Source organism: Mytilus californianus, unplaced genomic scaffold (genome assembly GCF_021869535.1).
Source record: "Mytilus californianus isolate M0D057914Y unplaced genomic scaffold, xbMytCali1.0.p SCAF_10, whole genome shotgun sequence".
NCBI lineage: Eukaryota > Metazoa > Mollusca > Bivalvia > Mytilida > Mytilidae > Mytilus > Mytilus californianus.
In genome coordinates this window covers 77,117,200-77,189,288 of record NW_026262582.1, presented here as the reverse complement: position 1 = coordinate 77,189,288, position 72,089 = coordinate 77,117,200, and the positions used below count along the sequence as shown (strand labels likewise).

Below are 72,089 nucleotides of genomic sequence, written 5' to 3'. Positions count from 1 at the left end.
TTTTTAAAAATATTTCCGTTCTCCATTAATGTATACCTTACAAAAAAATAATTTTCATTTACCTGTGTACATTATTCTATTTGGCGGCATTGTGTCCAAGATTATGGATGACTTTCTGAAACTGTTTAACATCTCACCACATATTTTATTGATTTTGTAATTATATTGTGTCATAGATCAAATTTATTCGTTCAGTGAATGTTCACGTGTTTGTGTTAATATATCTTTTGATTGAGTTAAGCCATTTCAATTGATATTTTATAGGTTGTCTTTCTGTGTAGTGATGTTACACTATTGTTTCAGGTAAGGATGAAGGTTGGTACCTATTAAAACGTTTAAACCCGCTGCATTTGTTTGCACCTGTCCTAAGTCAGGAACCTGATGTTCAGTGGTTGTCGTTTGTTGATGTGGTTCATAAATGTTTCTCGTTTCTCGTTTTTTTTATATAGAGAAGGCCGTTGGTTTTCCCGTTTTAGTGGTTTTACACTAGTCATGTGTTGGGCCCTTTATAACTTGCTGTTCGGTTTGAGCCAAGGCTCCGTGTTGAAGACCGTACTTTGACCTATTATGGTTTACTTTTATACATTGTGACTAGGATGGAGAGTTGTCTCATTGGCACTCATACCACATCTTCTTATATCTAAGTAAAGTATAACTCACTAATTAATTTACCGATAAACGTAAGAAATCATTGTTCAGTTTTAAAAACATGTTACTGTAACAGAGTGATGAAAGAAACAATATCACGGTGTATGAAAAATAAATGTCACTTAACTTTGTTAGCAATTCATTATATTAACTTCATAAAAGGGGATGCCATACTTTTTTTCTTGTTTCAAGATTTGTTTACGGAGGAAAAGCAGATTATATTTTCAACAATTTTTTAGCGAACCATTCAGGACAATTGTTTGCGTTTGTCAATCAATACAATGTTGTTTTGATAGACAAACTTCAACTGGATAATCATCAAAAATGAGAATCAGAAAAAGTGTTATACCCCCCCCCCCCCCCCCCCCCCCCCCCACCTTAAATAACGTTACTGTTATCCTATAGCAAACGATGATGTTTATTTTTTTTCAATTGAGAGAGTACAAGAGAGGCGAAATATGCCAAAGAGACATTCAACTTTATAAGTCAAAAATAAACTGACAGAAACTTGGCAAAACAAAACCCAAAAGACAAATACCAGTACACAAAACACAACATAGTGAAGTAAGGACTGACCAACAGGAACCCAACGAAGAAGATATCAGGTACTCTGAAAGGTTAAGCAGATCCTCCTTCACATATGGCATGTTTTAAAGAAATAGATATATATATATATATATAGAGAGAGAGAGAGAAAGATGGAAAACTATCAAAAACAATCAAAAATTACAACGGAAAGAGGACAAATTGTAAAACCTTTATACAACAATCGACATCCATCGGTCAAAGTACGATTTTCGATGCAGGGTGAAGCAACAACATTGTATACTTCCTTCCGAATGCTATGAATATAAGCTTGACAAAATTTGTAATCAGCTAATTCATCTCAAATAATGTTTCTGTATTGTAGCGAAACATTCACGAAACTTTTATTTGTTTCGAAAATAAAGCAGTGCGTTTACAACTTTTAGGATAATACAGTCCACAAAATAGAGGAAAAGTTTGTTTCTACATGTACTTAAAACCTTCACAGACTATTAAATTTCCATTCTCAATTTTATTAAAAACTTGATAAAGAACAGTAAAACCAAAAAGACCCAATACAAGATAAAAATCAATTAAATCAATTAGTATAGGAAACTGTGGTTTTGCATCTTAAATAGGGTAAATGATGACCTTACAGAGATCCTCATTTTTTGCTTTGAACTATATGCCATTGAAAGTAGGTATTGTCCAGGTTGTTTTTGCACAATTTAACCCATTTTTTGACAGAAAATAATGCCATATAGATGTATATATTTTTTTGATAATTTGTCTCTTAAATGTACATTAGAGTCAACACATTTTGCTGTTCAATATTTACCAGATTGTGGTTTTAATTATACTATGTAATACAATTATTGTACATATTTGATGCAGCAGTTTCTTTTTCATATATTGCCCTTTCTTGTGTATAATGTTCAAATTGTCCAAATTTATATAAAAAAAAAATGTCTTTAATGGACCGCAAATTGTAATAACAGCTGTATTTAACTTACAAATTAGACAAATTTCTATCATTCTATTAAAACAAAAATATCGGGTTTTTTTTTTATTTATTTACCAGACAATGTAGGATATTTGTTTAAATAATTGATACAAAATGAGTCTTAAATGAGGTTACAATTAAATGATGACTACCGCCATACTGGTATGTTCCCTTCATTTCACTACTTTTTAGTTCATAAAGCATTATGGCGCTAGCAGTCTTCTTTGGAAACCTATCAAGTAACAACCACTAGCATCGTTTCTGATTTGTTATCTGCAAAACAAGAACAAAAATCTAATTTCAATGTGAAATCATCTTCAAATTTAACAGAAATAAGTATAAATATTAAATGCATAGACAAAGTAATTTTGAATTGTAATTTTCGCTACATTCATCAGCATCAATACAAAAGGAGATGTGAAAGCTGTATGATGTTAAGTGTTCTCATTAATTATACGTATGAATTTTAAGATACGAAAATGTACTGTACGTAGAGGATATAACTGGCTAAAATGTGAAAAAAAAATTACATACAAAACAAGTGTTTTTGTTATAATGTAGATCTATCAGCTAGATGTTACGAGCACACACCAAAAGGGTTTAAATATACAGTCTTACGTTTGTTTTTTATTTTTGCATTTTACCACGATGTTAAACAAATTAGTCGACTAATCTAGCTTTAACGTTTTGTACCGTTGAAAACTTTTCGTGGGATTTTTGTGGTTTCAATGCACTTGTTAAATCAGCTGCTTAACATATAAACAACTTCAAAACATGTATTATTATAGATAGATTTAAAATAGATTTATTACATATAGTATTTTTTTTAAAGATTTTAAACATATCTCAACCTTACTGTATTTCGTTTTCCACATTACAATTCCGTGTCTGTATCTCAAATAAATCAGTTGTCAGACTTGAACCAAATTCAGGGAATTTAAATATGTTCGGTCAATGATTCGCGAGTGTAATGACCAACATTATTTGTATAAAAAAAGGTGCGAAAGATACCAAAGGGACATGGAAACTCATAAATCGAAAAAAAAAACCAAACTGACAACGCCATGGCTATAAAAAAAGACACACAGAGAAACATTAGTACAAAAAACACAACGTCGAAAACTAAAGACTAAGCAACACGAACCCCACCAAAAACTGGGAGTAATCTAAGATGCTGCAGAAGGGTAAGGAGATCCTGTTAGTACAAACCCGGTAACTAGTCTAATTTGGTAGGTCACATTCGTGAAAAGTATAATTCGCATTCCATTCTATAACCATGATAACAGTATGTACCTGGTGTAGTACTTGTGTGTTTCTAAATTTGCTAATTTCTGTAGGAAACGTTTTATCATATTATTCATTTAGGAAATATTTTTTTCTTTGCATGACGATCATATAAACAAATAAGACATACATATGCAATGTCTAAATCCAATGAACACTCAAAATACTTACCTTGTACACTTTAGATTCAAAGGGGGACTCATTGATCCAACAAAAATCGTCATAAACACTTTGATATTGAGTAACGGTCATCGCCTGTTCAATATAAAAAAAAATCACTGATGAGTTTATTTACAACATGTCTAATATATTTTCATAATAGTCCAATCATTGTATGGTGTTCATTTTATTTTTCGTGTTTGTCAAAAGTATCTTAAACGTATGTAAGGTATACTCAAGGGCTCCTTGAAATGAAGGAGAAAGCATCGACTAAGTATCACACTTAAAGTAATCATTTGTGACCCTTAAGTTGTAAGTTGATACCCAACTTATTCCTACGTGTGTTCGATTCTGATCTCATGTTAATAACGACGGGTGGCGCATATGGAGTAAGGTATGCTTACCTTTCAGGAGCGCCTGAGATCATTCCCAGTTTTAGCGGGGCTCGTGTTTTGCAGTATTTAGTTTTCTATGTAGTTTTTTGTTGAATGTTATTTGTCTGTGGTTCTTTTTTTCTTTTAGCAATGGCGTTGTCAGTTTATGTTCGACTTATGCGTTTGAATGTGCCTTTGGTATCTTTTGCCTATCTTTTTCAAGGACTATCAGTTATGTTGCGAACGTTAACTGTTTTCTTCGGTACTCTAGCTTCAACAACACATTTCAAAACAGCTCACAAAGATATAATACACAAAAAAAGAATTTGACGGTATGAACAATAAGTCATTTTTTGTATAATATGAACCATTTAAATAATAGTGAAAGGATATATTTTCGAAACACAAATATACCGATGTGATCTGGTTGACAGAGTTGAAAGAGTGAAGTATACAATTAAATGATAATGTTGCTTATGTTTGATTCGTATGCTGCAATAAGAGCAGTGCTTAATTTCATTTTACGGTCAATTCTTGGATGCCATTGTTTGTCACAGTAATATATAATAATACTTACATTCTATAAAAGACATTCTTAATTCTACACTCGTTTTCTCTAACAAAATAAATGCAAAGTTAAAGAAGCATGATTGTCTTTTTATTTTTTTAGCATTATTAACAGATTTCTAATGTAAAGGAAATGAGAACTTGATTATTAAACAGAAAACGAAAACAAATTTAATTTATATGCATATATCTATACTTATCTGTATTCATTTATAATTTAAAATCTAAAAAAAAAAAACAGTCCAAAAGAGTAACGATTTTGTGGAAATTAACATTTTTATGAACTGCTACACACAGCAATATTGATGCAGTTGTTATACATTGTATCTATAGGAAATCTGAAGACAAACGTTGTGCATACCAGCTAAGTATGCACTGACTCAAATCAACATACAATTCTAAAGCGTTCAGCTGGGTTATCATCTTTCAATAGGTACATGTAATACATTAACAACTTATACTCGTTGAACAAAATAAATATTAAAAGCATTAAGTTATATATCAGTTAAGTGCATTATGTTCAAGCATTAATATCAGAGATTAACAAATTGTGAATTTAGTAATAGAATGCGTTAAAGAAGTTGCCAGTTAACAACTATCAATTGTTGACAAGACGAATACAAATGCAGACATATACAAATTTAAATACACTGATGAATGAATATATTAGTAAAAACAATTATTAAAATCTGACACTATGATAATCAATAATAACATATTTTTCAATAATATACTTGTTAAACAACAAATAGACCACCTTTTTCATTTGATATATTGTATTGAATATTTTATTCAAACCAGTAATTATCAATTTAAAAGGCTCCTTTGATAATTCTAAGCTCATTCATGTTATACACTTATTACTACAATTTTTGACAATTTTAACTAATGTCTGTTTTAGTCACATATTGTTGTCAATATAATGGGATTCTATGCCACTGTCATATGTGTGAAAGATTTAGCTATCTTAAAAACGAGATATTATCTACAATTATCTACGTATGTTAATGCTTGTACCAAGTCAGGATTAGGGCAGGGATTTTCCAGTTGTTTGCCATTCGTTTGATGTGTGTGAGCCTTTATTTTCAATAAGGACTTTCAGTTTTGAATTTTCCTTGGAGTTTGGTATTTCCGTTAATTTACTTTTTGGAATATTTCTTTAACTACGAATACAATTGAATATCAATCGCACAATTATGTTTTCTTGTTAATACGTTTTCCTTGATATACTTACATTTTTCAGTATAGAAAATCACACTAAAAATTCTCTCTGGATCTGAGTATATAACATTCTTTATCGTTGTAGTTGTTATTGTGACATAAAGTATTGTCGTACCAGTTGCACAGTATACGTTGCTTCCGTATACATGAATGCCTATGTTTGTATTATTGGTATTTGAAGATTTTAAATCGCCACTGGTATATTCCATCCAATAAAGTTGATTTTCAGTGGCATCTAAAAAAAGTTATTCTTTTATCTTTTGAAGGTTTGATCTCATTGCGTTATAATTTGTGTATTGCAGATAATTGACTCATATGTACCCACTGTATCACTCGCTGTTTGCGTCTTTGAAGATATTTATTCAAAAACTTAAAGAAGACGTCAATAATACATTGAATAGACCTGTATAATTGGAATCGCTGCGTATACATGGTAAAGATATGAAATCAAATAACATTTCATATTAATAATAATAACAGAACGAATTTGATATCATAATATGTAAAATAACTCACCTATGCTCATCCCATATATTCTGTGTGAACTATGGATGATTGTCTGTTTGTCTGTTCCATTTAGTCTCGCTCTTTTTATTTTTCCGTCGCCAGTTGAATATGTACTGTAGTACATCAATCTGTTTTAAAGAAAAAAAATATGATTTGAAAACTCAAATAAACAATAAACTCATCATTGATACCAAGGTTGAAATTGTGTATGACAGACTCGCTTGTCGTAAAAAAAAAAGACTCGAAAGTTACGCTCGAATAAAAGGGGTAAATAAAGTCCAAAGTTGACGAAGGAAGATTGAAGACCAAAAATTCCGAAATGTTTTTCAAATACAGCTCAGGAAATCAATTCCTGTGGTAGAAAAATTATACGTATTAGAAATATTAAAAAATATAAAAGTTTCGTAAACAATGAATGATAATCATGAACATCCCAATGGTTATTCAGTGCTGTGTACTAGTATGGATATACCCTTGGAGAAGAAACCTCCAAAACCAGTGTCAAATAAATTAATATACTCTTTTAGTTGTTTCATGTTTAAAACAAGTTTTTCATGGTTTTTTTTCTTGCTACCTTGAGGTAGATATGTTTCATTCGTAATGCTGTACAAAAGTTTATTAGAGTAAAATTGTGCATAAATAAAATGGAGAAAAAAGTATAACAAACATAGTGAACTCGAAGGTAAATGCAAAAAGACGAAATCCATAATAGTTGATAAAATCACACGACGTCAACCAAGAGAACGATCGGAAAACAAATCTCACATCCTTCCCTTGTTACAGGTATTTTCCGGAAAACATGTTGGGTTACAGCTAGTATTATGTTCAACTCGTATGCCAGTTGTAATACACGACTCATAGATGAACACTAACATGACTAAGACTGTATACATTTGCACAAGAGGGTCTTATACGGTTGATAAGAGTCCATAATTTCATTTTGGAGGACATGGACTATAATTTTGTTTTGCTATTTCACTGCATACATCGTACCAATGTTGAATATTTCGCAAACTATTAGCACAGGGTATGTTGTACTGTTTTAACGTAGTACCAAAATCAGCGAAAATAATTTCGCGAACAACTGAACATGTTCATAGTTATAAGCCATATTTTGTTTTTTAATTTATGACATACCTGTGCGAAAGATCTAATGTGAGAGCATACAGCGGATCATCCTTGAGTATATTTATTTTATTTGACCCATCTAAATTACACCTGTAAAGCTTTCCTGTGCCATATTCAGTCAGATACACGTGGCTGGATAGTGGATCAACAGCAACACCAACAGGTTTATCTGCCATTGTGACAGTTTCTGAAATGTATGGTTGTTCTGAAGGATACCGAAATCTAAAAGTTAAAAAGAGTAGATGTGTCATTACCTCTTCAGTAATATTTCGTTAAACAAACTACTGTTAATCAGGCATTCAAATAACTGAAATTTAATGAAACTACATAGTCACTACATAGTGTATGAAATCACCAGATACAACAATGAGGGGGTTAAACGACCTTGACTACCTATGAGGGTCTCGCACAGTCTCTCGTCATATTTACCACATGTACCATTGTATAAGTTTTTATAGGCTTTGAACTACCTTTCAACAACTGCGAGTACTCTCGAATCTGTACTACGTATCTCTCTTGTTATGGGGATGTATAAAAGGCCTGCCAAGTCCAGTCTGTTTTTTTTTCTGCTTTGTATCGATCTGATAAATAAAACCCTTTTCCAACTGATTTGTATAGTTTGTTCCTATATAATAATGTTACATCACTATGCAAGGTTTGGTGAAAGTTGTGTGACAGCAAACTCGGTTATCTCCACCGCATTCATCCTTTGTCTGTTCCAAGAGAGGATCGAGTAACTCAGTGGTTGTCGTTTAATGCTGTATGTAATATCTGTTTTCTTGTTTTAATAGTTTTACATTTGTCATGTCGGGACCTTTTATATTTGACTATGCGGTTTGGGATTTGCTTATTTTCGAAGACAGTATGGTAACCTTTGATTATTCAATTCCGTGTCATTTGATCTTTTGTGTAGATTTATCTCAAAGGCAACCGTACCACGTTTTTTTTTTAATTTGATTTGATAAAGTCAAAACAAATGAATATATAATTACAATGAATCCAGAGTCTAGAGTCTTTCAATTTGAAATCTGAATCAAGAAAATAATATTCACCTTATATGGCTTCCTTTAATATTTGTTCAAATAACTAGTTGCTGGTAGACTTATCACAGTTCAAGCCTTAATTTTACGATTGACTGTTCATTGTCAAAAAGCTGGTTGAGATTTAAGATTAGGAATAGAAATGTATAGGAAAATGCGTTGTTACTTTGCTTGACGTGTTTCCTTTCTTTTGTATATATATATATATATGTATGACTCCTCCTTTCAAAGAAAATAATAAAACGAAAAATAGTTATCTAATAGGAAAAGCATGTTCACATGTTTGCAACAATAACTGTAAATGAACAATTGGATATTGTCTTTTTTTATGACAAGTTATCATTATAAACAAACGGGAAATATGTTTGCATGCGTTTGATATATTAAGTCTTGATTCATGTTGTGTCTGCGCCAAGTCAGGCTACCGAGATAATAGATAGTTCAATGCTGCATAACTTTTTTCTATGTTTTATTTTAACAGTGTTTTGATGAAAGTTCACATCGTAGGGGCTCCTGCATTTTTTAAAAGTATTATTAAGGGAAAATATAATCTATAACATATATATGGAAAAAAATACCTCAATATGTCATTTTGCTCAAATCTTGTAAAATAAACATATTCATATTTATAGTCATAATCTATAGAATGGATGACACTTTGTAGATTCGTCAACAAATCTACTACTTTTCCAGTTATTAAGTCTGTTTCCTTAATTTTCCCATTTGTTGAAAAGATAATCTTGTGTTGATGACCTGGAATAAAAAAACATGGTGTTTGATTTTTGTTGGTAACTAACACGATATATGTCATCACTCCCAGGTTTTGATTTGATTCGTGTTTCAAAGTCCTTATTTTCCATGTTGTCAATAACCTAAGCGGCCACTGTTACTTCAACAACAGTGCATATTTACAAATAATGTTTTCTCAGTTCAGTTCGAAAACAAAATCCAAATTAAGCCAAAGTTATAAAACAAATACAATTAGTAATTGTGTATTGTAAAACTATATGGTGCGTTAAAACAATGTAAATGAGTGATGAGGGTCCTGATATAGGTTCAAGTCACTGTACTCATCGTTTTATTCGATTATTTGTTGAAATGAAACCTGTCGTATATAAAAAAAAAACATTTATTTTCAACGTGTTAATAATAAAACATCTACATTTTGTACCTTTTAGTGGCTTTTGCTCTCCGTCAGTTCGTTGCATCATATCAGCAATATTATTTTTTAACAAACAGCGATAAAAAGATCATGTGTAAAGAGAATAGTAATGTTTTTATTACTAATGATTTCTTAACATACGATTAGTCAGCTCTTGTCGTAAATATCGATATCGGTACACACGCTGCAGTGCAAGATAACCCAAATGACTTTGTAATTAGTAATCCTGGTATCTGAATCTGAAATTGCAATTTCACAGGAAGCGTATTAAAGATCCTAGTCAAATGCTTTGCCGTTTTTAAAAAATATTGGAAATCAGACCGTATTCTCGGGAACAAGAGCTCTATGTTTCACTTGTTCATATTTACACTAAGTCACAATGTTGCGGTTGGATCAGCGAATCTGTTGTATACGAAATAATGATATTTATAGTACGTTATGCGTTACCCACTAAAATGAGAATAGACATTAGTATGTAAATTCCTTACCTTTGTCTATAAAGTAGATGTAAATCATGAATCCAAACAAAAAGCATTTCATGTTGAGATATCTCTGGACAATCTTTAACCGTAAGCTTAGTTAAATTTATTTGAATCCAATTGATCAAGTATTATTTCTAGCTTAGTGTAGGTTACTGTTTTTTTAACGTATACAGGATACTTCTTGACTGATTTTGTCAACTTCAGAGTAATGCTTACTGCACAAACTGTATTCGAATATTATACGCTTAACTGAACTATTAAGTGTCGTGTTTTATATGTAATTCAAATATAAAAAAAAAATGGACATAAAATTAAAACTGTCATTTATTGTGATTTGGTATAAATTATACAAATATGATCTTTAAAGTTAGTGTTACGGAAAAAATCATAAATTAGAAACTTCATATTTGACATTTAAATTGGAAACTAAATCTGTTCACGCATTGTTAAATATTCCTTGCATTCCGCAGCACGGTATCAATGATTATCAGATTTTCATTTATTTTATCATAAGCATCCCTTTAACAGTTTTGATTCTGTAAAACATTGAAGTACGTGAGTTATACTGTTATACTTGTGTATACAAAAGTTCACTTTATCAATAAATGTAAGAAAAAAAAAAAATTTATTCAGAATAAAAATGCCAAATTTCAGTGGGTATATACATGATCATCAACATCAGTGCACTCAATTATAAAACTGTAACGTAATAAGGGGCAACTTTACGTGTTTGGGTAATTATTAGATTAATGTTACACAATATAAAAATAAAGCTTCTGATAACGTATGTATAAGTTATAACATACTTAAGGCAAGCAAACAAGGTCATACGATAACACGTTTGATTGAGTCTGCCTTTAACATTAACCATGCAATGCCGATAATGATGTTATTTAAAGAATTAAAATAATTTCGCTAAATTAATGATGTGATATATTTTTAATTGATAACTCACTGGTCCCAATGCAAAGATATAAATGTAATTATTTTCAAACAATATGATGCCTTCAAGGTAATAATATATATTTCCTCTCGGAAATTTTAAATGAACTCTGATCCAATCGCACACCTCTTATGAAAGAATTCGATACAAATCTCAAAATAAATGCATTGTTGTTCCTTATATGACGCATCGTATTTGATAGATAAACATCATCTGAAATAGATATTCATAAATTCCTACTAATATTATCGCTACCCTTGTATAAACTGTTTAATAGCATTTTTACAATAATAAAGAGAAACGTTAAAAGGTTATTTATGATTTGCTCTTATTTTAATCTGCTATAAGGGACATTGAACCGACGGAATTATGTGATCCATTTTTTATGGGGTTCGTGTTGCTTAGTCTTTAGTTTTTTATGTTGTGTTTTGTGTACTATTGTTTGTCTGTTTGTCTTTTTCTTTTTTAGCCATGGGGTTGGCAGTGGTATCTTTCGCCCCTCTTAAAGTGTATCAGGATTGATTAAATGAAAGACAGATCGGAGGGAGGCATTTTTAGGGGATCTTGACACCATAACACATGCACAATGTGTCTTATATGACAAGGACAACCTTAAAACAGCATTGTCTGACTAATATATGGTCAAACAATATAATGTTCTACTTCGCTTTTCAATACGATGTTAATCAACACAAAATAATACTTTTGTGCTTTAATATCCCTTTACATGAATGTGATAACATTTGGCTTGTTATAAAAGTGACATTCAAATTGTAATCGCATGTACTCCCTTCACTGTAGCTATATCTTAGCAGAACTTAACGTTATTCGTGTTTGAAGCTATACTTTGTGTTTACATTGTTTTATGATGTTTTAGTCAACAGATTGAGGAAACTATGGTTTCAGCGAACACACTTAAAGAATATTGAAGTTGCAAAATTGTCAGCCTCACCAAATCGTAACAAAAACAGGTCCTGTTTTCAAGCTTTACTGACAAGGATCTGATAACGCTCCGTTTTAGTTTTTGTCCAGGTAAAGTTAACATCAGCCAATAAAATTGCAGCCTTCAAATTGTTTAAGGTGTGTATTTATCCGACAAAACCGTAGAATCATGAAAGATTTTTAAAACGGAGAGTAGGAAGGTGCGTTTTCAAATCCTTGAAAACAAAGCTTGGACACAGGATCTGTATATTAATCAAATTACATAAAGACACAAATGTCCGATATATGTTACTGAAATGAATTAGATGAGTAAAGAAACTTGACTAGCGCAGTGTCATTGTGGTGTCCGATACATGTTACTGAAATGAATTAGATGAGTAAAGAAACTTGACTAGCGCGGTGTCATTGTGGTTTACTGTAAGCCAATAGAACGGGAGGTCGTGGGTTTTAACTCACATTAAACAAATTCTTTAAAATTGATTATTGTGCTTCTACGTTCAGGTTAAAGAATAAGAGCAAAACATAGTCGGATATTAGTTCAGTATAATGCGTCATGTATGGTATCTGTCTTCTTGCAGACTGTTACCTTTCGTTCCGTTGGTTGATAAAGTTCAACGTTTGTATTTTCACTGTTACTGACTTCCTCTTTTTGAGATAAACTTGGAGTTTGGTTATTGTTCTTATACTATTTTCCCTTGAGAATTAACACCTTAACATATAATAATGATCGGTCTGGAAGAATGCAGGTTTAGCATTCTCATTACATTAACAGTGTATCCTTTAACGTTTGCCGTTAAACGTTTCTCGTGATCTTGCTAGATCCTTGAGCTTGATACAAATTAAAGATTTATACTAACTAAATCATCAAAAGTAGTCTTTTTTTCTGTTTGATCTTATGTTCTAAAAAAGAAACTCAATGAATTCACGATTGAACAAACAATTCGAAAAGAACATGTTAAGCAAGGAAATGATTTGTTATCGTAAACTTAATATAAAACTTTAAAAATGTGCAACCTTAATGTGTCTCCCGCATTGGAGGAAGATTTATTGCTTTTCATAAGAAAACAATCATCGAAATGCCTCCGTTTACATTTTCGTTTTATATTTGTTTTGTTTGAATCAAGAAAGAAAGAATTCAAAACGATTATAGAATCCTTTATGACGTCCAAGGTCAATCAGTGTAGAACCGTATTTAGGAAATATTTGTTGTTTTTTGTGTATTATTACCATAGGGAAGTAAATGTCTCCCTAGCAATTATTTATTTTGATATGTATCTTTTTGCAGTTATTTTGAATAATTGTTTGTCTGCTTTCTTTTTTCTTTTTTTTTTTTTTAGATTTGACTGCATAATATTTTCTTTTGTTTACATGAAATATGTTTGTTGTTGTCATTCTAATTTTATTTGAATGTATACAATTTATTTCATTCTTTTATGAAATAGCAGACAGTGTGTTGGATGGCGTGATACTCAATTGGTTGCGTCCATAGTTTCATCGTGGCAGACACTTGTTATCAATTGTTGAATAAAGTAGTTTTAGTCGACAAAAAAAAAGACCTTCGAAAAGAAAATTTCACAACCCTAGAAATGATATGGCAGTGATAACTGCATATAAACAAATTTCGCCACTTCGTCATAAATGACTCTTTACGTTACAACATTCAAGTATGCAATCAAAATTGAACATAAAAAACAAATATTACAAGAACCCTTCTTGTTCATTATTCATTATTTAAGAATGTGTTATAAAACAATAAGGAATTTATTCATGGGGGCTTGAATATATGGATTGAAACAATCCATGACGCTAACGATCCACTGACATATTTTACCAGGGGTGTGATCACAAATCGTTTGAAGAATGCCATATGAAAATGCTATATAACACACTTTTTGGGAAAACAAGCGATTCAACTATAGCTCATTAGGAAAGATAGACAGAGGTTTCAAAAGGGTTTAAAACAAAAACAAAAATTCAGGTCAAACTGACAAAAGCTGGAAAGAAAAAAGTAAAAAACCACGAAAAAAAAAACAAGTCTATGAAACACATCATAAGAACCAACAACACCAACCCCACCAATCCTGCTACATAAGTGACACCTTTTGTGTTGATAATGTAAGATTAAGAGATCGTAACCCTATGTGCGAGATATGACATGGCCAATGATAGTAAAGTCACCCCCTTTCACAAAAACTAATCCAACAGAGTTTTGAGGAAGATCGACTGATACCAGAATAGTCGTCTTACCTGTACGTTTGCTTATTGTGCATGTCTGACTGAGTGTTGATTTGATTTTTGACTTTAGGGATAGCCATGCATTTCAATAGACGCTTAGCTTGTCGACTTACCTTCATTTGTCTTCTTAATCAATTTCTGAGATTTAAAACATCGGTAAACTTTTGTTACTTTTATTTAGTCATGTGCACTGAGAAAATCGTAAACATTTTTATAATTAAATCTATATGATAATGGGACGACCATTTGATATTCTGGTGGGGGCAAGGAGAATTTGTTTTGGATGGGTTTTTTATTATTGTAAACTATAAGGACAGATTATTTATTTTCTGCACTGTTGAAGCATGATTTTTTTCATCTTCAGTAAAACAAGGGACTGATTATTTCTTTTCAAAATTATATATTAAAATCAGTCGGATCAAGAACCAATCCAATATATCTTATTATAATCCTTTATAATAAATTCCATTTTCTATGTACATGTATCTCGAATTATCTAGAATTGTTTTACTCAATATATGATAATAATTTTAAGAAATATTAAGAATAGTTCGAATTTGATGTTTTACTTATGAGAATACTATATTAAAATAAGTCGGGTCTAGGACCAATCCAGTATATCTCATTATTATCCTTCGTAATAAAGTCTATTTTCTATGAAAGGTATCTAGAGTTGTCTAGAATTGATTTGCTCAATGTATGATAATAATTTTTTTGTCATGGAATACTTTTTTCAGCATTTATTTGTGTACTTTTAAAGAAATTCATACGTACTTATACATTAAATAGTGTGTATATTATAGGAAAAGAATCACAGAGCTGATTATATGTTCCTGATTATATAAAAGGTTTTTCTGTTAAGCTCGTAATGACCTAGGCCTATCCTCATGAGATATCCTGGCCATATGTTTTCCTTTTTGTAATATTAAGAATTGTTCGAATCTGATTTTTACGTATGGGGATACTAAAAGTCATAATGTGTACATTTCAAATATCAAATTCCCAGTGGCGTAGCAAGGCCTTTTATAATTGTATGCCCGAACCTCGGCGAGGGGTCCTAAGGCCCTTAGTAGCTCCAGGGCAGAGGACCTCCATGTAGGGGGCGAAAACACCGGAAGCTCACGCGTTATCGTGAAAATGATACCATTTCTGTCAATAACAACTTACTTGGTTGGTTGAGAACAAATCTTTACTACAAAAGAGATGATTTCAGCTTACCAGTTGTGAACTTTCTATTTCTATGTAGCAATAGTTCAGTAGAATCTGCATATAGAATATATATCTTCCAGTTGATACGATATTTCAGAACGTGCATTTCCCATTATGACTTCCATGAATGAGGTTGCTACTTACAAGGAAGCTGTCAAACTAAGAGTTCCAAGTGGTGAAGTTGAAAGCATTCCTTCGAAAACTTTAAGTTGGTTGACTGTCTCACAGACGACAACGGGCATGGTTCATTGTTGTAACCACAATTCCGTCCTCTTTTCTTTGGTTTTGACCTACCGAAATGGACTTATCACCGAGTTTTTACATACGTTTGCAATACGACACATGTGAAACAGGATATGCGTACCCTTCTGGAGCACCTGAGATCAGCCCCGATTTAAGGCGGGGTTTGTATCGCTTAGTCTTTAGTTTTCTATGTTGTCTTTTATGTACTGTTGTTTGTCTTTTCGTCATTTTTCGTCTTTTGAAATGGCATTGTCAGTTTTTTTTCAACTGGTGAGTTTGAATATTGGTATTTTTCGCCTCTATTTTAAAGTTTGATTTGGGTTTTTTTCATGTTGATTTCATTGTGTTGATTTGGAATCTAATGGTCCTTTGTTTTAGAGAAAAATGTCCAAATCAGTTACTTTAGAATATGTTTAAAAAGGAGATGTTGGGTAAACCAATCAATCGACAAAAAAAATCAAAACTTTATAAAAAATAGTTTAAAAAGCAAGTTCTATTAATTGTTTTAACTTCGTATAATTTTCACACCTTTTTACGGGAAAATGTCGTTAATGGACGCATGCAATAATTAATTTTCATAGATGGTCAGGTGTAAGATAAAAATGCAAGCCACACATATTGTATCCCAGCAGATACTAAATTGCTTTAAGCAATAGTAATCTGAGTAGAATATTCACAGTAGATTCAAAGTTTGACAGAAAATGAACAAATATATAATATGATACCATTTGATTAAAAAGTAAATTTCGTCACTTGTATCTTCATTTACGAGTCACCAAAGAAAGCATTACAATTGCTCGTGTGCTTTAAACAATTCCTTCAATTTATATGGATCAAAATATTTCCCTCCAAAATTGATGTGCACATCCGGGCGTTTTGACGTAAATGTAGCTACGCGCCTTTCTTCTGTCCTCCAAAAATGAGTTGGATGGTGTAATTATCAAGTTTTTTTACATAACTATCTTCAAATGTGAAAGATTTGAAAACAAAAATATAATTTTAGACATTAAAATATATAGAAAACCAACTGATAATTTTCAATATCTTGAACGAACATCAGCCCACCCTACGTCAGTATTCACAGGCTTCATAACTTGAGAAATTATTCGCCTTACTAGGTCTTGCAACAACTGAAAAGACTTCTATAAAGAAGATCAAATATTTAAGTCTAAACTTCTTAAAAGAGAACATTGCAAAAATGAGCTCGACAATATTATAACAAAAACAAGAGAAAAAGAAAAAACACATTTGTTTAAATCTAATTATAAAAATAAATAAAAGGCTCCACCACTCGTTTTTGCAACAAGATTTAATCTGGTATTTAAAGGAATCGACAGCGCTATATGAAACAAAACAGAAAAGCAAAAATACTTTTTATAAAACCTCCGATTATTGCATACAGCAGACAGAAACATCTAAAAGAGTATCTAAGACATTCAAAAATAACAAAAGGATATATTAAGATAATTTCCAACAAAAGATAAAATCATGCATAACAAAATAACAGAAAAATATTTAATCAAAGGAATATAAAGAAAGAAAGAAAAAAACGAATGTATAAACAGATGTCGTATCCCCATACGTAAAAATCAAATTCGAACAATTCTTAATTTTACAAAAAGGAAAACATATGGTCATGACCTAGGCCTAGGTCCATACGATATTAACCGAAAAACCTTTTAAATAAAAAGAAACGCAGACTCAGCTCTGTGATTCTTTTCTAAGAATACACACACTATTAAAATTACAAACACGTATGAATTTCTTTAATAGTACAAAAATAAATGCTGAAAAAAGTATTCCATAACAAAAAATTATCATCATACATTGAGTAAACCAATTCTATATAACTCTAGATACATGTACATAGAAAATGGAATTATTACAAAGGATTATAAAAATATATACTGGATTGGTCCTGGACCCGACTGATTTTAATATAATTCGATGAGATGAAATACATTATTTACAATTTAATTTAAAACTGTACATAATGCATACGTACACAATAAAACAATACAGGTTAAAATGTGAAAAGGTATAAAAGTGAGGTTAATGTTCGTGAGACAATATACCGTAAGTGAAATGAAATCCATGTTCAGACATTTCAAAAACATTAATATTTATTTATGGTGTAGTTTATATTTTATTAAATATTTGAGAAGTTTTTTTCCGAAAAAATATGAATAAAGAAGAGTTTTTGTAGAATCTGGTGCCATCTCATACTTTAAAACATGCATTTATAAAATGGTTTAAAAGACCTGTTGAGATATTAATTTTCAATACATAGTAGCTCAGATTTTTTTTTCAAACTACCACAGAACGAATCATTCATTTTTGTCATTATCAAGGCGGAATAATTAATTTTTAAAATCCTCCTGCCCCTACCCCCACCCTACCCCCCCCCCCCCCCCCCCCCCCCCAGAATATCAAATGGTCTTCCCTTAATACAGTATTACATTTTATGTTTCAAAATATTAACATAATAACATTAACCTACCAATTTTTTTGCCCCAGGTACGAATTTCGACAATAAATGTCCCTTCAGTGAAGCCCGACACCAAAATATTTGAAAATCCAAAGCTTATTAAAAAGATGAAGAGCTATAATCCAAAAAGTATAGCCAAAGCCGGGTTAGGAATCTGAGCTTTGCATGAGGGAGATACAATCGTTAATTTGAAATAATTTCTAACATACAATTACCATAAAAAGCATTAAATTCCTGAAAATATTCTGAAAAATAAATTTTGTGACATCAATTGGTTGAATCAATCTTTACTAAACACATAATCGATCAGTTATGGGTTAAAAATACCGGCGTATCTGTGCAACTACATGAAACATAGTAGACATATTTGCCATGTGTACCTTTAACAAATCTAAAATGTTTACAGAAGATGAGCAAAATAGTATGATCACACCTACTGTTTGATTAAAATGACTATTTTTGTCTTCAAATAAGAACAACTAGAAACAAAAATGTGCATGCAATTTTGCAGTACGTTTTGGTGAAGAATTTAACAAGTGTGAACTTTATCTGTTATTATTAACAAAATAAAATATAATTACTACTGTTTATTTAAACAAAAAAATTAAATTTGACATGCAATCACACTACATACGCAAATGCAATATACGTTAGTATTATAAAAGTTCTGCTTCAAAGATGACATATCATAAAGTCAAAGTAAATGGTGGCTGATAAAATATTATTCTTCAGGTTGTGTTATAAAAATTTTAATTGACATCCGTCCTGATCTACAATATATAAAATAAACAATTAAATAAGATATAGTGCACATTCGCAAAGTTTGGACGTACATTTTGTGTCGAAAGAAAACAAAATGTTTTAGATTGATGTGATGTTACTGGAATTTAAAATTAAAAACATTTTCATTATTATTCAGGTAGAGAAAGAAAAAAAACAATGAAGGAATAGAAAACGACCAAGTCAAAAATGTCATACATCGAGAGCAAAGTCACATCTACTTCAAAACGTGCAGAAAATTGCGGTATGGGCTTTGCTCATTTGTTGAAGGCCATACGGTGATCTATAGTTGTTAATTTCTGTGTCATTTGGTCTCTTGTGGAGAGTTGTCTCATTGGCAATCATACCACATCTTCTTTTTTATAGAAATAGACCCATTTAAACATTACTATGATTACAATACTGAGAAATACAAGTAATTTATTGACTCATATATTTTGATATACTATGTTTCTAGTATATTTAAGAGTATTGAAGGCAAACAGATATAAAGACATAGAATTTGGTATACAATACTGTAAATCATACCTCTAACGTAAACATTGATACATGTACACTTTTGACTACTGTCTTCTTTAATTTGAGTACATTTTCAATTAACAAATGTTTTTCTGTTTGTTTGATTTTCAGTATGACATTTGTCATGTTAATAGCTTCAGAAACTTAACATTGTATATTACTATTTGATATATTTTTCTGACTTCAGTCAGTTGTTCTAATAATATGTATTTAGAAGGAATAAACTGTAAATAAAGAGTAGTATACCGCTGTTTGAAACTAATAAATCGATAGAGATAAAAACAAATCCGGGTTACAAACTAAAACTGAGGTAACGCATCAAATATAAGAGGAGAACAACGACACAACAAAAACACAACATTAAAATGTAACACACACAGAAACGAACTATAATATAACAATGGCCATTTTCCTGACTTGGTACAGGACATTTTAAGAAATAAATGGTGGGTTGAACCTGGTTTTGTGGCATGCCAAACCTCCCGCTTTTATGGCAACGTCAACCACAACACCAAAACGACAACATCACATGATAGGACCACAATACAAATAAATGGGAGAACATATAGGACAAAGAAACACACGAATAATAGCTAGCAGAAGGTACTAGGTAAAATTCAATACGCCAGACGTGCGTCTCGTCCACACAAGACTAACCAGTGACGCTCAGATAAAAAAAAGTTTGAAAGCCAAAACAAGTACAAAGCTGAAGAGCACCGAGGACCAAAACTTCCAAAAAGTTGCGCCTAACACGGCCAGGATTTTCTGCATGGGACAAGAACATCCTTATTATTTAGAATAATTTATAATTTTGCAAACAGTAAATATTATAAAATGACTATATAATAGATATACATGATAAAACCAAAGTGGGGACTAACTACAGAATCGAAAGTAAATGATAATCTACATTTTACCTTGTTTACTATTAATCGCTACCACACGCATAATGTCTCCCCGATAACTATCCAGTTCTGCAGTTTATTTCCGATACCACTCAGCTACGGCCACACAATTATTGCAGAAGTACTATATCATACTTTCACAAATTCTAAACGAAACCTTAAACACAATCAAATGTTATAACACGCATCATGCTATTGATATTAGGGTTTTATCCGTTGTTTTGTTTCTTGTTTATTAGAGGACTTTTCTATTAAATGCGCTGAAGCTACGGAGGTAGCTTATGAAGCAGGATATGTTAACCTTTCCGGATCCCTATATATATACAAGACGATTCTGTGAGGTGTTGTCAGTCGTTTTTTTTTTTTTTTTGCTATGATTTTGCCAGTCTACTGATGAGTGTCGAGCTTTCCAGAGTGTGTTTATAATATACTATCACATGCATTCACTTTGTTTGTATGTAGTATCTAAATATTTCAAATATATTTATTAATGAACAGTGGCAATTTTGATCTACATCAAGGAACTTGCCTACAGTTGTGCATGTGCTCTTTGAGTCATATCGTAAAGTAATGCTATAAATAAATCTTCTAATATAACAATAATTGAAAGAAACACATGCCCATATATCTTGAATATTTTAGAAAAAATCTTACCCACTATGTACTGTCGTTTAAAGTAACAGCTGGCTAGTAATACTACCGAAAAACACGGCATGAAACAGATAAGAGCCTAATTTATACTTGAAACTGAGAACAATTCAACATCTGAGTATATATGCATATAAAATTCAAATACTAGAATACAAATGTAAACGTTATTTGCAGTCATTGGTAACTTTATAAATGTTTAAAAATACTCACATTTAAAGACCAAGCAAGCTTGAGTATATCAAATTTTTAATATAAGTAACGCCTAAGATTAAAATTAATATCTTGGTAGACATAGGTAACATATTTTCGTTACAACTATAAAACAGTAAAAGAAATGATAAAAAAGAACGATATAGTAATGCATGTTATAAATCTACAAACTATACCATGTACACGACAGTATATAAAATTATGCAACATTATGAAGCTGTTAAATATCATGTGACTATCATGTGAATTCTACAGATTAACCATCACAAAATAGCAATGCCAGGAAATACCTCGTATTAAGGACTCTGATAGATATTGAATAACGAGTTTAGTGTATATTTTGGTTGAAAATGTTTGTAATTATCAAGTGGTTGGTGTTAATAAATAAATAAAACATCTGCAAAGAAAAGCAAGCAACTAGCAATCACATAACATATTGTAACACTGATATATAAATAAAAGAAAAAGATGCAAATAAACATTAAAATGTATCATAATAATCATAATAAATACAAAACTACATGTACAAACAAAAATAAAACGGTCTTTTACAAGTTGCTCTTCCGTAACAAAATGATAATGAAAAAGAACATGATAAATTAATATAATGTTTGTCATTTAATACCTGTAAGTTACTTAAATGCACGGTGCAATACATCTATTACATTAATTGAGTTACTTACCGTAAATATGTTATCCAAAAACAGAAATAGCGATAATTTTGGAATGTAATCAAAATATAAAAAGCGCATATAACGTGGTGTTCAGAGAGGATCTTAGACTGATTCTGTTTCTGTTTCTGTTTAATTCATTCAAAAATGTTAAAGAATCAAAACAATTCAGAGCCTGGCATATTATAAAGATACTTTTTCAATATGGAGGCCATTTTAATCCCAATTAAATTTGCCGTTTGGTTGTTGTCTCATTTGCGTATATCCAATTTCTCCTTTTACTCGTAGAAGCAAGATTTTGCACTACATTTAAGAATCTCTTGGTTGTTTATGCGGTTAAACTTCCTATTGTTTTGACTTTGGTCGTAATAACTGTTATGCTCTTGGGACGTGCGCTTGACTTACTACGTATATGTATCTGCTTTTTGTATCAGGTATACACTTACCCTTTTCCTTGTAAAATAGTACACCGTAAATCATCTCTATATCAGAATACATGACATTTGTTTTAGTTCTGGGTGATAATGTGACCAGTAGAATTCGTTTGCCATTTGCACAGTATATGTCGCCATTATGTACGTGTATTCCCAAGTTTTCGTTTGCGTTTGTGCTGACAATGTTGACAACGTTAGTTCCATTAAAATTGGAAGATTTCACATCACCACTCTTTCTTTCAAGCCAAAACAGTCTATCACCATTATAATCTGAAATAAAATTGGAAACCGGGCATTGCATATATTCAAAATGCATTTAAAACTAAAGATCCTTTTTTTTGTATTATCTTGTCATTATTCGTTTTAAGATTTACAGACTGTGTTAGAAACAAATGCAATATTTGTATTATGAATTTTCTAAGGAAGTAAGCCTTAGCATGGTTGTTTCTTTTTTATTTCTATTTTTCTAAAGTGCTATCCAAAATAGATTATATTTGTCTATTTTGGAATGTTTTTATTTATCTTTTCGTGTTTATATATTTGCCACAGTTCATCATGTCTATAGAAGGAGATTATTAGTTACATAGTGTGATAGTGACCTAATACGATATATATGTGGTCTGTAAATTCCATATGGGGTGAGAGCGATGTGTATTAGGTCACTAGCATACTATGTAACGAATATATCTTACCGACTATCATAACATGTGGTATGTAGACTAGTGGCTTATCAAATCGATTAAGTCTTCAATATTAAGTTTTAAGAACCTAATTCCATTTGTATTAATACCAACAATAACAACATGTTAGCTTTAAATGTGTTTAAAAATTTATTTAAATCGTTCATCATCAATTTCTTTGTCTGTTGAAACCATTAGATTTTTCCTTAACACCGTGTTGTTTTTATAAAGGGACGTAGCACCACTAGTAGCCGTGTATTGAAATAAGCCCCGCCTATTAACCCCATATGAAATATACACGGTCTCCACGTGTTTGCTTTCAACCAATCATATTCCTAGAAATGTATAGGAGGTAAGATAAAAACTCATATCGTGTTTAAAATCAAATTGGGCCGCTATGCTCTAGATGTCGTCACCAAATATAGAAGTGAAAATATGTCTTCTTTGCTGGTATAAACTCGATTGTTTCCATGATACACACACTAACAATATCTTTATAAAATATTATTGACTCATCAGATCGTGATATACTCTAGAGACACAAAGTATATACCTTATTGTACTCACAAAAAGCTAGTTCAAAGCAAAAACCAGCTAGTACACAGATCGTGTATCCAGAAAACATAGTAATCGGAACACATCCACTAGATATACATTCAAGACATACGAAACTCGATATAACATCCTGGTTACGATGAACAGTTAAAAATTTTATCTAAAAGGGAGGCAAAAAATACCAATGGGACATTCAAACTCATAACTTAAAATAAACTGACAACGCCATGGCAAAAATATTTTAACAAACCAAAAGAGAACAATAGTAACGAAAACATAACATAGAAGATTAAAGACTGAGTAACAGGAACCTCACAAAAATCTGGGAGTGATCTCAGGTGCTCTGGAATGGTAACCATATTCGGCTACTAGAATTAAAAGGCGTTAAACATTGTTTCAATGTATTTTCATGATAATAGCAAGGATAGAGGTCAAGCAGAAAAGTGACGTAATTCCTATGTCATGTATGTTTCACTCATGGGTAGATTTAGTTTGTTTTTTTTTTTGTTTTTTTTTTTAACACAGATTAATAAAGCAATTGTGAAACAAATCAAACATATTTAATGTTTAAGTGGACAAGCTGAAAATTGTGTTAGTGTATATAACCTCGGTTCAAATCCCGAAAAGCAAACTTAAAACATTAACAATAACACCTTTGCAGATAAGCTATTGTGAAAGCAATTTTACACTAATTATTAACAATCTTGTCATTATCCCTGTATCTTGTGAATAATCCCGGGTTGTTTTTTTCAGGAGAATATTTATTTAACGCATATAAGGACGAGTCAAGTGACAAACAATTAATTATTCTAACTGAATATGGAATGTTAGCTCGACTAACGCACGCTATATATTGTGTATATACATAAGAAGATGTGGTATGAGTGCCAATGAGACAAACAGGAAAACCAACGGTCTGATCTATATAAAAAAAAAACGAGAAACGAGAAACACTTATGAACCACACCAACAAACGACAACCACTGAAAAACAGGCTCCTGACTTAGGACAGGTGCATAAATATGCAGCAGGTTTAAACGTTTAAACAGACGCTAACCTTCACCCTAAATAGGATAGTTGATCCAGTAGTCATGGGCATTTGACAAAGTACAAGAAAAAAAAAACAAATCAAAAGCAACTTTTTACCGTTAATAAGAAATTCGTATATTCCAAGACTGTATTTTAGACACAGTATATCATAGTTAGTGTACCAAGATAATATGTGCAGTGGTAAATTGAATTCATATTCATGACGAGATCATGTTATTGTGAAATGAATAATATACATGTTTTGTACTAGACTAACACTAAGAGTTATATTATATGTCGAAACAATTTATGAGGTTGCACTCCACAGGAAGACGCGTCACCTGTTTGGTCACTTTGTTACTGCTCCTGCAAATCGAGGAAACGATACATACTCAAGTTAGATATATTAGAGAATGCGAATTTAAAAGTACAGAATAAAAGAAGTTCAGTCAAAATATGTAGTATAAAATACAAGCATGTTTTATAATTTCCAATGAGACAACTACCCAAAGTTATCCCACAAACGTGAATGTACGCATTTATATTAGTCACCAATGGTCTGAATTATGTACAAGACACTAATTCAAACATGAATTTAGCAAACAACTGGATTACAGTCCCTGACGACTTGGAATATGCATATAGAGAATGAGGCGGGGTTATTATCATTTTTTCCCTTATAATATTGTTATATGCTATGCAAATATATCATGTTTAAAAATTCAGCTTAAAAACCTACTCTCAGTTATTACTAACATCTCGTCCTTCTGGTATAAAATCCTGTCACCCTGCACTACAAAATATCTCCAATCTCAACGTTGACATCATGAATGTATTATTATCTCAAGTTTTTAATAGGTTTGTATGACAATGCATTGTCCATAATGTGGTCATTTGTGGATAAAAATTTAACATTTTTTTTACAAATTAATTATGCAATATTCTGATAATATACCTATACTCAAACCAGTGACCTGTTCTGTAGAAACATCTAATACTGTCTGATTTTCTGTTCCATTTAATCTTGATCGTCTTATTGCACTATTTGTAGGATATATACTGTAATACAACCATCTGCGTATAAAATGACAAAAACAATGAAAAAATACATTATAAAATGATGTTATTACTCTAATATTTCCTTTAAAAAGTGTAAAACTATATGTCCTATTCCAAAGGTATTAAATGTTTGCTCTTGTATTCACGTTAAGGTGTGTGCTAATAAATGGTTTAGGTTATACTGTCGACAAAGTAAACAGAACGAAAATAAATACGCTATAAGTTAATCAAATAGTACACTTACGTATAGCTCTCAATGTAGTAATGATGTGTTGCTAGGCTACAAGTTATCTTATTTGCATTTATTGTTTCAAATACCATCTCAATTGCTTGTTATTGAATCGCTTGCTTCATGGGTTGTTTCCAAGATATTTCATGTTCCTTTGATAATTATATTGATTGACTCTTTATGTTGATATGTTGCGATTAGATACGAAGTACGATTGCATGAAAAACAAAGAAGTCATTGGATGATTTCAAATGAATATAGTGATGTTATAATATCTGCTATGCATGTAGAGATTGGTATGCAGAAAATTACAACTGATTTAACAAAGCTTTGTTACACCTATTCTAAAACATATCTTAATTTATTAAGGATGTGCACAAAATTCAGTTATTAACCAGCTTTGTTTTGGTTTTCATGGGTTCCATACAATCCTAAGTCGCTGATAGCTAAATAATTACAAACCTGTTCCGATAATCTAACGTAAGAGCATATAGTTGACCATTTTGAAGTATTGATATATTATTTGACCCATCGAAATTACATCGCTTAAGCTCTTCTGGTGCCATTCGTTCTGTCCAATATACATGATTGCCTACTGGATCAATAGCGACACCTATTGGCCTTCTTGCCTGAGTCACTGTTTCTGTCATATAAACTTGTTCTGATGGATAACGAAATCTTGAAAAACAATTAAGAATATATCCATTATATGTTTGTTTTTGTTTATATATATATAGATATAAGAAGATATGGTATGTATATTAATTATATACAATTTAATTAGTCATTTCATAGAGAGAAATCATCAAAAACTATAACATAGAAGTAGAAAATATATACGGACAACAGAAGAATAACATTGGGATCGATGACTTGGTTCATACATTTATCAATTTAAGAACAAAGATTCAACACTTTTTCAACTGTCAGCGTTGATCTTTTCAAAATTAAGTTTCGAGAACAGGTCATTTGGTAATTTGAAATTCTTCTTTACGGTAATCGCCTACAGCACTTTTGTCGAACAATTTTAATCAGACTGGTGATTTGTTTGTTTTACTTCTTACGAGAAAAAAGTGTGGGCAAATAAACTAAGGTACGATATCCCTTTTGTCTTAGATGAAAAGAACACATTCTTACTGATTTTGTACTAATTTCACTCTTTTAGCTTTTTTGTATTTTTTTTGTGTCCAAAATTTATTCACACCGCTATTCGATTTTTACATTATCTCTCAAACTCGGTTATGATTGCTGATCAAATTGTTGTTAAAAGTGAAGAAAGGGGTTTTAAGGACGACCCTTTAGTAAAACATTGTTTGTAAGGACACTAATGTAATTAATGTTTTGTCTTTTTGGTCATATAGCTCTTCAAATGTTTTGGTTTTTACACATTCTTGGCTTTTAAATATTAGGCTTTGAGCGTTCCTGATGAAGGTAAATCCAGAAAAACGCTTTGGACGCAAAAACTTCATAGCGTGTTGTTTTCATTTTTTATGTTTATAGTACAGAAAAGGAATATCCAGTTATTATTCTTTGTTTACAATTCCACAGGAACATATGACAGACCTTAGATTTCTCAGAATTTCCTTCTTGGTTAGTGTCGTGGGGATATTTGTTTAGTCATCAGGTGAATTAGCAATACCTTACTAATGCATTAACCCGTTTATGTATATGTGGTTTACGCACAAACGAGATGTTGTTTGAGGCCTTATATGCAGGGATATAAGCCTACACGTGCATGGATGATGACAAGTTCTTTGCAATATTTGGGTCATTACAGTTAGGTGTAGCATGTGTGTTTGTAGACCAAACATTTGTTTTGTATTTTTACTTGAATCCACAACCTCAAGGTCTAAACCATTCGCGGAGAGTATTATATTTCTCATAAGCATATTACCTGTAAAAATCCTCGACTGAAGCCATCTGTTTGGGGACGGCCATTTATTCTTTTGGTGGAGGGCCGGAGGATTTTTGGTAGATTGACTATTTTTATATGTTGCTACCCTTGCTTCTATTATTAAAGTTATTCATTTTTCAAATCTTTCAAGGCCAGGATATTCATTTCCAAAATCCTCTTGCTCCTTACCCCTCAGAAAATCAAATGTCATTCCCTTAACAACCACTAGAGGTAGCAAAAACATTTTGAAAATTGCAAGATAAAAGGCAGCAGCACCAACACAAGAAAGTTAACAATGTAACGATGTGTTCGTATTCGTTAAACAATTGAAAATAATAGCTATTATTGTCAGAACAAGTAGCGTAAAACCATTGCCAATTGAAAGCAATACAATAATATGTTAAATGCACGAAAGAGTTATCTCAATCTATTTGTGTCATGTGAACCAGATTTGCTATTTCCTTATACAAAACACATACAATGTACCTCAATATATCGTTTTTGTCAGCTCTTGGAAAATATATGTATTCGTTGTTAGAGTCATAATCAAAACAATGTATATAACTCTGTTGGTCGATTAAGATTTCTGATACGTTTCCCGTGTTTATGTTGAATTCTTTAATTTTACCATAAATTGAAAATATGATCTTGTTTTGAAGACCTGAAAAGTAAGTTTAGAGATATTTAAGGATTTGTTTACAATACCTTCTTCAGTACAATACTTCCTATTTTCTTTTTTCTTGTCTATAACACAAGTATGATATCATTTGTTCCTTTATCAACACTTGGCTATGGACAATCAATTTTAGATAGTAAACGATTTAAAAATTAATAGAAACAGAAACACGGTGTCATATAATATGACCATTGATTCATTGTGTTAAAATGATAATCCGTCATATGAACTTAAGTTCGATACAAAAATGCCTCGGGTATTTAAGTCCCAAACTGTTTCTTAATTTTTATTTCAGCAGCATTTGTTACTGAGTTTTAAGCAGCAGATCATCATCAGCTATGTGCACTAAACAAAAGCTTAGAAGTTTTAATTGCATTGAAAAACTGTGTTAAGTTTTTGATATACATGTTTGTTTTTATAGCACAGTGCAATTAGGGGGCTGAACGCAGTTTAGAGGGCGTTGCCATATTGTCAAAATTGAATAGTCGGTTTATCAACGTCAATAAATGCAAGCATCTTATCAATATAATTGAACGTAAAACAAGAAAGTAACTTCGTTTATATCTGGGTTTTTTACTTTTTCTACCGACAGTGTATATTGTACGAGGGGTTGAAATCGTTTTAGTCTAATTATTTGAGGTCTATAATAATTCCAAAAACAAAAAAAAAAACGTTTGAAAGTTTATGATTATGTTCATAATGACTAAAACATTTTATTATCCTGATATATTTCGTTATAATGTCGGTTTGAACGACTTTTTTTTAAACCTCCTAACTGTTTTATTGATTTTCAATTGCCATAATGAACACCTAGTTTGTTCGACCGTTGTCTTGAAAGCAAGCAAAGATGAAAATTCCACAGGTGGTACTATGTTGGGACATAACTCAAAAGAGTGCTTTTAGCACATGCATGTTGTATTGATACTAGATGCTTACTTTCTATTACTACAAAGACCTGCAAAAAGTTAAATATCACTGTTGTCATGTTTGTGCTTGTAAACCAAAACTTCGAATAAGAAAAAAAAGGTAGAGAATTTAAAAATAACAACGTCAAGTAGTTCCTTCAACATTCTAAAACCAACAAAAACATAAATCCCTCCTCAGTTAGAAAGCCTCAAAGGTAGAAACTTTTTAACTTGATACACACTTTGTGTTTTGCATTTGATATGAGGACAATGTGCTGTTTCGTGTGTATTGATTTTGACTCCTGACTATTTTGATTTCAATGCCAATAATACTTTACGTGATTAATATTGTTATACATTTAAATGTCTTACCTTGATTAATAAAGCAGACAAAAAGGAATATTTTAGACAATACCGTCACATAATTTTTCATATTGTTGTAAACTGCGTAAATAAAAACTGGATTATTCAGCACCAAACATCATTTTTCATAAAAGGAAGGTACCCTGAAATACTTTTAAAATATAAGCTGGGTTATTTTTCAACAAAACACGCGATTTGTTCTAATAATAGAGATAACATGTTTTATAATAAGACGGAAACAATATGGAAACATTCAATTGATAAATTAAAAAGAAAAAGGTATATATAGAAAGAAGACTTTATCAGATCAGAACCTATTTTCACATGAATAGTCATTATACTATATTCACAGCTGTGACATTTGTACACTGATAACATTGCTTTTTATTGGTTTCAGAGGATTCACAGTTATGGCAACTGATATGACAAAAACATAGATGAGAGCTCCGTGAGTGTGAACATTGATGATGGTAAACCCAGGAAGTGCTACAGACTCATGCAATTTATAAAGTGATGTTCTCATGTTTGACTATGTCTAAATATCAGAGGTTTTGAATATTCTTTGTCACTGTAAATGTTTATAAAATGTTCAGTTAGCAAAGCATATATCATTGTATTTGTAAATTGACATCAATTGGATTGATAATATACATAATGCATTTAAGTATTCGTGAAATCCTTTTGAAAACACAGTTGTATATACTCTTTCATAGCTAGTGTCTAGTTGGAATTATCAGTACCAGCATTTTGCATTTAGGTTGTGTTCAGAGAATATCATATTTTTTGAGTGATTTTAATTGATGAAGACTGTGTTTATTTATTAACTGCATTAATTGATTTAGATTTTCACTCATTTGGAAACGGTTGAAAGTTTTGTCAACAAATTACGATTCCATACTGTTTTCGAACTTAATGTTTGTTTCGCTCCTTTCGGTTCATTCTTATGTCCTCATAAAAATCAAACGAAAGCATTATTTTATCATGTTTATGTGTTGGTCCTTCACCTTTCCGTGTGTTTTTCGTAGATATCTATTTTCAAATTTAACCAATTGTTGAACTCAATACTTGTACGACAAAATATATAGTTTAAGTAAACAAGTATCAGTTTACTGTCGCGATTCTATCTTTTTTATGTGAATTAAAAATGTATTGTCACGGGGACATTTAAATGTATGACTGAATCCATATAATTTTCTTCTGTATACAAATGGGTCAGATAATTACTTTTCTTTGTTAAATAAAGAGCTGATTTCTTAAACCGACACGAACACTTTTATCTTTTATATTAACAGCGATATTTTTTTTTTTAAATGGACTAATGACAAATAAGTAAACAGACAATTCCGTGTCCGAATTACAATGAGTTTTTGCGGTCGTCACAAAATTTGACACCCAGTTCTATAAAATTGCATCAGATAAAATGCATTTGTCATGCGTTATGAGAAAGCGACGTTGATATTTTTATATTAGACCTCGGAGATACTGTGGACATGTATATTTCGTTTTTGAATTAATGAGCATAACTAAGATAAAAGTAAAAACAGATTTTTATATGTATAACTTACCAAATCTCTTTGTCAACGTTCTTAAGTTATAATTTCCACACGATACATAAGTTTCAAATTTATATAATTACTATTGCCCTGGATTTTTAAAGTGAACCAGTTATTAGCCTGATTTGACAAACATCAATGCACTTCAGTAATTTTCAGTGTATTTCCGTTTACGTCATACTGTAAGAAAAGATGTGAAATTGAAATAAACGATTTGCGTAGATTCATTTTATAATTACGATACATGTTTGGTTGACCTTTTTTTTCAAACATTATGCCTTATTGAATATTTGATGAAAACTACAGATTTCTCTATATGCAATTTTGCTTCTCTTTGTTGACATACCTTTTTGTTTTTATGATGAGTAGGATTATAACACAATGTTGACTGCTATACCCCTATTTGTTGCATTTTTACTTTGTTTTGTTTTGTTCACACATTGTTGTCAATAATTATTTGACTTTCTTACGAGTAAGAGGTTTAGCTAGCTATAAAACCAGGTTTAATCTACCATTTTCTACATAAGGAGATGCCTGTACAAAGTCGGGAATATGACAGTTGTTTTCCATTCGTTTGATGTGTTTGAGCTTTTGATTTTGCCATTTGATAATTAAGGGACTTTCCGTTTTAAATTTGCCTTTGAGTTCGGTATTTTTGTTATTTTACTTTTATAGTATACCAATGACTTGTAAATGACAAATTAAACTAATAAGTTACAACTGTTTTACTTATCATATGCCAATTTTTATATTGTTACAATGCATATGAATTATCAAAGAAAGTGATGAAGTAAAAATTTAAGAAAAGGCCACTTTGAGGAATGTGAGTTAATATCTATTTTTCTCTACACTATATTTGTGTCAGACTTAGTCGACCCCTGGTGGAGATTTAAACGCTATCAAACACCTAATCTTTAAATATCACCAAGCGGCAAATGAAAGCCACCCTTACGTTGACAAAGGGTATCAAATATGATTTTTTTTTAGTTATGATTGTTTTTATACAGGTTTTACTTAATAAAGTATGTAAGGGCTGACCCTTTGACTACTGCGCAAATGAAACGGTTGAAACTATCAGTCCCGAGGGTATCACCAGCTTAGTAGTCAGTACTTCGGTACTGACATGATTTATATCAAATCTTTCTAAAATTCTCCGTTTATAAATTTTGAAATTATAAAGAACTAAGGTTTCAACTCCCTTCGGCAAAGTTGACCTTAGATGGATTTGGCTATTTTTTTAGGTACTGTTTGGCCATCTTGCTCTTCAACTGTTTCGGTTCTTATACAGCCTCAGCTTTCAAATATTCGACTTTGAACGCTCCTGATGAAGGTAAATCCTGAAAAGCGCTTCGGACGCATGAAATTAATAATGTGTTGTTTTCATTTGTATTTTAGGTCTAAGGTTGCATAAATGTTGTCGAAATGTCGCTATGCTCGTTTTTTACTGAACAAAACAGTAACAGTCCAAATGGGTTAATACAAACCATAAATATTTTTCTTCTTTGAATTGCTTAATATTTTGTAATTTTTTTTAGCCTTTTATAACTTACTTTACGATAAGGGTCTAGCGCATTATCGAAATGCTATTATTTAAGAAAAGTTATAATAATAATTATCAAGATGTCTTTGGGTATTTGATGCTTTTCTTTGTAGGATGAAAGCATCAAGTACTGCATCTCTTGATCTTTGCCATAGAAACAAAACAAAATTACCTAGATCATTTGCATGAATCCATCCTACACATGGATGATATTCACCTCTCTGTTGTCCAACTCAAAATTGTCTTGCAGGAACATCATCCCTGAATACTTGCAATACAAACTTGAATGTCATCATTATCAGATGTTATAGGTTCAGATAGTATTTCCAAGTATTCAATTTTTGCTACTATGTATCTAAATTGTTCTAAGTCATTGTTACCTGATTGGCTGAAAATGAACTGATTTAGATTTCCATAAAGGCATTGCATGTTTATTTGTTTATGGTTTTTTATTTCTCTTGCTACTCGTCATGTAAAGTATTAAGCAGGATCATACAGCCATGAAGTGATGCTGTACACTAAAGAATGGTGTAGGATGCTCCTGTGGCTTGCCAACGTTTCTCTTGTTTTGTCATTACAATACGTTAGAGGTGTTCTATGTTTTCCAGAAAGAGTTCTTATTTGCGGTTTCTGTCCGATCCATATTTTATGAGATTACATAGTTTAGTCTTAGTTGATTAAGAGGGAATGTCCTACCATATATTACGATCGATTTCTGTTCCAATGGTCTCTCGCTGATCGTTGTTAAAATTATTCTATTTGTTTGAAATTGTTTTTTCATTAGAAGTTGACAGATGATACCTGTTCCTTTATATCATGCTTCATAGGATATGGCTGGGAGTTGGGAGGGAACAATGTGTTATGTTTACTGTTACAACTTGTTTATACTTCTAATCCCTTTGTATCATGCTTCATAGGATATGGCTGGGAGTTGGGAGGGAACAATGTGTTATGTTTACTGTTACAACTTGTTTATACTTCTAATCCCTTTGTATCATGCTTCATAGGATATGGCTGGGAGTTGGGAGGGAACAATGTGTTATGTTTACTGTTACAACTTGTTTATACTTCTAATCCCTTTGTATCATGCTTCATAGGATATGGCTGGGAGTTGGGAGGGAACAATGTGTTATGTTTACTGTTACAACTTGTTTATACTTCTAATCCCTTTGTATCATGCTTCATAGGATATGGCTGGGAGTTGGGAGGGAACAATGTGTTATGTTTACTGTTACAACTTGTTTATACTTCTAATCCCTTTGTATCATGCTTCATAGGATATGGCTGGGCGTTGGGAGGGAACAATGTGTTATGTTTACTGTTACAACTTGTTTATACTTCTAATCCCTTTGTATCATGCTTCATAGGATATGGCTGGGAGTTGGGAGGGAACAATGTGTTATGTTTACTGTTACAACTTGTTTATACTTCTAATCCCTTTGTATCATGCTTCATAGGATATGGCTGGGCGTTGGGAGGGAACAATGTGTTATGTTTACTGTTACAACTTGTTTATACTTCTAATCCCTTTGTATCATGCTTCATAGGATATGGCTGGGCGTTGGGAGGGAACAATGTGTTATGTTTACTGTTACAACTTGTTTATCCTTCTAATCCCTGTGTATCATGCCTTGTGGTTTAGAAAATATCAACTGTCAAGGTATTATTTCCTATGCACTTTAAATATTCCTACAGAATTTTATTTAGAATCAAATTGTTATTGATGTTGTTTTTTTTTCTTTTTTTCCGTATTCTCGTTTTCTAAGCTTCTGTTCACTCTTTGCTTGACATTGCCTTTTGCTTTCGAAGAAATAGCAAAGGGGCAAACTATGTCATGCTCACGGAATTAACTTGTTAAAGAAAGAAAATTGTAAACATCATAAAAAAAAATATTTATCTTGCATAACTTTAATATACAATTATGGCCCGTAGAGAAGTTGAATATCCAAAATCGTCAACACCAAAAGGTTATTTCACTGAGGGCGCAGCCCGAAGTGAAATAATCTATCAGAGTTGACAATTTTGGATATTCATCGCTTCTTTAGGGGCCACAATTGTTTTATTATACCGAACTAAAAGTGGGAGGGCCTTTTGAAACGTTGAAAAGCACGTAACCTACTGTATCATAACAAACACAAGTAAACGTTCAACAGAAATTTTTGTCTTAGAATTTCTCATATGTAAAACAAAGGTAGAACCTTTTTGTGAAACATTGATGGCCCTGAGAAGGACTGTTTATAAGAGATATCCTCGGCACTAGATGCATTTCCAAAGCCTTGTTTTACTCGTCACTTGATGGGCTTCCTGTAACTTGAAGTTGAATGTTGCCATTTTGTTTACTTACTTCTGTGACGTCATTTTCAAGGGAGATAACTCGTGTACAAATCATGAAACTCAAAAGGTTATTCATTGGTGAATAATAGGGTTATTCAACGCTGGTGTACATTTTTAGGGTTATTCGTCCCTCCCTGCAATTAAATCATAATTAACTGAATTATTCCATGTCACGTGATAACGTGTAACCTAATAGAATTGTTTATGATATATGTAAGGTATAATAATATTTGTTGTTTATAAGTCCTTTGTTGGTGAAAGCAAGATGAAATCTAAAATTGGTTGAAAAATTTCATATATAAATGATCCTATTTATAGAATGCAAATTTCCTGTTTTTCATTTAGTTTATATTCATTTAACTCTTCATGTAGATTACAGTTTTGGCAAGTGACAATTTTGTTGATATCTCACAAAACATGTTTAACTCCGCCGGATTATTGCGCCTGTCCCAAGTTAACCTCTAGCCTTTGTTAGTAATGTGTTTTCCTTTTTTTTATTTTGTTTGTCTGTATGTTTCGGAGTTTAGTGTGGCGTTCATTGTTCTGAAATTGTATACATTATGATTTAGGGGTCAGTCCACCTCCAGTTAGTGGATTTGGTCCATGCGTTGACGACACATAGGTGACCTTGTGCTGTTTTCTGCTCTTTGGTTAGGTTGCTGTATCTTTGACACATTCCATATTGTCATTCTCTATTCTATTATAATTTTGTTATAGTTTAACCTTGATATAATTCATTTGTGATCGTTTGGTTTCGCATAATTCGGATTAACTGAACTATTTTTTTAGAATGTTTATACATTGAAAATCTACTTCGTTTGATATGAATAAAATTAAATCCCTGGACTAAATACTCGGATAAAACAAAACAAAAGAACAAACAATGTATATACAGCAAGAGAACCACTGACAACATATTTAATGGACTTAATATCCAACAGACAGACCGACAAATATACCGAACACATCTAGAGGGCAAAACATAGTCTTTAACATATATTGAACACTAAATCAAAAGTAGTTTATAAAGAAATAGGGCAGACGTAGCCCTTTGTTTCATACCATGAACATTTTAAAAGTCTTTCAACCTTATTACAATTATGTGTTTTACAAGGGTCACCGGTCCTTCACCTTTCATCTGATACCTTAATCAATAAAATATATACTATCTAGTTTTAAATTTACACATATGCGTAGGAACTATTTTGTTTTAAATATGTACTTCTTTCCAGTTTTTCTTTGACCGGGCCCGATTTGGTGGAGTTACATCTTACAAATTCTGTTTAAGTAGTTTTTGCCAAGAATTCCGCTCACGCCGGTTCCGGGGGCTATTTTAAACTTGCAGTGAGGTGAAAGTTTTTTGCTCCGTGTTGAAGGCCTTACAGTGACTTTGAGATGAAGAATAGGAATTAAAAGTGCTGTACCTTTTGGTTTTTTGTGTGTTTTGAAGTGCATGTACTGATTTTGTGTCATGGATGGATACCCCATATTCTTTGTTTTTCTGTTACAATTCACATATCGAAGCTTCTGGTGTTTACTCTATGCATGAGTGGATATTACTGTGTGCTTAGAATAATGAAACATTAAATGAAGGTCTATTGATAACTCAAACCACAATCTAGATACATTTCAATAATGATGAGTTTTTTGGTTAAAAAGAGAATAAACCAGATGTGCCAAATCTATCTTGTAAGTAAAACGATGTGTTTACCTTCAGAAACAAATACATGCCTTTTGGTATGCACAACAGTTCAAGAAATATCAAATTTGCAATATTCTTGATTGGGTGGACCGGCTGGTCCCTGATACCCACTTCCCTACCCTCTAACTCCCACTTTTCTCTCAATTTACTCCCGATTCCCTCCTCCCCAGCTACTCCCACTTCCCTTTAGCCCCTTACTCCCAGACAAAAATTGGTAAAAAATGATCAACAGAATATCCCTATATTTACTCCACCTCTTCCCGCCCTTCATTCTTATATTTTGATTTCCCTGTCCTCCCCTCATTCTTATACAGTCAACAAAAGTAACGATACACAAGTTTGAACTCAAATTTATCATAAAATATAATAAATAGGAAAAACTGTTAAATTATTCAATAAAAAAACAATCATCTGCAAAGCAAATGCATATGATTAAAAGAATCTGACCAAATTGGAAAGTGAGAAAATACCGTGTTATTGAACACTGGGATCAAATTTATTTTGCGGAAAATGATGACAAAAGTTGGCACTTAATTTCGAAGATGAGAATTAAGTATTTCGCCTCATTCACAGAAACAATACAACAATGTGCGATAACATGTTAGTTCTGTCAGTCATTCGAATGTGGTATGAGACAATCGACTGGATTCTCTACTTAAAACGTGGAACCAGTTTTGCTAGCACAGAATAACTTAAATCATCTAACTGTACGTGTAGTAACAGTATATAATAGAATATTATATCGCAAAGGATCAGACGAATTATAGTATTTTGAAATTGGTACCGTTTGCATGTTTATCTGGAAGAAAAATGTATGAACATATTGTTTTGTGAATTATATTAGAAAGACATGTTATTTCATTTGCAACATATATATATATAGTTTTTTAAATCTTGAGTTCTCGGCTGATCTCCAATTTCAATTTGATATTAGCTCATACTTTTTATGAATGTCTCATCTTCTTCTAAATCAAACAAGATCAAATCAATAGTTCCTTTCTTGTGAACATTGTTCTGAATTATAGAATTAACAAATTCATATTGTAAACATATGTCCTCAGTCTCTCCAAATAACTCCAAACATAAAACTCGACCTGTCATTTATTGCAATAGTCTCTATTTTTCTTGTTGTTTTGGCGACACACATGAATTCTGAAGAAAACAAATACATTATTTTACTTAACGGTTCATTCAGAAGACTTTCTACATGATAACATTATTTATATATACATAAAGGTGTTACATGTTGTTATCTTTGCATCTTATGGTATTAAAAAATACTCCTTGTGTCTTAGGTACGAATGTCCAATCAGTTGCATTTTAAAACGTTCGATTTTGCATACAATGTAATCAGTTATTTTTCTTTTCTTTTCTTTATTATTAATTCTAAATTATATTGGTTTTCCCAGAAAACACTAAATAACTATGGCAATAAAAAATCTTAACTGCAGACTATATTATTCACTTGCGATTAAAAAAGAGGCCATAGATACCAAAGGAACTTCAAACTTTAAACATTAAACATTTTCAATACACATTTGGAACGGGCATTACTCCTTTTTATTTATTACAAATGAAAAACACTTGTTTTCCTACTTTGAACACTTTAATAGGACTATATGTTTGATTTATTTTTTCACATTTCCAAGAAACACGATAATTTCGTGAAGCAGCAAATCCTTTTTGACCAATGTGTATTTTAATACCGTATCTAAAAGGTGTGTTTTCTCGATATTTTTTACGAACATTTCAGTCATATATGTATGAAAGTTTTAGACGTTCTTTTGGAAGTTCAGGAAAGAAATGTGTCAGACTTCCAATTATAATCGGAAGGTTCACGTGAAGTAATCCATTATTCGACTGCATTAAGTGTTAATAGATAAATTTAAATACAACCTAATACTTTAAATATGTAATGCATCTGACTCGCTGTTGTGCATCTACCTTAATTAGAAACGCCCTACATTAAAAGATGACAGCTGTTGATTCTTATATTTCTGGAGCTATATGACTGAAAGGTATTTTTAAAACCATCCTAAGTCATCTTGTTTTAAGTTACGCTTAAAACCAAACTTTTTAAAGCCTAGAATATACAAATTCTAAAAAATGTGTATGACCAAAAGGAACCAACAATGTTAGGGACATTATTCTACATACAGTCATTGTAGTTCGATGGCAAAAAGTAACATACTTGATCTATTTTTTTATAGTCTTTCTTGTAAATATTCTGTCAAAGCTGATGATACTTAGACAAAACAAACACCTCATTGAGCACAGAGACAGGTTCCCACTAATGACAAGATTCAATACACCTTTTTGTTCAATTGCACTCCAATCACCCCCAGTTTTTTGGTTCGTGTTGCTTAGTCTTTAGTTTTCTATGTTCTGTCTTGTGTACTATTATTTGTCTGTTTGTCTTTTTATTTTTTAGCTATGGCGTTGTCAGTTTATTTTCGATCTATGAGTTTGACTGTCCCTCTGGTATCTTTCGCCCCTCTCTCTTCTAACTAATTCTTCCGAAATATGTTAATCATTTGTGAAGTGTACAGCCGTTAAACTCACCTTAAATTCGATTTTTTATATCCGTTTTTAGTTTATCAAAGATGTACCACGCATTCCTTTTTGATACTGCCGGTCTTGTTTAGTTTATAATCGTTTAGTTTCCTTTAAGTAATACATTTCTGATTTACTTGTCACTTGTGTTTATCCCATGAAATACAGTCAAATAAAAACATCTAAAACAAAGCAACCTCATTGATTTATATAACTGCACCGAAGTTTACAATGGCGAATAATAAAGACACTTTCATTTAAACACCCTTTTTTTTTACAATTAATTGTTATGTTCTGTGATGTATGTTAAAAAAAAAAACAAACAACAAACTGATATCCTTATAAAAGAATTTCAAACTTAAACGACCGTTTCGATTTCAGCATAATTTGCAAATGTCAAGTCTTGTGTGGAAAGTTGGTTTTGTTTGTTTATACAATAGTGTTCCAACATTTTGCCGGCAAATTGTATGAATAATTCTAAGTTTGTAGCGGAGGATAAGTCTAACATGTTAATGTAATACTTGACATGACGTATCGTTTATTGCTCATTCTGTAAAGAGCTGTTCTGATCAAATATAGTTTCCTTATACTTTTTTTTTTTAATTTTTACATTGTTCCAGAAACAATTTTCATCTTTTCAACTTACTAAAGCTCAGTTATTAGTGTTTGAGAATTAGATACATCAAAAGTCGTATGATCTAGAGACCTACCGATTGCAACTGCTTCCTTAATGTCAGACTTTGATTAAATAATCCCGCTGCATTTGTTTGCACCTGTCCCAAGTCAGGATACTGTTTCAGTGGTTGTCGTTTGTTGATATGGTTCTTAAGTGTTTCTCGTTTCTCGTTTTTTATATAGATTAGACTGTTGGTTTTCCTGTTTGAATGGTTTTAAAATTGTCATGTTGGGGCCCTTTATAGCTTGCTGTTCGGTGTTAGCCAAGGCTCCGTGTTGAAGGCCGTACTTTGACCTATAATTGTTTACTTTTTACAAATTGTGACTTGGATGGAGAGTTTCTCATTGGTATTCATATTACATCTTCTTATTTGTATATAGTATGGAACGCTTAGACCCTTGACATATTGTCCGTTTTGAATTCATCTGTGTTAATACTATTTTCTTATATTTCATAGGCATTCGTGCAGAATTAACAAATTGGTTTGGATAGAAATAATCCTACTCACCATTGCAAGTCAGTATACACACAGCGGTTCAAATAGAATAACTGATTATATATCAAAACACATTATCTATGCTAAAAGAAACTAAGAAAACACTATAATTGAATAGCTTTTTTTTTTTTTTTTTTTTTGGGGGGGGGTCTTTTGTTGAGTCTTTTATAGACCAAACGCGCGTCTGGAGTACAAAAATTCAATCCTGGTATCTAAGATGAGTTTATTGATTGTCAACATGTTCTTTCATGAAACATTAAAACTGTATTAATCATAAGACTACTTTGCATGAATGATAATTTTTTTTAAAATTTGTTTATACAAAGAAATGTCACACAACAAACACAGTACTATTAATTAGTGTATTGTTAAGCATGCATAATTCGTATAATTGCAAAGCGATAGTATTAATGCAAAGGAATACAATACAGCAATAACATGTGACCTTTTTTTTTATTTTTGAACATTCAAATACGAAATTAATGAAGAATTTTGATCTGTTTTGTAGGGGTCTTATAACAAGTCAATTTTCAAATAGTTACAGACTTTGCAAGGAGATTTTTCAACCCGAAATAGGTTAACAGATGTATTGGTATTCATTTGTATAAGGTCGATTTCTATCCGACGCAGCTCATGTTTTAGTAATGATAACGTATCACACTTAATTCAAGGAGTACATCAGCTGTTTTTATAATACGATTTATCCTGTACGACTGTCGTATTATAACATATTTATACACGGTATTAATTATTCTACTGAACATTTGCTCATGCGCAGACAGTGATAAATATTCGAGTGTTGCTCGTTAGATTCAGTACCTGTTTATAGAACATCACACTGGCTTAGTTTAAAATGTAGTATAAAAAACGAAGATTGTGTTACGTAATAACGTAACGCTTTTGATAGTGTCAGACATGCAATTTCTAGAGATACTGGTAACTAGCCCATTTTAATAAACAATTGGTACGAGTTTCAACAATTATGTTCATACCAAGATTCTTCATACATGTTGTCAACACATTTTTGTAAATATAACAACATTCTATACGATTGTCATACAATTGAGAGGGTTAACTAGCTATACAACCAAGTTTAATCCACCATTTTCTGCATAAGGAAATGCCTGTATGAAACCAGGAATAAAACAATTGTTTTCTATTCCTTTGATGTGTTTAAGCTTTAGATTTCACAATTTGATAAGGGACTTTCCGTTTTGAATTTTCCCTGGAGTTCGGTATTTTTGTTATGTTACTTTGTAAGTACTTAGTGAAAAAAAATTTGCATGGATGAAAACAGCGATCAGTTAAGCTAGCAAGTACACATATTTACATAATTGAGAAAAAGTAAATAAAGAACGTGAAAACATAATTGTGTCAAATAATACATTTCCTGCCGAATATCAAACCAAATGAACATAATCACTGCTAACTGTATAATTAATGCTTAAACACATTGATGAATCATTACAATAAGAAATATATAACGTAATCTACTTCAATGAGATACTCCATCGTCGTTTGTCTAAAATTAATGATATTCCTAAATGCAGTGAATTATCTTAATTTATTCAACTGTTAATCAATTTAAAATTAAGAATTATAAACCTGTTTTAAATTTCTATTTTTAACAAAATTTAGATCTATCACTTAAAAACACTTTTCATAAATCCTTTTAAAAACAATTAGAATATCGAATGTATTAAGTATACGTACGTATTTCATGGTTTTCATCATGAATAAATACACTATATATTGTTCCTGTATTATTGTAAATGACATGCGCTGATACTCCTGGTGTCACATTAAGTAAAGAATTACCATTTGCACAGTACACGTTGCCTCGGTACACATGGATATCTTGGTTTTTATTGTTTGTATTTGTGTTTAAAACCGTTATGACACTACTTCCATTTAATGTTGATGATTTCAAGAACCCATTATTGAATTCCATCCAATAAAGGCGATCTTTATCATTATCTAATGAAGAAAAAAAAAATCGGCCGATTACATGAATGTGACATCGATTTGAAAACAATCTTATTGTACCAACATAGTATACTTTGATTTATATGAATACATTCAAACAGACTGTGTTTCCAATTCCTTGTCCGGGTAATCCAAGGCACTGATATTCAATGAATATGTCTTCAGATGATCATTTTAAAATATGTGTTAGATACCAAAGGGAACAATATTTTTTTAAGTCATATAAAGTCAACAACACCATAGCAAAAAAAAAATTACAAACATATCTGCAGGAACATTAATATACAAAACGATACCTGGAAAAGTAAAGACTGAAAACACGAATATAACAATCAACCATGGGTTTTCTTAGATGTTGCGGAAATGCAAACAGTGGTTGTATTCAGATAACGACATTCTACAATCTATTTTTAAACTTAAAAGTGAATGGTGATAGAACATGTTTGAATGACACAAGTATTAAAAAAAACCATCAAAGATGATATGCTTAAAATTCTATTTGACAAACACGCATGCTTCTAAAAAAAATCCTGTCCAATGTTTTACCAGTCCAATTATCCGGTAATCAAGTTAACTGCTTTTACATAATTTGATTGCATTTATTTGAAGTATCGAAACATATGTATCAATGTGTTTATTACAAAACAATGTGACAATCATCTTGCTTTTTACAAGGGGTTGTTTATTTGTGTGTGTCTTACACCTGACAAGTACACATAATTCGTATAAATATTACAAGATAGTTGATTATCAAAAGCATAGTAAAGTATAAATAAATATATATTTTGTGGACATGGGCAGTTGGATGCGTGAAATATTAAAGTACAATCAGTTCTATTTCTACAGAAACCGTAAAAACATTAGTTATCAAGTTGCAAGGGATCATCCTTATTTTGTAATGTATGGTTAAAATGATTATGTGACAAATCATATCGCATTTCCGTTGTTGGTGTTATTATTTTTAGACAACATACCAATGCTCATACCAGTAACTAGTTCTGATTGAACATTTATGATTGTTTGATTTTCAGAACCGTTAAGTTTCAATCGCCTAATTGATTTTTCTGTACCATCCGTACTGTAATACAGCCATCTGAAATTTAAATAAATAAAACGATGATGGCCTGAAGTACAACAGTAAATATATGTGTAGCATTTCTGACATAGGGAAGAACGACTGGACTCGATACTTCAAGGGTTTTACCGTCACCAACACCAATTTGTTGAGTAACACAATATGTCGTGACTCTAGGTTTTACAGTCTTAGATCCTAAAATACAATTATAATCGTCTCACCGATTCCCGATTAGATATGTTGACTGAGTGTGGATTCGAATGGCAGGCTGAGTATGCCTAGCAAGAGACGTATTTCCTGTCGATACACAAAGTCTCGGTCTTTTAGGAATTCATGAGATTCCCTCAGTTTTTTTACGCTACCTTGAATTGTTTTGTTAGACGATTGATTCGATTTGAAACTACCGTTATCTTAAGCTATACACTGCCTACATTAGACATGACAGGTAATTTCTTCAATTATAGGGTTTCGTTCAATATTATCGGATATGACAAAGAACATTATGAATAGATAGTAGCTATACAAATATAGGAAATTGTACGATAGGGACATTATATGTCGCGAAAAAGGCGGTTCGAAGAATGCTTGTTGATATCAAAGGGGATATTGCGACTCAGTATATCTATCTGTCTGCAATTGGAAAATGATAAAAGAGTAACACAACGGATAATTTTGCATTGATACAAAAAAATGCTCTTTTGTAACACTATTATTGTAAATAGAAATAAGAAGATTTGGTATGAGTGCCAATGAGACAACTCTCCATCCAAGTCACGATGTGTAAAAAGTAAATAATTATAGGTCAAAGTACGGCCTTTAACACGGAGCCTAAGCTCACACCGAACAGAAAGCTATAAAGGGCCCCGAAATGACTATTGTAAAATATTCATACAGGAAAACCAACGGTCTAATCTATATAAAAAACGAAGTTGATATGTTATTTGATATCTATTTCAGTTTAACGTGTTTTTGTAATTTTCTAATACAAACCTGTTCCGATAATCAAATGTGAGAGCAAAGAGTGGATCATCCTGCAATAAAACTGATTTTAGTGACCCATCTAAATTACATCTACAAAGTTTCCCGGTGGATCGTTCTGTCCAATACACATGGTTATATAAAGGGTCAATCACCAATCCTACTGGTCTGCTTGCAAAAGTAACAGGTACTAAATCCGCCATTTGTCCTGGTGGATATCGAAATCTTAAAGAACCAAAAATTATAAACAAATGTGTAAACTATAACGATATATAATTGCATTCTTGTATAAAAATTTAACTTCACAAGCTATGCAAATATTTAAAAAGAAATGGTTATGCTTCACTTCTAGAATTCAAGTGGGTATGCCGTGTAACCATCAAAGCAATAATAGTACTTACCTTAAACATGTAATATGATATTCCGTAATGTTACATTATGCAAATAATGAGTGATACTAGTCTAACTATGGTAGGTAATGAATATCTCCACTTTTGAAAACCGTTTAACACTTGCAGTTTTCCAACTTAATTTGTTTAAGACACATTTTGAGCATGTATGGCATTATAGAATATGCCAACCTTCCACATAGTACTGTGTTGTTAAAGCTAGTATGGTTAAAATTAGTTTCAATGGCATTCAAAATATTGTCTGATTATAGTTGAAAGTAACTAAAAAATGGTCATCAACCTCTTCATACCTTTGTATATCATTTTTTGTATATCTTGAAAAATATATATATCCATTTCTATAATCATAGTCTACAGAATAGATAAAGCTATGAAGGTCAGTCTGAAGTTCCAATTCTTCTCCATTTTGCAAGTTAAGTTCTTTGATAGTACCATAAGTCGAAATGATAAGCTTATTTTGAAAACCTGAAATTGAAATTCAACAAATATCCACTGTTAATTTACAACTTGTCAATAGTTTGTTGCAACATAAAGTCAAAAATACTCATTCACAACTGCTATCTATGCATTAGTTATCATTTAAATCAAAGGCATTTGGCCCATACTCTTATATTATTACATAATAAAATAGTGATCAGAATTACAAGAGAAAACAAGAAAAACGAATGAAATCGTTATAAATGTAACAACGTATTGCGTATCTTTTTTTACACTAGACGCAGACTAATTTATCATATAACAGAATCTTTGAGGATTGCTGATAGTAATTTGTCCCTGACCAAGATTTATATAAACATAATAATTATATAAAATAACTGATGCTGTTAAAATTATGTTCATTACTTACCTTGACATCTTAAGCAGAGGCAAATAATCAATTCAGAGATAGTCAACATATCTTTTAACATCTTGTTGAAATCTACAGAGCATTGAAAAGCTATTAATAGTATTATCTATTTTTATTTTTAAATTACAGATCTATTGTTGTTGTTTTTGTTGTCTGTACATGTCGTTTAATGTTGACGTATTATTTTGTGAGAAGTTTCTCAGTTTAATCGAATCATTTAATAAAAGTCTCATCAACTGACTGTGTTTGTATTGGTCCTTTAAAAGATTTTCGCTCAGCTGTATTAGCCCTCGATTCTTCGTGTGCTGGGGCCTACACAGCTTACCTGGAATCTATAATAGGACCAATACAAAAACAGCCAGTTAATGACACTATATTATATATATATATACATATGCGTGATAAATAAACAACCAACAGTATGTTGTGGTGTTAAATAAAACTTTACGTAAATTAGTACACAACAAAATTTGAAAGCAATCATATAACATTGTTCTGTTGATACTAAACAATATGACTAATACTTCTAAAATAATGAGTAACACATCGATATTTATTTGCACAATAACCGATCTAGGATGATTGCAACGTTTGTCATATGTTTTTTTGATCCTCTACATTGATTACTGTCCTTGAAAGAGATAAACTTCCTCCTTGCACAATACACCATTCACTATAGCAGTATGCACCATGCACCTTTACAAATAACAATTACTTCATACACCATACGTCAGGCAAACATAATCTTAGTCTTTCAAATGGTTTGGTTTAAGCGTTTCTGATGAAGGTTTATCCAAAAATGCGCTTCCGGAATTGATAAAGTGTCATTTCCATTTACGCAAGACCGTACATTATCCCTTCATTTCCCCCTTTATAATTTGAATCATAAATGATGCACATCATTGAAAATTATTTACTAGGTAAAATATTCAAGGGAATTGCAATATAACCGCACCAATACAAAAAACAGCCAGTTAATGACACTATATTATATATGTGCATGATCAATAAACAACAAGGAGTGTGTGGTGTTGTTGAATAAAAATACACATTAATTAGTACACAACACAATTTGAAAGCAATCATATCACGTTGTTCTGTTGATATTAATACTTCTAAAATAAAGATTAACACATCGATATTTATTTTGCACAATAACCGAACTAAGATGATTACAAAATTGGTCATATCTTTTATGTTCCTCTTCATTGATTACTGTCCTTGAAAGAGATAAACTTCCTCTTTGCACAATTCACCATTCACTATAAGAGTATGCACCATGCACCTTTACAAATATCAATTATATCTTGCACCATACGTCAGGCAAAATTAATCTTAGTTGAACTTTTGGTCATATAGCTCTTAATGTTCCTCTTTATTTATACATTCATGGCTTTCAACTGTTGTGGTTTAAGCGTTTCTGATGAAGTACATCCATAAATGAACCTCTAGAATTTCAAAAATGTTATTTTCATTAACACAGTACACCATGCATCATTACATCATTAATATCAAAATAACATAAAAAAGTTCCGTGTTTTGTAACGATTTAAAATCGAAATTTTCCACAGCCTTTTCGATTTTACCCCTCTTTCGCATTTCCTTCGATCAATCATCGAACCGCAGATAATAACAGAGTGAGAAAGCTACTTCATATTTGCTAGATAACTTAATTTGATTAAGCAGAGGTTAAGTAGTTGGACAAGACATCAGATATTAAATCAATATTGACAAAGATGCATCGTTACTGCGATTGTTGATTGAACTACACGAACATAAGCACACAACACAATTTGAACATTTCGATATTTCTTTACACCATAACCAAATAAGGATGATTGCCATATGCATTATGTGCCTCTTCATTGATAATTGTCATTGAATGAAATGAACATCCGCTAACACCATGCACCATTCCCTTTATCCTCATACACCTTCAAAAATAGCAATTACATCATATCCCATAGATCAGGCAAAATTGATCTGAGTTTGCATTTTGGTTTTATAGCTCCTATTACTTAGGTTTAAGCATTTCTGATGAAGAAAGGCGCTTCCGGAATTCATAAAATGGTATTTCCATTTTGCACAGTACACCATGCACCTTTACACCATATCATTCTAAATACAACTTACAAGCCCTTATACTATATCCCTTACATAAGAAAATGGACAGTTGTTTTCCACTCGTTTGAAGTGTTTGAGCTTTTGATTTTGCCAATTGTAAAGTGATTTTCCGTTTTGAATTTTCCTTGGAGTTCGGTATTTTTGTTGTTTTACTTTTCACTTTCCCCTCTAAAATGTGAATCATACATGATTGACACCTTTCAAAATTATCCGCTGAAATGTTTAAAGAAATTGGAAACTTGAATACATCTTTTATTAGACGAACAGAAATATATACACCATAAAACATTCCTCATTTGCCTTACACAATACATCATACATTATTACGCCAAACACCATTACATGCACGTTTTATTTGGAAGTTTACACCCGTCCATAATTGGATGGCTGTTTGCTTATGTGTTTACTGTAATGTTTTTCCACGCCATCACCGTTTATTCTACATTACCCTAAAACGTAAGCATGAATTCATGTGTACCGTTCTAATCATAAACGGATTTTCTTTTCGGCAATTCTAATCTCATTTTTTCGGTTAAATCGACATAAAACAGGACAGGGACAGTGTTCATCAAACAAAATGTTTTGTATGAAAGCGAGCTCTGCATGATTTGATCACTATTCCATTCTAAACATGTGTGACAATAACTGTCAATTTCCTGAGTGTATTAAAATGACATAGTAAGAATTTAATTATCATAATCCGCTTAATGTTAAAATGATTATAGATATTATATATTTATAACTTACCAGATTTCCTTATGAATAGATTTGTCGTTTGCAGTTTGCATAATTAAACTGAGAAAATGTAAATCAAAACATACCAGTACCTCTCGTTAAATCAAGAGTACAAATGACACAGACAATAGGTTATAATATGGATAACCTACAGTACTTTTAAATGAACGTCTATGAATGTAATACAAACACATAGTAGGCTGTCATTCATAACTTGCTCTTGATCTTCCTTTTTGATTAGGCCTTTAAACCATATTTGATTCGAGCGTCATTGATCAGTCTTTTGAAGACGAAACGAACGTCTGGTTTACAAAATAATAGGCTGGTATCTTTGAAGAGTTTTTTTCTTTAATTTAGTAAAACTTATGACGACTACCGTAATAAATAAAAACAAAAAAAAAACAACTGAATAAAAGTTTTAATCGAAATATACCATTATAGTGGATGACCTTTAGTGAAATGAGAAAAATAGTATTCGTCAGAGAGACGGCAATCTAAAAAATAAAATAAAAAAATACCGAACTCCAAGGGAAATTCAAAACGGAAATTCCCTTATTAAATTGTAAACTCAAAAGCTCATAAACATCAAACGAATGTAAAACAACTGTCATATTCCTTATGTAGAAAATGGTTGATTAAATATAGTTTATAGCTGGCTAAACCTCTCACATGTATGACAGTAGCTTAAAATTCCGTTATATTGACAACAATGTGTGAGCAAAACAAACAGACATAATAGGTAAAAATGTCAAACATTGGGGTCCAACAGTCAACATTGTGTTATAATGTTAATCTTCTAAAAAATTATGTCAACAAAGAAAAACAAAATATCATATAGAAAAAGCACATTAACAGTACCACAAAATAGTTCCTTAGATATAAAACAAATGTTTCTTCATTTTGTTTCTTCGTCCCTTAGGTAAACCTTAGGTAAACATATGCATGATATACGAGAGAATTGTTAAGGAAATGTTTACACACATACGATCAAAACCAAAGAATGATGTGTTTGGGTAAATGCACAAGTAACTAACGGAATATGTTTATATCGATAAATTATAGAAAGGTGTACATTTTTTCAATCGTTTTGATACTATGTTAATTTATTAATCCAAACCATGCAAACATTGAATGAAAACGTTTGATTTTTTTTAGTCGGAAACATAAGTTGTGATTTTTTAACGTCTTTTACAAGTTATTCATATGCGAAGGGAATGTTGTATTATCAAACATCAATTTACTGATAGGTTTTAATAAACACGATATATTGATTGTCGAGGATAGATATTGGGTTAAAACTGGCAATTCCTTAATATTCGACAGAGGAAAGTCATATGAAAATTCCGTTGATAAACATGAATAGCTGTTCCTTCAAACAAATAAGCACATACATTAAAAAAAAAATTGGCTGGTGATGAAACATTCCCTTAAAGAAAACGCTCGATACCATATGTACATAAATTTGTAAATCGGCAACTACTTTTTCGTTAAATTTTCACAAAGTAAAATGTTTAGACTATAATGAACAAAACATTGATACCGTGACGAAGAATGATCGAGGTCACATTTCAAACAAATGGATGACAATAATTATCATAAACAAAAAGCAATTACACATTTTCTTATCTTTGCAATCCTGATAGAGCGTATGTAAATAATATTAAGTGTAAAGATATTGCGGTTCATAGACGATGGATGTTTATTGAATGGTAACATATTAATAAATACGACTAATTCAATTATTGTTTTCCAAAATGTTGAAAAGGTTATTTTCCTGTTAAATATGTAGAGCAACGTCAGCATGTGAATAATCGTCTGTTTTTTTTTTTTAATTTTTGTACTGAGTTGCCACTTACGAGAATATGTATGAGCTTGCTTTTCTGTTCATGTGTAACTGTTCCTTAAGCGCAGTTATAGGTATATGGTTATGCGGAGTTCTTTATGCGTTTGACCGTTCTTATATCCTCCGTTCTTACATTCGCTTGTTGTTTCGAAACCTTTAAAGAACATTTCAGTAAGATGATTATAAACCTATTAAGGAAAGTAATATATTAGATCATCGACAGGTTCTCACAGATCTTTACGAGATATAATCTAAGATAATTGTTTAAGTTATAGATAATGCATATTTTTAGGTTTTTCTTGTCTTAGAACACACTGAGGGGTATCAGGATTGATCAAATGAAAGACCGACCGTAGAGAGGTCTTTCTTTGGGCAATCCTGACACCCCGAGGTGTGTTCTACGACAAGAGAAACCTTACAATATGCATTATCTGACTTATATACCGTCAAATATTGTTTTTATAAAGATTTGCAAAATTTAGCATCCTATTTTACCGATCACACTTAAGTGGGATATTCCTTTCTATTGCGTTCAGGTTTTAATACGCCCTACGGATCATTTAGAATGTGAAATAAAACTCACAAATTAATCTAGATATAAACCTTAGAAATTATTATCCATACACAATAAAATATTACTGTAACTGCATGAAGTAAGATACAAATGAATTGTTACCATCTGATAACAGTGTAATGAAAAATACTAGACACTTTGTAAGTAATTTATTGTACCAACTTAGTTTATGGAAAGGGGGAGGTGCTATGTTTTGTTTTGTCTGTTTGTAATGACATTTTATTGCGGAAAAGTGATTATTTTCAACAATTGTAATTGAATCGAATTAAATATTCACAATGATTTTCTTTTGAATAGCAATACATTTTTTTAACAGATAATCAGGATATAATTATATACCCTCCCCCCCCCCCCCCCCCCCCACCCAACCTCATTGTGAGGTACGTGAATGTTATTCAATAGAATAGAAGAATATTTTATTAGTTAATCATTTGATAGAGTAAAAGGTATACATAAATGTTAAAAAGTTAAGAAGTGACACGAAGGGGGCACGAAATCGTGATACATGTACATGTTACACAAAAAAGAATATCAATACATGTAGGTCACAGTATGATTTCCTATTCAGTGTGTATCGTCCTGAACATGCATGAAATATTTGCCACTGGAGGTTAAGTAACCATCAATCAATCAACCTATTCAGTGTGAATTACACACGAATATGTTAAATCTGGCTTTATTTTAAAGTGTTATGAAAGTTTTACATTAAAATTCATCTCGCATATATGATAATGTCTCTGTATTGTAGCGATAAATTAACAAAATTTCACATTATTTGTTTCTAAAATTAAAATTCGGGCAATGACTATTTTTTTTTACACCTATCATAGATTGAACTTAAAAGAAAAAATTCCAAAATCGGCAACAGAAACTATCAGAAAAATATAATTTTGAAGTAAATTATAGTCTGCATTTTTATCAAGGAAAATAATGACCTCACACAGGTCATTATTATTTTATGCCTTGGAGCATATTTCATTGAAACATGGTATCGTCCGGGTTTATTTTTCGAAAGAATGACCTATCGTTCTGAAAGAAAATTACTCCATATGGGTATATAATGGTAGATATCAGCATTGGGACGTCAATCAGATATCATCTTAAACATTCTGAGTTTTGGAGATTTTTTTTATTAAGAGCACTAAAAGCATTTAAAACCGAAAATTCAATGTACAAGAATGTTCATCATTATATTCACACATGCACTTATATTGAATTTAGTCACCTGTATCGTGATATTAACACATTTGCTTAAGTTATGATTACAAAACATTTCGTTCAGAAGCAAATTTATTGACATAAATTTTATTTACCTCTATTTGTGTCCTTTTGGTGGTTTATTTAGCGAGAAACTTCAACTTGCCAAAAATTTATGTCATGTGTGTGGTTACAGAGATAATTATTACACCCTGGATTTTAGCTTGGTGTCCTTGGTCAGTAAGTGTGTAAGCCTGTGTAATGCAATACAAACAAATCATTCAATCTGCACATGAAAAAATAAAATTTTATCAAAATGGCCTATACACGAGTGTTACAATCATTAACGTTAAAGTTTTTGCTGTTGACCTCAAATAATGTTTCATTCATAAAGAACAGATATTTAAAGAGTATTTAACTTGTACAAGCATTCAATGAATATTTCCTCGCGTGGTTTTTTTTACGCTATCTTTTCTTTTGATCGTGCATTTAGGGAAGTCATTAATTTTTGTGTTTCAGAATTTGTAATTTATGTATTGTTCATATATAGGCATATTTAATTTGATGGTTTTGCTATAGGGAAATATGCATTCTAAGAAACATAGATATAAATATATCCTTGTAAAACGTCCATTAAAATACGATGAGCGGCAATAAGGAAAATATTGTGATGTTCACATTTCGATCAATCATGTAAACGACACGTGTTAATATGAGAACAATATCATATTAGACAATTAAGAAATACAATTTATAAATTTGAACATGTAAATGAATCTAAATAGATAAGCAAACCGTGAACATAAGAACATTACATTTGAATAAAGTGGGTTTTATTGAAGAATTGGTTTTTTTTTCTTTACAAATACTGTCTATTATCTTTTAACCTTTCTGAGCCAAGATCTGTTGATCGTGTTCTTTTTATTTGGATGTTTTGCCTTTTTTGATCTTTACACTTACATCTTTTTTTTCAACTTCTCTTTGATTCCAATATTGGTCGTTTACATTTGTAACATGCGGAACAGATCATTGACACATGCAAACAACAATTTTATCGCTTTTGTTAACAAATAGGTAAAATCATGGAACGAATTGTTTTTAAACATGTATATAATCATCTACATATGAATAAGCTAATTTATGAATATCAGTCTGGATTTTTGCCAAAATACTCAACTGTACATCAGCTACTAGAAATGTATAATTGTATTCTAAAGTCACTAGAAAAGAAGGAAATAAATTGTTTTGTCTTTTGCGATTTTTCTAGAGCTTTTGACAAGGTATGGCATAGAGGACTCTTACATAAAATGAAAGCTTACGGAATACATGGTAATTTACTTAACTGGTTTGAGAGTTATCTTAGTGATAGGAAACAAAAAGTTGTTATTAATAAATCATCATCCTCATTTTGCAGTCTTACAGCTGGAGTACCTCAAGGATCAGTCCTTGGTCCCTTATTATTTATAATATATATAAATGACATTGCAGAGAAACTCACATCCCTGACCAGACTCTATGCGGATGACACTTCGTTTAATTACTCAGGGCACGACGAAAAACAGATAAAAAATGTTATTGGTCGTGACCTTGAGGAGCTGAACGAATGGTCAAGAAGCTGGCTTATGTCTTTTAATCCAGACAAAACAGAAATAATGATTTTTTCAAATAATGACGCTCCAGATCTAAAATTCTGCTTAAATAACAAAGAAATTCCTATTACAAAATGTCACAAACACCTTGGTGTAACGTTTTGCTCTGATGCTCGGTGGAAAAGCCATATAGACAATTTGATTATTAGTGTAACGAAACATTTAAATATACTGAGAAAACTCAAGTATCAACTTTGTAGGAAAAACTTAGAAAAACTCTATATAAAATTGAGAATGGAAATGGGGAATGTGTCAAAGAGACAACAACCCGACCACAGAACAGACAACAGCAGAAGGCCACCAACAGGTCTTCAATGCAGCGAGAAATTCCCGCACCCGGAGGCGTCCTTCAGCTGGCCCCTAAACAAATATATATACTAGTTCAGTGATAATGAACGCCATACTAAACTCCAAATTGTACACAAGAAACTAAAATTAAAAATAATACAAGACTAACAAAGGCTAGAGGCTCCTGACTTGGGACAGGCGCAAAAATGCGGCGGGGTTAAACATGTTTATGAGATCTCAACCCTCCCCCTATACCTCTAGCCAATGTAGAAAAGTAAACGCATAACAATACGCACATTAAAATTCAGTTCAAGAGAAGTCCGAGTCTGATGTCAGAAGATGTAACCAAAGAAAATAAACAAAATGACAATAATACATAAATAACAACAGACTACTAGCAGTTAACTGACATGCCAGCTCCAGACTTCAATTAAACTGATTGAAAGATTATGTCTTCATCATATGAATATCAGGCACAATCCTTCCCGTTAGGGGTTTAGTATCATACCATCATAACATATATGAGAAGAACATAACCCGTGTCATGCCAACAACTGGTTTTTAAATAAATGTGTTTAGTGCCGATGCAAAGACCCTATAAGTGAATCAATATTAACGCCAAAATATGCAATCTTTAATGACCTGACAACAGTATCGTAACTATATCCCTTCTTAATAAGTCTATTTAAAGGTTTTGTTAGTTTCAGAGGTGAATACTGACATTTTTGTGCTTTATAAAGAATATTTCCATAAAAAATTGGATGTGAAATACCTGAACGTGTAAGAAGTCTGCATGTTGAGCTATATTAACGAATGATGTCCTTATACCGATGATAAAATTTAGTAAATGTTTTGAATAGTTTGTGATATCGAAAACCCTGGTGTAATATTTTTTCAGTAATACATAAATTTCTCTCGTTAAAATCTAAAACATTGTTACATACACGAGCGAATCGTACAAGTTGAGATATATAAACACCGTAAGATGGTGACAAGGGAACGTCACCATCTAAAAATGGATAATTAACGATAGGAAATGAAAAATCATCTCTTTTATCATATATTTTAGTATTAAGCTTTCCGTTAATGATATAGATATCAAGATCGAGGAAAGGGCAGTGGTCATTGTTAGTATTAGCTTTATTTAAAGTAAGTTCAACAGGATAAATTTCTTTAGTATACATACTGAAGTCGTCATTATTGAGAGCCAAAATATCATCCAAATATCTAAAAGTATTATTAAATTTGTGTATCAGATGTTGTTTCGATGGGTCTTTACTGATTTTTGTCATAAATTGTAACTCATAGCAATACAAAAAAAGGTCCGCAATAAGTGGTGCACAGTTAGTCCCCATTGGAATTCCGATAACCTGACGATATACGGAATCTCCAAAGCGAACAAAAATGTTATCTAGTAAAAATTCAAGGGCATATATAGTATCAAAGCATGTCCAATTGACATAGTTTTTTTGTTTATTGCTACTAAAAAATGACCTAAAAGAGTTTGAACATATATATTCACATTCTGACTTTTTAAATGCCCATTTAATTAGGTGTGTGAATTTTTTCTTAATGAGAATGTGAGGCAGTGTGGTATATAGGGTAGAAAAATCAAAACTTTGAACAGATTCAAAATCACCAATATATGCATGCAATTTATCAAGTACTTCCAACGAGTTCTTGACACTCCAAAAGTAATTAATTCCACTATTTTCGAAGGCCTTATTTGAACAATTTATTATCAGGTTTTTGATTGTACCAAGTGTACTGGTAAGAAGAATAGACAATTGAGTAGTGGAACAATGGCTTGAAGACGAAATGAATCTATTTTGTAAGGTGTTTTGTGTAGCTTCGGAAGCCAATACATAGTTGGGACTTTCATTGTATTTGGTTCTGCTTGTAAAGCGGTAGCTAAAAGTTTATGTTTGTTACAGATGTCGTTTTCTGAAAATGGAGTCAGTTGGAATGTTGGTGAATTGGTGATTTCTTTTTTCAGAACCTCAATGTAAAATTTACGTCAAACAATAATAATATTATTAGCAGCTTTATCGGCCGGGACAAAAACAAATTCCTTGGCTAGTTCTTTTAGTTTATGTTTGATACGAGAAATAGGTTTATTGTGGTTATTGTTAAGAGTAAAATGTTCTTTAAAATGTTGAATACGTATATCAACTATGTTCATTACTGATTTAAAAAAAGAGTCCAAAGATTTTTTGTCAGCTTTTTCCCGTTTTATCCATTTCAAACAGTAAGTATGGAGTGAGTCGTGGATGATATTACGACACTCATTCCAATTAATAATTGACGGGGGACGATATTTAGGTCCTTTACTGAGGAATGATTTTATCTCTCGGTCTTGAACGATGAACGATCTATATAGTATTTATAAGACCAATTTTTTGAATATGCAACTGAGGTTTGGGATAATTGTGGGATAGGATATGCTAATAAACTTGAAAGTCTGCAGCTAGAAGCTGCTAGAATAGTTACTGGTTTGCCTATATTTACAAAATCTGAAAATCTGTATGAGGAAGTTGGGTGGGAAACTTTAGCTGACAGGAGGAAAAGACGAAAATTACAAATGTTTTATAACATTCAATACAAACATGCTCCGGATTATCTATGTAATCTAGTTCCACCCAGTGTACAGAGCACAACTGTATATCCCTTGCGAAATGGCAATGATATTATTGTTCCTATTTGTAGATTATCCCTTACTAAAGAATCTTTTATACCATCAACTATTAGACTATGGAATCATACCGATTTGTCCCTTCGAAAATCAGACTCTATCTCAAAATTTAAAATCCAATTAAAAAGGCTAAATACTATAAATAAGGATGTACCGAAGCACTATTCATATGGACCGAGGAAACTAGATATGATTCTAACACAATTCAGATGCTATTTATCTTTCTTGAACTATGACTTGTTTAGAGTCAATATAATTTCTGACCCATCTTGTTTTTGTAAATGCAACATTGAAACTGTACATCATTTCCTTTTCGACTGTTCTTTATATACACACCAGAGAGAAATTCTGATGAACAATCTAAGATGGCTCCCTGATGATCTTATATTAAATGTTAAGTTACTAACATCTGGTAATCCAAACCTTTCGTATGAACAAAACGTCAATATATCAAACATGTATTCGAGTTTATTAAAAGGTATGAGAGATTTCTTGTTATATGATACTAATAGTGTATTTGCGGTACATTCACGTCATCATCCTCATCATCATTACCAATTTTTCCGTTATTATTGTTTTATCTTTTTTTTCAATAGATAGACTCTTATAGTATTGTATATTCTGAATTATTGCATGCTCACATTAATATTGTATTGTAATTTATTGTTATTCGGAGCTGACTTCATAAGTATGGTTTACTTGTGTCCTATCCATTTTACTTTGAGTAAATAAAATATGTTTAAACTATCGCTTTTGTTGTCAACTCTGTGTAATCAAACACATTTTTCATCTGATAGTTCTAACTCTTTTTGTTTTTTATCACCACTGCATAGAAACGGTGACGGCTTTTAAGTTTTTCGTTTTCATATAATTGGTCACATCTCTAAGAAACGTCAATGAAGTTTGACAAAGCATTTGATTTATTTCCTAATTTCCATTATGGCAGTCAAACTGAGATCAAGATCAAAGGTCTTTCAAAGAGTTTGTAATGTTTGGGTTTTTATCTACTGCCCTAAAACAACAAAAGAAATGAAATGAATTGTTTCAGACAATATTTGAAGGAACTGATAGTTGCAGTTAAAATAATTTGACTATATTTATACTCACTGTATATTTGCTTAAACAGTTACATTACACATTCATTCGGATTGTATGTATTAATTTTGGATGGCTTTGATCGTAAAGATATCAATTACATGTGACCTTGTGTGAAAAGAGAGCAGATGCTTTATCCACTAATTTCATGAAATAAGAAACCCATTCATATTAAGAATTAATGTAAGGTGGACTATGCTACATACATTGGATCTTCACCAAAACATGATCGGACTTATGGTTTTGTATTCGATTGAGCAGTTATTTGAACATCGATCAACTATTGTGGCCTTATATTCAAGTATGGATATTTGAAATTTGTATACCCTTATTTTGATATAGAAAAACTACTAATGATTTTCAGTTTCATGTTATGATATGCATATATTCATTCAATGATCATTTGAAAGTTGATGATCAACAAATGTCAATTCGATTTGGAAAAAACCTTGCAAGTGTTTTGTGAACAATGCTATAAAGCTCCATGTTGTTAAATCAACAAAAGATTTTGATTTAATGATAAACATGTTATACTGAGTGATGCAGCTTACAACTTAGACCGATGTCTATTGAACCTTGTATAAGAGGATATTCATCTGGCACAGTTTTTTAAGAAATGTTTTAAACTGGTTTTTACAAGTTTGTCATCGCCCATAGTCGAGGTAAATATTACATATCTTTATAGTTTAGATGACTTATTCATATTCATAATTGTTTAGATTTCTTATCTAATAGAAAATCAAAATGAGTATTATTATTTGTTAGGATTCACTCAATACTATTTCCCTTTTTAATCTTAAACCATTCAGTAACTATTTATCAACAAACTTTTATAATTTGACCTAAACGGTCATCTCAGTGCTATAACCTATGACAAACGAGACGATTTAAATTATCAATGTTCCCCACCTTAGCAGCAATATACCAACTTCACCTTCATATGAGATATACATTTCCAAACTCATTCGGTATTCAAGAGCTTGCAGCTGCTATTCAGGACTTACAAAACGTCACCAGTGTATGAGCAGAAAGTTGATGAACCAGGGTTATGTCAAAGAACGTCTCGTCCTATTTCTAAAAAAGTTCATCGGAAGATACCAAAACCTTGGTGATAAATATTCCGTATCAACTTCACAAATGATACATTATGGCCTTGTAGTATATATTCTAGGAACTGACGTTGTATATCATCCTGCATACGTGTTATCGTGTTTTATTTCTTTGTCTTTCTATATTTTTTACGTTACTGTTTCGTTCATTTTTGGTAATATACTTTTAGCGTGGCTCGGTATTTACACATCCCGCCATTGTGTTATTGTGCTATAGTCATTTTTGTATTCTTGTCTTTCAATTTTGCTTATATACTTTGTCTATGGAGTGTCTTTATGCCATTTTGTATTTCTTTGTTGAAATACATATAGTCATTTGTTTTTACAGTGATTAAGATGATAATTCAATATTGAATGTCTTTTTTGCATTTAATTGTCACAGAAATATTGGTCTTCATCGCAGCATTGTCTCGCTTTTTCTAGAAAGAAAAAGCCATATTTTCTTTTCCATTCTATCAATGCACTTTCGATCTTTATCTGTTAATCTTAAAAAACACATATACAATCAAAAATAGTTGTATAAGCTTTTACAACTTAATGCACGTTTGCTGTGTCAACAATTACAAAAAATAAAGAATTTTTGGTTAGATGTAAAATGCCATATACGTATACATCTATACTTTTATGTTATATAGTTTTGCTAAGATAATGTGGATGTTTCAGCAGTTGTGGCATTCCACAAGTATTACGAGACTTGTTATTCTGACTCTAATTCAATTTCAAAACCCTAGATAAGATACAGACCGTGATTTGGGACGTTTATCCTTGCATCTGTGTTTCTTGCGACATTTAGATATGACAGGAATTCTGTTATACGATGTTTTAATTGGTGTATATTTTATCATGGATATTCCTTTAATTGGTTTGTGTCAGTATATGATGGTGTTGCATTTTAGGATATTTTGTTTTTCCATGTTGCTCTTCGTGTATCTTGTTTCGATATAATTATATAGAGTTAAATTATATTATCTGAAATGTTATGCTGAATCTGCTTTTTGCTTTGGTGACAACATAGACCTATGATTAAAAACAAATATGCTTCCTTGTCAAGGCTGATATGCATAAAACTACTTAAGTAAAGATTTGTTCCGAACGGAAGGGTTTTTCTACATGTACTACGATCAATTAGTACTACGATTGGACATCTTAACAAAAGTGGTTTTATACATATTAGCCCAGATCTACAGGTATGTAAATCTATCAAATAGTCAACGGGGAGCCAAACAGACCGATGGCACAAATCACCAAAGCCTTCGTAAGAAGCGAACTCAGCGATAATTTAATACATGTCTTCTTCACTCTCACAGTTCTCTTCTTTTTACTAGTATAAATGAAGTCAAATGATAATATAGTATAATCGAGTAACTTTTACACTAACGTTAACATACATTAGTCTAACATTTGATCGTTCTTAGACACAATTTTGCGTACAGTTACGTACATTTAGTGTACTTTTATATTCTGGTTTGTATGCCTCTTAGTTAATATGGTAACGGCAGCTTTTTAGAACGAAAAGAAGTGGTCATCTAAATGTATTGTATTCAGTTCCTCCGAGTGTGCTTCTTTTTGGACTGGACAACTTTGTTACTGCGTTTCATTTCCTATACATATAATACAACGAGTATATCAAATGCAATACAATATATTACTTTGTCATTTATCCTAGTTACTGTCATTTTTACCAGTAATTTCTGTGTGCGTTGCTTACACAATTTTGTCAAAATAACGGAACTAAACTATATACAACTATAATACAAATAGGAAGTTACGCTAGTTATAAATCAGTTTTACCCCCAGCAGTTTACTCAGAAAATCCCTGTATCATGTCAAGAATATGACAATTGTCTTTACGTAGAATGATATTGTCTTTTTTTTTCGGTTTTTCCTGACTTTTACGTTTTGAATATACTCTGACGTTTTGGTATTTTTGCGATTACATTTGATTGTAAATAAGGAAATCACATACTTTTTTGGATTATAAATGACTCTTCTAATCTAAGTGATCCTCCAACTTTTGTCTTTATAATCCCAGTCGACTGTTCTGTTCTGTATTTGGTGTTTATTAAATGATACATCACGATTGATTATTTCACACACATCCAATTTTCTGCTTTGTTAGTTTTGCTGAAGAGGTTCAATTTTTCATTATTTATTCGTGTTATTTGCTGGAATAATTCTACACTTCATGTGACAACGGAGAAAACACATTTTTCAATTAATAAACTGCATTGCATGAAGACGAAACTGATGACGATAGTAACGTGTTTAAACAAACGTCACATTCACGCATCAAGGTTTGATAATTAACATTTCCTGTCGACGTCAAATGTGACGTCATGTATTACACAAACAATATTCGGTCAATCTCTTTGTCAGAGTATCTTATAGTCGATGTTCAATATGATGTTGATATAATTTAATGATTATTCAATTCATTTTTGATGGTCTGGGTTTCACATAATTCTGTTTAACTAAACTTTGTTTTAGAATGTTCATATATTGAAAATCATGCTAACTTATTTTAAATATAGAATAAAATTAAACCCCGTCCAAAAGAATCAGACGAAACAAAACAGAAGAACAAACAATTACATACGCAGCAAGAAAACCAACGACAACATATGTAACGGACTATATATCCAACAAAAAGACTGACAAATATACTGAATACATCTAGAGGGCAACGCATAGTCTTTAACAAGGCAGCTCACTTTGCCATACATGGATCACTAAATCCAAAGTAGTAAATAAAGAAACAGGGCAGAGGTAGCTTTTTTTTCCACACCATGAACATTTTAAAAGTCTTTCAATCTTTATTACAATTTACATAGTCACAGCTTCTTGTTTTTGCTCTCTGCATGCCTGGAATAAACTGCGTGTTTTGGAGTATTTAACCACACAATACACTTCTACTGATAACTCCAAACTACATACTGTAGATATACTTCGACCTTGATGATTTTTTTTCCCGAAGAGAGTAAACAAGAGATGTCAAATCTATCTTGTAACTTAAACAGTGCATTGCTCTTCGGATACAAACAAATGCATGTTGATTAACGATGTCAGTCGATGTACAATATTTCAGCAAAATGTAAAACTTGCAATATGCTTATTATAACAGGCATCAACAGCAATGTGTAATGATAAAAAACTGTGTTGCTTCGTGAATGTAATTAAAATTGTTATTTATATTTCATAAGTATATAATTCAGACTCGGCATCTATACGTTTGCAATGTTTATCCTGATATCGAATCATATACAAAAAATTAACCTTTCGCCTCTTTTACAGAAAAAAATTAACAATCTGAAATAACCTGTCAGTTCTCTAAATATCGAAAAGTGTCGAATGTTGCCTGAGATTACTGATGAAATTCTATACTAGCCTCCTAGCACGAAATAACTTATATCATCTAACTGAGACTGTAGTAGCAGTATGTAAAGATATTGTATGGCAAAGAATCAGACAAAATACATTGTTTTAAAATTGGTTTTGTTTGCGAGTTTATCTGCAATAAGACAAGTTTAAACATATTCCCCATTTCCATACTCAATTTTATACGATGAAATATATCTACAAAACATGCTTTTTCATTTTTAACATTTATCGTTTTTAAGTCTTGGGTTCTCAGCTGATCTCCAATTTCAATGTTATGTTAACTGCTTCTTTTACGAAGATTGTTTATCTTGACGAATATTCCTTGACATCTTCTCCAAAATCAGCCGCTAATAAACAGTATATCCATCCTCTATTGCGGACTTTGTTCTGAATTATAGAAATAACAACTGCATTTGGTAAATATATGTAATCTTTATATCGAAATAACTCCAAAAGATAAAACTCAATTTATCATTTCTTATAATTTACTGCATAAGTCTCTAGTTTACTTGCTATTTTGGCGACAAACATTAATACCGATAAAAATAACTGATGTATTTTACTTGACTGTTCATTTAGAAGACTTCTATATGATAATATTATCTATATATACCTCAAGATAATACATGGTGTTATATCTTCTTCTTTAGGTATTAATAAACACCTTGTAAATTAAAGTGTTTTAGGTGCGAATGTCGAAATTAGTTTAATGTCTTTACGTTTGCATTTTTGTAAAATATAAACAGTCTTAACTTGTTCTTTTTTTCATTATTAACGTTCAATTATATGGGTTTTCACGACATAATTGTATCCCTCAAACTACATTATTCACTAGAGGTAAACGATACCAACGGGACATTCAAACTTTAAACATTTACCATTCTGTATACATTTTTTAGAAGTTAAAACGCCTTTTTGATTATCAATGAATGACACTTTTTTCATACATCGAACACTACAATGTGAATAAAGCTATTTTTTAAAATTTTCACATTTTTAAGAAACACGATATTTTATTTATTTATCTTAGCACCAAAACTTTGTGTATTATATATCCGTATCTACATAATGTGTTTAATCGTCTTTTTCCCCGTATCTTTATTTCACGAAAATTTCAGTCCCATTTGCATGAAAGCTTTAGTCGTTATTAAGTAGTTAAAGAGATAGATGTGCCAGACTTCAAATTATAATTGGACAGTTCATTGGAAGTAATTCATTACTGTATTAAGTGTTCACGGATAAATACATTTGATGCATCTGACGCGCTGTTGTGCATGTACCTTGATCAGGAATGCTCTACACTAAACGCTAGCATTTGTTGATTCTTATATTCCTGGAGCTATAACGGAAAAGGATTTTTAAAACCATCCTTAGTCAATTTTTTAAATACGATTAAACCAGATTGATGAAATCCTAGAATATACAAATTCCAGAGAAGCTCTATGAGTAAAAAGAACTTGAAATAGTATGGACATTGTTATACATACAGTCATTATAATTCGATGTAAAAAAAGTAGCATACTTGGTCTATTCTTTTATAGTCTTTCTTGCGCATATTCTGTCAAAGATAATGATATTTGACAAACAAACACTTCATTGCGCTCACATGGTTCTAATAATGACAAGACTTATCACACTTTTTTTATTATATTCAAACAAAATGTCGTCAAAAATATGTTTATTATGTGTAAAGAGTAAAACCCTTTAACTCACCCTTATTTTATATTTTTGATATACATGTTCAGTTTGTCAAATATGTACCACCTATTCCTTTTTAATATTGCATGTCTAATTTTGTATCATTTACATTTAGTTTACTTTAAATAAGACATTACTGATTTTACTGTCCACGTGTGTCTATTCTATAAATTACAATCAAATTAAATCATCTAAAACAAAGCAACAGCATTCAATAGATATAAGAAGATGTGGTATGAGTGCCAATGAGACAACTCTCCATCCAAGTCAAAATTTATAAAAGTAAACCATTATAGGTCACATTACGGTCTTCAACACGGAGCCTTGGCTCACACCGAACAGTAAGCTATAAAGGGCCCCCAAAATTACTAGTGTAAAACCATTCAAACGGGAAAACCAACGGTCTAATCTATATAAAAAACGAGAAACGAGAAACACTTATGAACCACATCAACAAACGACAACTACTGAACATCAGATTCCTGACTTAGGACAGGTGCAAACAAATGCAGCGGGTTAAAACGTTTTCATGGTACCAAACCTTCACCCTTTTTCTGAAACAATAGTGTAACATCACAACATAGAAAGACACACTATAAAATATCAACTGAAATAGCTTAACTCAATCAAAAGACATATTAACACCATTGAACATACACTGAACAAATAAATTTGACCTATGATACAATGTAAATACAAAATAAATAAACTAAGGGAAGAAAAATAAAAGTAACACGTTATATCGGTATGAAATGTTAAACAATTAAAGAAAAACAATCTGCTCGAACAAAAATATTAGCCGTTTGCAATAACTTTAAACACAGGTAAATGAAAATAATTTTGTTGTTAGGTATACGTATACAGTTCCAATAGAGAAAGGAAATATTTTTACAAAATAAATAATTTTGATGTTCATAGTACGAAGTGAAAATTTATAGTAATACCAAACACTTATAAAAGCTGGTATATAGACCAGATATAACCCTGAATAACATTAAATAACATAAAAGCAATACAATTAGTATCAACAGGTCAAATGAACAAGAAAGTACGATTTGAGAGTACTCTCAGTTACTGACAGCTAGTTAAAAGCCAAAACAATTAATAATAAAAAAATCATGCATCAGAGACTAAAATCAACTAAAACAAATCCCAGGGATTTAGTATTTTCAAGTATAAATGTACCGCGATTTACCATGTCGAATAATGAAGACACGTTTATTGGACCATTGCTCTTTTTTAACAATTTATTGTCATGTTCTGTGATATATTTTTAATAAAACAACAACAAACTGATATTCATTTTTAAATGAATTGAAATTTTAATTGACCGTTTTGATTTCAACATATTTTGCAAACATCAAGTCTTGTTCTTGTAGTTTTTGTTTGTTTGATCATTCGTTACTGTTCATAACTTTTGCATTTGTTCAATCCCGATGAGATAATTGAATACGTTGTTGTATTTTTATTGATATAAACAATCTGACAATTGAAGAAACAAATCAGTATTGCCTAGCTGCAAGCAATTGCATGAATAGTACTAAGTTTGTAGCGCATGGACAAGTCTGAAATTTTAATGTAAGACTTTACATGACGTATCTTTTATTGGTCGTTCTGTAGTGCTCTTCAGATCAAATAGAGTTTCCTTATATCGTTTTTTTTTTCATTGTTCAATGAGCGAAAGCTGATGAGAAACACTTTATTATCTTTCATCTTTTTCAACTCACTTTCAAATCTAAGTTACTAATTTGGAGAATTAGTTACATCAAAAGGCGTGATCTGGAGATCAACCATCGAATTTTGATTAAATGTAGATTCGTCAGCATATGACAGCTAATGCATGCATAGTATGGAACGATTTATCCCTTGACGTATTGTCAGTTTTGAGTTTGAGTTGAGATTGCATTGGTAATTTTATTTGTCATAGGCATTTGTGCAGAATTCACAAATTGTTTAAGATAGAAATAATCCTACTCACCATTGAAAGTCAGTAAACATACAGCCGTTCAAATGTAATAACTGGTTAAATATTAACACACATGATCTAAACTAAGGGAAACTAAGAAAACACTTTAATTAAATCCAACTACCACTACATAGAAAACATACATCATTAGTTTGAACTTCGTACTTTATTTGGCCATTTTACCTTTTGTTATTCGAGCGTCACTGTTGAGTCTTTTGCAGACAAAAAATCGCGTCTGGCGTACAACATTTCAATCCTGATAGCTATGATGAGTTTATTGAGTCATGTGAGTGTCAACATGTTCTTTGATGAAACATCAAAACTGTATTAACCATGAGACTACTTTGCATACATAATATTTTTCAAATTTGTTTATATAAATAAATGTTTTACAAAAAAATAAATACTAAACATAAGTGTGTTGTTACACTTGTATAAAAATTTTGCAAGGCGAGAGTGTTAATGTGAAAGAATACAGTACAGCAATAACATGTTTTTAGAAATGATAACGTATCACACTTAATTCAAGGAGTACAACAGCTGTTTCTTTGATACGATTTATCCTGTCTAATAACATATTTATACACGGTATTAAACAATTATACTGAACATTTGTTCATGCGTCAACAGTGATTAATATTCAAGTGTTGTTTGCTAGATGCAGTACCTGTTTATAGAAGAGCACATTGGCAATGTTCAAAATGTAGAATGATATACGGAAATGGTGTTACGTAATAACGTAATCCTGTTAATATTGTTAGACATGTCATTTATAAAAATACTGGTAACTAGCGCAGTTAAATAAACAAAAGTTTGGTATGAGTTTTAACTATTATGTTAATAGTTAGATACTTCATAAATGTACGTATTTCGTAAAAAGAAATGCATGGATGAAATCAGCTAGTTAGTACACATAACATATTCACATAAATGACCAAAAAAAATACATAGAAAATGTGAAAACATAATTGTCGTAAGATATATATTTCTGCTGAATATCAAACAATAACTGATAACTGTATATTTAATGCTCAAAAACATTGATAAATCATTACAATAAGAAAATGTAAAACGTAATCTACTTCAATGACATAATTCGTTTATCTAAAATGTATGATATTACTAAATGCATTGAATTATTCTTCTCACATATTTTATGATGGTATGATACTAAACCCCTAACGGGAGGGATTGTGATTGATTTTCATATGATGAAGACATAAACTTTCAATCAGTTTAATTGAGGTCTGGATCTGGCATTTCACTAACTGCTAGTAATCCCTTGTTAATGTATGTATCATTGCCATTTTGCTTAGTTTCTTTTGTTACCTATTCTGACATCGGACTCGGTCTTCTGTTACTGTGCGTATTGCTGTGTGTTTGTTTGTTCTACATTGGCTAGAGGTATCGGGGGAGGGTTGAGATCTCACAAAAATTTTTTACCCCGTCGCATTTTTTTTAAACTTGCAGTCAACTGTTTTAAATGTTTTAAGTACGTTTCAGAAATTCTTTTAAAAACAGTAAAAAATTCGAATTTGTTAAGTATACGTACATTTTTCATGGTTTTCATCATAAATGAATACACCATAAATTATTTCTGTATCATTGTAAATGACATCCGCTGATACTTCTAGTGTAAATGTCACATTAAGTATAGAATTATCATTTGCACAGTATACATTGCCTCCGTACACATTGATATCTTGGTTTTTATTTTTTGTATTTGTGTTGAAAACCGTTCTGACACTGCTTCCATTTAATGTTGATGATTTCAAGAATCCACTGGTGAACTTCATCCAATAAAGGCGATCTTTATCATTATCTGATGAAAAGAAAATATTTGGCAGATTACAGAAATGTAAAATCAATTTGAAAATAATTTTATTTTACCTAACATTGTATGCTTTGATTTATATGAATACATATGTTTTTGAATCCTTGTTCGGTTAATTTAATGGCACTGGTACTCAATAAAACAGGTCTTCAGGTGATCAAAAATAGGCGTTAAATACTAAAAAGGACAATATTTTTTTGTTTATTCATATAAAACATAAATGCAAAAATTACAAAAATATTTGCAGACACAAGTATTGAAAAAACCCATATAAGATGACACGCTTACAATGCTATTTGACAAACACGCTTCCATAAATCCTGTCGAATGTTTTGTCAGTTTAAATATCCGGTAATCAAATTCACTGCCTTCACTTGATTTGATTGCAATTATTTGAAGTACCAAAGTTACTTTATTGTCCTATCGAAGGCCAGTGGTTCTCTTCTGGTACTCCGGCTTCCGTAGGGACTAAAGCATCAATATAACAAATAGTGCTCCAAGCTGATTTAAACACCAACTATTACTTAATCAATCAATAAATCAAAATTCGATTGTATATGTCTCATAAAATGTAATTTAAGAATTGCTAATAAATTAGGACGAATCCTCAATCGACACAAATAATTTATTATTTTGTTTGTAAGTATTCAAAATATCTTTCTATGTAACACTTTCCTTGATTTTGCATTATACAATTAATAAATGACACTGGTATATCTATGTGAGCTAATGAATATCACAATTTATCAAAAACAGTTAAGTATTTGTAATTTTTCAGCTTTATGTGTTTAAGACAAATTTGTACCATGTTGGACATAATATAATTATGATTTTGTTATCAAAAGCAGTCTCGTACATTTTAATGTGTGTGGTATGGAAAATATTGTTCGATGATAGTTGAAACTCAAAAAAATAAGTATCAAACTCTTTGAGCGATGCCATACCTTAGTATATCGTTTTTTATATATCTTGAAAAATATAAGTATCCATTTCTATGATCATAGTCTATAGAAAAAATTGAGCTCTGAAGATCAATCTGACGTTGTGACTCTTCTCCTGCTTGCAGGTTGAGTTCCTTAATGTTACCATACTTTGAAAAGATTAACTTGTTTTGAAAACCTGTAATTAAAATTGAAAAGTAATATTAACTTTATTAGTTTGTCAATGTTTATTTTACATGTTTAGTTTTCTATAGTATTTTGCTTCATAAAAACAAAACGGCTCTGTCGCACATGGTATCATAGAGGCATTAACTGCAATGTTAATGATACCCGCTCGACCCATCTTCTCAAATCATAACATGATAAAACGTACATCAGTATAACAAGAGATACCAAACACGAATTTGTTACAAGATGTCGAAATGTTGATGCACTTTTATCCTTGACGCTAATATATATTGTAATTTGCAAAGATTGCCGATTGATATTTTATCTTGTAAATTGAAAAAAAGAAATGAATAATACATTTGCTCACAATGGAGGTTTGTCATTTCAATGTTTAAATCTATAATCTTTTGTTTTATTGTCTTAATTTATAAATACTCATATTATATGTCTAGTACGGAAGTTCATTTAACGCTCCTGTTGTTTATATTTGTACGAGGAATTATGGTTTTTGATATTATTGGTTTTATTATTTGAGAAATAATGAAATTATAAATTTAAGAATGTTTATGTGAAATGGCAAATTCAAAAAAATATTTTAACACATTGTATGGAGAGAGAGAGAGAGAGAGCATCGGATTAATTTACAACGGCAACGCAAAGACACTTATAAAGAACAACGAAATAAAAGGCAACATTCAGAAACCTGTTCATAGAAAACTTATGATAGAGAAAAACATGCCAACTGGGATCAGGATATTTTACAACTTGCAAAAAACAGTTTTAGTCCATAAAATTACACAAAATTAATCGGTTCAATAACTATAAAATCATAAAAATCAAATAATACTATTAATAAAATAATTAATGCCTGTACCAAGTCAGGAATATGACAGTCGTTATCTATTCGTTTGATCCGTTTGAGCTTTTGATTTTGCCATTTGATTTAGGACTTTCCGTTTTAAATTTTCCTCAGAGTTCGGTATTTTTTTTTAATTTTACTTTATGCTGCTTTATAACATGTATATTACTTACCTTAACAACACAAAAAGAGGAAAGTAATCAATCCAGAGAAAGTCAACATATCTATTTATATTTTGATGTAATCTAAAAAGCATCAAAAATCATTCATTTCTTTTTTTGTAAAAAAATATCGTTCAGTTGAAATTAAATGCAGCTATAGGTTGCACTTTGTAAATACAGCTGTTTCCAAAGCCACGCCTCTTTTGAGGATATATATAATATTCATAGATATTTCGTTTTGTTCACGTACTTGTTCCCGGATATGATCTCTATGTTTCATCTCATAGAGAAATAACTTGGGAATGTTACCAGTATAAAAAAAAAACATGGTAGCGGCGATAATTGAATTCTCAGAGGGACCCAAAGTAAAAGTGGGGGTAGTACAAAATGTTCGTTTAAGTTTAAACTCTTAGAAGATCGGGGCATATAAACGTTGAAAATATGCCGCACAGCCCTATGTTTTGATCTTTGAATAAAAAAGTAGTGGAAATCAACTTTCCGTTCTAAGATATATTTTTTTACGAAACTTCATAGTAAAAGTGGCACAGCTTTAGCCGCAAAGGGAGTTCCTATGAGAAATTGCATTGTCTATATTTACAGAAGTGCAACCTAAAATAAGATGTCGGTAATAAGTTACATAGACAGTTGAGAAATATTCATACTAAATTGATTAATTTTGGCCGTGGCATATAACTTTGTTTCAAGTTATGCATATCTAACTTGATTGTGTATGTATGAATGATAAATACAAGGACAGGGTTATGTGGAATTGTTTGATTAAACCTACACGTGCATAAGTACATACCATAATTTAAAAACAATTATATCACATTGTTCATTTAAAAGTAAGCAATCTTACTATTACTTCCCGAATACAGATTATTATTATAACCTGTACCAAGTCAAGAATATGACAGTTGTTATCCATTCGTTTGATGCGTTTTGACCTATAATTTTTCCATTTGATTATGGACTTTCCGTTTTGAATTTGCCTCGGTGGTCAGTATTTTTGTTATTTTACTTTTTGCACAATAACCAAACTAGAACAATTGCAAAATTTGTCATTTGTTATATGTGCCGCTCTAGCGATTACTGTCCGTGACAGGGATAAAACATCCTACTTATACCATACACTATTACACCATGCACCAAACACCGTTACAAATTACAATTACACCATGTAACATATACATATAATCAGCAAAAGTTTACCTTATGTCACTTTCGTCATATAACTCCTAACGTATCTGTTTATTTACACATCTATGGGTCTCTAATATATAGGTGTGTGTGTTTCTGAAGAAGGTTCAACCAAAAAAAATGCGATTTTCATTTACACAGTACACAAAGAGATTTCAATACAACATATTTGTACATGACAATACATTATATTTATTTCCCTTTTTCTTTTAGAGTATTAATTATCACCACCATTCAGAAGTTTCCACAAACTGAAATATTTCAGGAAATGCAAATTCAGTTACATCTTCGATGAAACAAACAACAATACAAACATCACGCATAATATCGTGAATATGTATGCTCCAAAGTCAACCCCATTGCATCATACACCACACAACATATAGCAGTATTCCATGCACCTAATATTATTACACCACGCGTTTTATTGGGAAGCGTACATCATTAAAGAACTGGAAGACTGTGTGGTAATTTGCTATTGCATTGTTTCAATGACATCACCGTTAATCTCAACAGAACCCGAATACGTAACTATGAATTATATTGTAGAGTTCCGATCATAAATTAGTATTTTTGCAGTCATTTTATATAGACGATGTTCTCTCACTAAGTAATTCAAAATTTGGTGACTATGTTGAACGCATCTATCCTATCGAACTTGAGATAAAGGATACACCAGATACATTTAAGTCTGTCTCATATATTGAC

At 31.4% G+C, this 72,089-nt stretch overlaps 3 long non-coding RNA genes across 5 annotated transcripts; all 3 read right to left on the bottom strand.

The window, feature by feature from the left end:
* Nucleotides 1-2,270: 2,270 nt before the first annotated feature.
* Nucleotides 2,271-5,871, bottom strand: LOC127718615 (uncharacterized). Of its 2 annotated transcripts, XR_007989932.1 has the most exons (4): nt 5,795-5,871; nt 4,571-4,609; nt 3,632-3,715; nt 2,271-2,449 (listed from the first exon to the last, which is right to left on the bottom strand). It is a non-coding gene; the product is annotated as an uncharacterized LOC127718615 (long non-coding RNA). The 2 variants fall into 2 exon arrangements; XR_007989931.1 differs by lacking the exon at nt 5,795-5,871 and having other exon boundaries at nt 4,571-5,079.
* Nucleotides 5,872-17,173: 11,302 nt separating this feature from the next.
* On the bottom strand, nt 17,174-31,462 carry LOC127718582 (uncharacterized). 2 transcript variants are annotated; one of them, XR_007989917.1, is made up of 7 exons: nt 31,286-31,462; nt 29,730-29,871; nt 28,263-28,437; nt 26,345-26,560; nt 25,550-25,668; nt 20,377-22,600; nt 17,174-18,930 (listed from the first exon to the last, which is right to left on the bottom strand). It is a non-coding gene; the product is annotated as an uncharacterized LOC127718582 (long non-coding RNA). The 2 variants fall into 2 exon arrangements; XR_007989918.1 differs by having other exon boundaries at nt 29,730-29,801.
* A 6,208-nt stretch (nt 31,463-37,670) lies between these two features.
* LOC127718581 (uncharacterized) lies at nt 37,671-48,828 on the bottom strand. The gene is made up of 7 exons (XR_007989916.1): nt 48,742-48,828; nt 45,871-45,942; nt 45,314-45,488; nt 44,626-44,838; nt 43,535-43,653; nt 39,412-42,551; nt 37,671-38,001 (listed from the first exon to the last, which is right to left on the bottom strand). It is a non-coding gene; the product is annotated as an uncharacterized LOC127718581 (long non-coding RNA).
* Nucleotides 48,829-72,089: the final 23,261 nt, after the last annotated feature.